Source organism: Jaculus jaculus, chromosome 3 (assembly GCF_020740685.1).
Source record: "Jaculus jaculus isolate mJacJac1 chromosome 3, mJacJac1.mat.Y.cur, whole genome shotgun sequence".
NCBI lineage: Eukaryota > Metazoa > Chordata > Mammalia > Rodentia > Dipodidae > Jaculus > Jaculus jaculus.
This window is the reverse complement of record NC_059104.1, coordinates 107,968,092-108,040,180: the sequence shown is the minus strand read 5'-3', so window position 1 is coordinate 108,040,180 and position 72,089 is coordinate 107,968,092. Positions and strand designations below refer to the sequence as shown.

Sequence of the window (72,089 nt, the reverse complement as noted above, 5' to 3'; positions counted from 1 at the left end):
ATCTAGGCATTGGAAAGGACTACTAATGATAAAGTGAATGAATTCCACCCACCCCATTTTGTTATCTTTTTACCCAGATTCCCCAAGTTTTAATTGAGAAGCCAAAGTTCATGAAGTCACAGCCTCTTGCTATGCAAACAAACTCCAAATGCCTGTGACACTTTGGGTATCTGTCTGTATGTACTGGGGAATTGAACTCAGGCCAGCAGTCTTTGCAAGCAAGTGCCTTTACCTACTAAGCCAGGAAATTCTGAAACTGTTAGCAAGGTTTCTATAAACTCATTATAAAAATGCTTTCTGGAATTCCTTGGATATAAAATTCTCACAACTTCTTTAAAATGAGAGTAGTTTTTGAAAGTTAGATACGGCAACTGACTTTAGAGACAGATCCTGAGCCTTGACATAGGCTCCTGGGGCAGGGTGAGATTGCAAATGCCCATCTCTTCTCAGGAAACAAGGCTAGAGGGTATATCACAGCACTAAGCATAGTCTGGCCAGCATTTGTGCTTTAAATGTAAATCTGTCTGTATTTTGGTGTTATGGGAATTGGGAGCCACAGAACTTTCCTCAGCTCTGGACAGATGTACTTTAGGGGTTAGAACACTGGGCACTGTAATTCCACAACCAAGGCTGCACAAGCTCTTGACTTTTAATTAGCAAAAAATTCACAAGCATAGACACAAAGGGTAGAATATGAAAATATTTACTCTGAGAGTAGAAAACAGTAGGTCAACCCACCTGGTGACTTGGATTGGATTTTCTTATCATCTTGGAGATGTGCTCAGTACCCAGGGGGCCGGTAGTTTTCAAAGGGGATGGATGAGTTCCAAGTCAAGACCCTAATTCTGAGATTGTGCCATGGGCTTGTGTGCTAGCTAACTCACCTTAACAATTTGATATGGGATCTGAGTGATTGCACAATCTCACACACTTGTAAGAACATATCCATGAACAAACACCTTAGGATGGGCATAACTGTGAGTTCTTCCTCCTTGGGTGGGGGCTCCTGCATGTTCTCGTTCTTAGGGTGGGCTTTACTGTGAGGTTTTCCTCCTGAGGTGGGGGCTCCTCCATGGTCTTCTTCTTAGGTTGGGCATTACTTTGAGGTCTTCTTCTGAGGGTGGGCATTACTATGAGGTCTTCTTCCTGGAGTGGGGTTCTTGCATGATATACTTAGGGTGGACATTACTGTGAGGCCTTCATCCTGGGGTGGAGTCTCCTGCATGGTCTTCTTCTTAGGGTGGGCTTTACTGTGAGGTTTTCCTCCTGGGGTGGGTGTTCTTGCATGGTTTTCTTAGGGTGGGCATTACTGTGAGGTTTTCCTCCTGGGATGGGGGCTCCTGCAGTCTTCTTAGGGTGGGCACTATTGTGAGGACTTTCTCCTGGGATTGGGGTTCCTGCATGGTCTTTCACCTGTGGTGCTGTTTCTGGTGTGGTCTTCTTCTTGGGTGGGTGCCCCATAAGTTCTTACTCCTAATGTGGGTGACAACAAGGCCTTCCACTTGTGGTGGCAGCATTGTGTGCTCTTCCTCTTGGGGCACATGCCCCATGTAGTCTTCCTTCTATGGTGGGTGCCCTGCGTGATCTTCCTGAGAGGGTGTGAACCCTGAGTGCTCTGTCTGCTGGGGTGGATGCCCTGCATGGTTGTTCTGTTGCGGTGGACCTAGTTTGTCCTTCATATGTGGTGGGGGCCATGGGTTGTCTTCCTTTTCAACTTTTGCTTTTTTCTCCTTTTTTCTTCCTCCTTCTTCAGGTGGTGTTTTTGCTTATTATGCTGTTGTCACATTTTCACTGTTGGATCTCGCAATATGTAGCTTCCTTTAAACATACGGTTTTTTTTTTTTTCTTCCATGAAAGCTTCAAATAATCAATGTAGGTGTTAAATTGGTGCCTGTTGTCTTGTAAGTTTTGTTTTATATTGTTATCTATCAGAAAAGTCTTCATTAAAACCTCTTCATTTGTTTGGTTTACCATAATCTTTCTTATTTTCTGAGTAGTGATACTCATCCTCTAGTCCTAAAATAATCACAGTATGGTTTTGGGGTTGGTTTAGGTGGCTTTACTCTTCACCAGGGACTTCATCTACATGAGGTGGCCATCAAGGATAATATTTAATCCCAGTGAAGATGGAGCCACCAGCATTGAAATTGTGTCATTTTTGGGTTGCGAAGCCAGAGTCCCCAACCACATGAGGTGGTGAGTCCTTGTGGTGACCTAGGAAAAAGAGCACACTCAAGTGATTTGATGCATATAAAAGAGGTTAATGAACTCCTTCCTTGTGACACTTACATGACAAGTATAGGAATTGAGTACAATAAATATAATCCATAAGCAAAATTTATAACACCGGAATAAATAAGATGCTTGGCTCTAATCAACCTTTCCATACATGTTCTAGGACCCCAGGTCAAGAAGTTACTTCTGGGGAAGGTATGAATGATTAGCTTTCAGCACCACTGCTGTGCTCTAATGTATGTGTTGGTGGTTCATCAGTGACATCTTCCAGTGCAGTTGTCATTGGGGACAGGGGGGTGAAAGGGTCAAGTTATGGAGGAGTTTTATTCAATTTTATATCACAATACTGAATGGTCCCTGGAGGAATTATGTTGGCCATGCTAGGTGAGTGACTCCTCCCCTTTCACCCTAGGCGCCCCTAAGGTCAGAAACAATTTTCTGCCACTTTTGGTTCTCTTTCTGGGACTTGTCTCATACTAGAGATAACTCTTCTGGCTGATGCTGGGGCACTGAGGTCTTCCCTCTCTGTTCATTTCTCCTGCTTGCTTTAATGGGTCAAAAGCAGCCTTTTACCTCTGTTCTCTGAGTAAAAACACTGAATTCAATAAGTTTTAGACACAATTGTCTTTTGGGACATGTTGTGCCTAAAATGTGGGATGTTCTGTTTTGTTTTGTTTTGTTTTTTCCAGTTCAATTTGTGTGTCTAGTTAGTTTTGTGAGAGAGGAAGGTGGGTATATACCTTATATAGTGGGAGAAAAAGGACAGCAAGAGAGAAAATGGTAATTAAAGGAAGGCCCATTCAGGAGAACTGTGTTTGGGAACTCTATGCAAGACAGTTAGGCCAGGTTCCTCAGGCATATCTAGCTAGCATCCATGATCAGGAAAAATAGAAGGTAGAGGGAATCCTGAAGTCTTTGTGGCTGGCTAGGCACAGTGTCCAAAGTTACCAGGTCACTCAGGAAATAGGAAAAACATGGTGGAGAAACCTCTGGGTAACAGGTATCATGAAAAGAGTGTTTGCAGGATATGGTCAGAGAGGAGGGACATGAGTCAATGCATGACACATTGCTTCTCCATGGCCCTACACAAGAAGACCTTATCTCTAGGTTCATGTCAGTGTCATGTGATAGCTGTGACCCACCACATTCCCTGTATCAGAGGTCAGGGCATAAAACTCAACACAACATGTCATGGCCACAGTTTCTGAGAGGAAATAAGATAGGCTTAGAGGTTTTCCAATTGCAGGAGCTGGAAGAATAAGTCTTTGGGGGAAAAAATGATTTAAATAATAGCCCATACAAGGCAATCCTGAGCTTGAAGACCCCACTGTCTCAATGATGTCTCTGAAAAGATAAAAGCATTAGGCTTCTGCACGTATTTCCTTGTGCTCACTGACATGTTTTAGATACTCTCTGACATCAGAGCAGAAGGCATAATCTGACCATTCCTGGTACTCTCTCTCATTGGATCTAATTAGAAACATGATCATTTAATCCATCTTCACACTTGACAATCCCACTACTTATAAAATTCCATTGATTTGCATTACTAACTTCCACAAGAAAGTCAGTAGAAAGAGTGGATCACTAATCTTTCCTACACCAGGTGAGGCAACACTGACTCATTGAACATCACCCTTAGTTTTACATTAATTGTCCTTACAGACTTCATGGAAGAATCATTTCATCTCAATGAAATCCCACACCTAACCCTCATTCCTATCAGGAATTCCGGTCAGGGATCTTGGCACTAAAACAGTAGAATAGTTCTTAAACACATGACTAATTTAGAATACATACCAGGCTTCAGATTGCTAGAGTCCTGCAAGTATAGCAAAGGAAACAAGGTGAGGATAAAGATATACCACTCACTTACTTACATAGGTTTGGCTGTCTTTAGATAACTTAGGCAAACAGATAGGAGAACAGTAGGCTCAGTCAATGGCTACACAACTCAAAACTGTCACATAACACACCACTACAAAGGAAAAATGCTTATCAGGCACAGTGTACTTCTCAAGACCATTTACACAGACAGTGCAAAATCCTTCCTATGAGAAGGAAAATCATTACTGGGGGAAATCCTTCTATGGAGAAGAATGTGGTGACATTAATTGTCTTAGAGAGTCATGAGTTGGTTTGTTGGAGAGTTAAATTTACCTCCACACCACCAGCTACAAATGTCTGTGCAAGAATTATTCTCATTGATTGAAACACAGAGCTGTATTTCTATAGAAGTTGAAGAAAAGTGCTTTACCTCGTGTTGTGGTTCCTTTGGTGACTGTGCTGATGACACACCTAGGATGAAACAGAGCAACTGTCAGTATGCTGGTAAGTGGTGGTTATAGATCACTTGGGGAGCTTTAGTTATATGGACAAGGGCATAGGGAGGTGGATGATTAGCAATTGTGGACTAAGCTGCTGGTGGGCTCTCCTCCAGACTAGAAAAGTATGGGAAAGGAGCGGGAACAAATGACTCATAGAAACCTTGGCCTTACAGTTACAGACATTATAAATGATACACTATAATCACAGTGAAGTGAATTGGATGACACATGTCTGTCATTCCAGCACCCAGAAAGTGAAGCCAGAAGGGTTTGGGGTAAATCATGGTGAATTTCATGAAATCCCTGTCTCACAATTAAAACAAATAATGAAGCCATGATGACATATACTGTACACTGACATTCAATGGAAAACTCTTGTCTTTCTTCCTTCATGTTTTTAACCATCTAAATTGATAAGGTCCTCATGACATTTACAAGGCCATTGCAATATACTTGGATACAGAATTCTGGTATAGGCTGCCATTTTGCACAGGATATGTAAGTTGATTAAATGCATTTTTGATGATGAAATGGTCTCCATGCTAGCAAATGAATTATATCTCTAATACTACAGTTTTGCTACATAATCCTCAAATATAGAAGTCTCAAGTTAAACTACAACCATTCAATACTAGCACACCATTTTCAACATCATGTTGTCTTTATGAACTGTGGGCACACTCTTTTGTTTCACTGTGATCAGGATAGTAAGTGGATATTTTGTCACAATCTATGAAGCAGATCTTTGTGACATCTTCCTTAAATCCCAGGGCCTTCTGTGTATGTGACATGATGCTAAGAGACCTGATTCACAAAATTTAGCACAGGAAATAAAATTAAAATTTAAATTATCCTAGGAAGAAACACTTAAATTTTTAGCTGTAGCAAATAGAGTTTTCCATTTTATTTCTAGGCAATGGAAAATGGCCAAATCTTTACAGATTTGAGTTTGTGTGACATACATTCATGCCTACTTATCAACTGTCTAAACAAGCATCTCTAGATCATTTATTTGGTTTATTAAAAAGGACACACAAAACAGTCACCACACTACTTACTATGAAAGCAGGGTGTAGATGAAGAAGCAGGTCAGAAGGAATGCTGCCTTGGGGCATCCTACATACTGAGCTTTGCCCTCCCTTTAGACTTCCTAGGTGATTAGTAACTACATTAGACTCATAGCCAGAAGAATGTAGTCATTTCTTTCTTCCTGGACTATACTGTCTTCCTTTGTGGAAGAAGTATGGGTAGAGGATCAGGCCTTAACTGTGGAAGTAAGTCTCTGTATTTATGCTCAGAGTCCACATTATGATGGTATAAGATGATCAGTACACACAAGACCTTAACTATATACTATGATGTGGTGACATTCTGGTCACTTCTTCTCATTTGGAAGTCAATGAAAAATGTCATGTGGTCTTTACATGGACCAAAACTATCAGATCTGCCTATGTTACTACTATACTGCACCATTCTATATAATCCCCATGGCACTTTAAACAAACTTTTTTCAGGGTCCTGGAACTGATACTAGGAAACTCCATTGTATTAACTGATGTCCTGTGTTTCATGAATATACAAAAAGTTACAAAAGTGTTAAGAATCCTTACAAAGATAATCACAACTTTCCTTTCATTCTTCATTTCACAGGCCCTGTATTTCTGTTGAGTAAGTGGCTACAGAGGCCACACTAGACAGTCTCCATAGACATGTTCAGCTGGGGGTTGGCAGGGTTTGGGCACTGATGCTCCTAACCCAGAAGCATAAGAGAATCTGAACCAGTATGGTAACCAGGCAGACAACAATCTTTCAGTTCTTGTTTATTCCTCTTGTAAGTTCTTTAATAGACATTTTTAATATTAAGGTTAAATTGTCAAGTACATAAAATTATTGAATACATTTTATGTCTGTGGCCAGTTTCTATGACATGTCCTAAGACTTTTCAGAAGTAACTCATGTTGTCCTGCTGATTGCTTTCATCTCTAAACCTATGCACTGGGCTTAACCAGGTTATATTTGGGCTCATCTCATGAAGGATTATTCCAAAGTCTGTGGAAACACCTTTCTGTTACTTGTATAGTTTATATGACAACTGAGGGAACTCTATGGATAGATAGGATCTATGAAGTAGAGCCTGGAGTACCTCAGGAATTCACAGACTCTAGAGACTCTCAGCTCTCAGGCTAGTGTCTCCCTGACAAGGCATAAGTACAAGTGTGAATCAGAGAGGAACAGATAGGTACACACATCTGGAGTCATGTTTCCACTTGTCTACATACAAATATGAGAGTTCAGGTTCTGTATCAGGGTTATATCAAGCCAACTTCAGTCATAAATACACTGAAGACTGGATGAATAATTTACATAGAGTTCAAGTTTGTTTGCCATAGATTTGTCTAAGGAACTTGTTGAGGACAATTGTGTTTAAAACTTCAAATATCTACTGAGGAAAAATAACCTCAGACATAACCACACATGTATTCAAAATCAAAAGCCATATTAGCACACAAGGCCCCAGCATTGTCAAGTACACAAGCCCAAGCAATCCTAGCATGTGTGCAACTGCTTCCTGACACTTGTACTTGAACTAGAACTTGTTTGTTTTTCTCTCCAAAATCCTCAATCCTTTCAGCATCCAGAAAGTGAAAAATACTATCACTTTTCAAAGAGAATTCAGTAAGTATTCCAAACATCTAGTTTTCCTTTTCCAAACAATTTTATAATACTTACCGGTTGAATTTTCATCAGTGTCTATCTGCAATTATAGAATTAAAAACATCATAAGAATTAAGTCATGGGACTTGTGGGCACATGGTATCACTTCCCTTCCTTATATAGAAGACATCCAAGAAGCAGTGAAAAAGTGAAACCTTTACAAAACAAGGATACTTTATTGGGAACCTATGATATCTGCATGGAGAACATATCTCTAACTCTCTTTATGTCATGAATTCGAAATACTTCATTATAGAAGAAGACACAGATTCCAAATAGGAGGAGGCTTAGGGTATGGTGTGTAACCTGATGCTGCCATTTCCAAATGTCCATTTGCATAAGAGAATAGTTGGTATTGATTAGTCTCCTATTCCACAAAACTTGATCTGCTATCTTTGAGTACCTGTAATGCTTGGTGTCATATTTTATATCAACCTCAACCAAAAACAAGAAATTAAGCAACATTGTAATTTCAGGCAAGGAAATGTTGCTTGACCTTTTCACTTACTTCAGTTGGGGTTTTCTTGTCCAAGTGTTGCACTTCTGTAGAGCTGTCTGCTACATCTAGGAACACAACAGAGTAACTTAGTCATTGGCACAATGGCTCACATTTTACTTATAATACTTTTGGAGGTTTATGGTTGTGCAGTAGAGCTTAGATTGAGTAGTTAATCCAGAAACCTTGTCAGTGAAATCAGACACTAAAAAAGAAGGAGCAAAGAAATGAGAAACTTATCCTTTGGCATTCTGCTGTTGAAAAGGAAAGATAACAGAAATTAGTGTAAATGTCCTACACTCATAATGATCAGTTTTGAGCTCCAATGGGTTATATTCTAAAGCCATGAAGATATGCGAATTATAATTCATACTATGTGACATCTAATCAGAAACTCCTTAGAATATTGTCACAAACCCACCAAAGGTTAGTGGTAAGACCCTACTGCTGAAGACACCTTATGTGGTAGACATGTAAAATGGAATGGCGTGGCTGGAAGCTGGAAGAGAGTCAGTCCCCAGACAGTCAGCACGTCTAGTGCCAGAAGGTGCTACATGGGCAACTGGGGGAAAATGACCAATATCTGTCCAAGCATTTAATGGTCTAACCTACTTAGCAGCAAATAACCTTTTATGATGCCCACACAAGTGCAAGAGTGGCACACAGCCATGGTGAGGAACCAACTGCTCTTGATTCGGCTAACTGATCCCCTCAGTGGTACAGGACCCATAGCTGGAGCTGGGAAACAAGTCAGAACCATATCCAAACATAAGCCCACTGTCCATTATCAAGCTACCTTCAATCGTGGGCTGCAAGAGGGCCTACACCTATTAAATTCGCTATAAAAAGTAAGGGTTATCTCATTTGTCCTGGTGCTAACTTACTCTCCGTTGTAGAATGTGCTTCTCTTTTTCAGATAGATGTAGATCCTAACGAGAGAGCCACCCCATCATACCTCAAAAGGGCCCCAGCTGAAACTAAGAAAAATTGGCGAAACAAGCAAGGGTGCTGTTTTCCTGGTGAACTGGGTACCAGCTCAAAGGTGAAGGAGATCAACACAGAAAAAAGTCAACTCCTACCAAATTAGAGAGCCAGAGACCCAGAGGCCCCCAACATCTCTGAACCACTGAAGCAGACCAAAAATGAATGCAACATGGCTCAGGGAAATTTTGTGGAAGAGGGGCCCAGAAAGAATGTCAGAGCCACATGTTGGGTCATGATATGCAGAGACATTTATCCTACCCATAATTGTGGGCTAACTCCACAATGCATGACCCATATACCTCAACAAGGAAGGGCCAAGGGGATGAGGTAGGTCACAGATGAGCCTAGTAATGGTACCAAACTAACTGTATTTGCTGAATACAAAACTAATTAATAAAAAAGAATATTTTCACAAAGATTGTGATCTAAGAGTATTCAAGCCAACAGAGTGACATCTGTGAATGTGAAAAAAAAAGACTGCCAAAAAGTCTCCCCTCCACAACACATCATAGATATTTGGGGACTCTGGAAAATAACCAACTCTTATATACTGTAGGAAGAATGATGCATGATCAAGATGCTTGATGGTGTCTTAACCTCTCCTGCGCCATCCTCCACTCTCTAGGTTGAGAATTAGACTAAACAGTAGCAGCCCTGTCGTGGAAAAATACAAACCTTGAAGACACATGCACAGGAGAACTGTTATGTACTTCTCAGAGCTCATTTCCAGAAGAACTGTCATTACTGGATCTGAATGATAGATGTCTCACTACTACTTTCTATGTCTGGAATATTTCAGACCTAACTCAAAGCAATACAACAAATACAGTCTCAAACAAGTGTACCAGTACATTACTGCCACATGTGCTTATAGTATCAGACCAATATGTGTCATAATGACAAACTGACAAAGAGATGGAGTTGAAAACACTTACCAACAGAAGTGCACTGTGTAAAGGGATAGTCACGCAAGTTGAAAGATGAAAAAACTCTGTGAATATATTGACCTGAAGAAAATAAAAATTTAGAATTAATTGAATGCAACAAAAACATTGCAGATATACGTGTTTAGAACTGAAATGTACATTAAAATTTAATTTACATAAAAATGTACACTAAAAATAGTTACAATTTAAAGATTTAATAAGGGAATGTTAAACCATAGAGTAATTCAAACACGAGGAATTAAAAAATATGAGTTTTGAGACAGTGTGTTGGTGCTTGCTTTTAATCAGCACTCAGGAGGAAGAGGTAGGACGAACACAAAGTTCAAGGCCATTCTGAGACTACCAAATGAATACCAGGTTGGCATGGGCTAGGGTGGGACCCTACCTCAAAACACCAAATATACATACATACATACATACATACATACATACATACATACATATATATATCTGTGTGTGTGTGTAATTAGAAAATAAACATAATTAATACAATAAAATCAGGCCACATAACCCCACTTCCAAATGCCACTGAAGCAAGAAACATGTATTTTCCCACTGTCACAGGGAACATAAGGCCAGCACACTGCAGACCCTTGACAGCCCTGAGCTCAGGAAACCTCAACCACACAGATACACTGGCCATCACAGCTGATCTCATGACTATGGAGAGCATAAAAAGGCATAGTTTAAAGAGTTTTATAACCATTTTTTTTTGTTTTTTTTTTTGTGGTAGGGTCTTATTCTGGTCCAGGCTGACCTGGGATTAACTATATATTCTCAGGGTGGGTTTGAACTCATGGATATCCTCCTACCTCTGCCTCTCAAGTGCTGAGATTAAAGACATGCACCACAACACCTGGCTGTAGCCATAATTTTACCTAGATGAGATGGACATACATGAAGGACTTATCCCCTCAAGGCTCACACAGGGGAAAATCTGAATAAGGCCATATATTTGAGCAAACTGAATGATATTTCCAAAAGAAAGTACCAGGTCCCAATGATATCAGTGAAGGAACATAACAAATACTTATAAACCCAAACATATTTGACCTATGGAATGAAATGTCAGTGATGTAATATATTTGTCCAGTCGAGATGAAGGGTTTTGTCCACAGAAAATCTTCCTGAGGATTCAGACACCAACTGTGGAATCAGAATGTAAAATGCCCACTAGATCCTCATATGTTTGTGATTAAGCCTCATCTTCCATGATCAGTTGGTGGAGTCTCTCAGAGGTTGGAGACTTGGTAGAGGAACTGTGAAACTATGGGCTGGATTTTGAGATTTATTAGTCTAGTCACTTGGTGATCAGAGCTAGATCATTCTTTCTGCTCTCTTCCAGCTGATATGACGGGTTGTGATGCCCAGTGTCTGCTGTGTGATGCTTTCCCTACCATGATGAAACTTTCCCTCAAAACTGTAAGCTTGAGGGCTGGAGAGATGGCTTAGCGGTTAAGCGCTTGCCTGTGAAGCCTAAGGACCCCAGTTCGAGGCTCGGTTCCCCAGGTCCCACGTTAGCCAGATGCACAAGGGGGCGCACGCGTCTGGAGTTCGTTTGCAGAGGCTGGAAGCCCTGGCGCACCCATTCTCTCTCTCCCTCTATCTGTCTCTCTGTGTCTGTCGCTCTCAAATAAAAAAAAAAAAATGAACAAAAAAACTGTAAGCTTGAAACAAACACCCTCCTCCCATGAGCCGCTTTTTGTCAGGTGTGTCCTCCCTCCCCATGCCAACAAGAAGAAGTTAGCAGCAATACCAGTGTTAACTATGGTCACCTAAACTGGAATCAAACATGATTTCCACGCAGGGGTAAATAGTTGAACACCTTTCAATCCATATGCACTCATTAGTGAGAAAGGCAGAATCTGAAATATATATGGATTAGTAAAACAGAGTAGCATGGAAAAGATGAACTCTGGTTCCCACTGACTGACATTATGAAAAAGACAAAAGAATATAAGGTGTTTCCAGGGCTTCTGAGAAACTGGGTAAAGACTGGTTATAGAAACATAGTGGATGTTATAGTTTAAAAAGGACTGATTGGAGCTGGGCATGGTGGCGCATGCCTTTAATCCCAGCACTCAGGAGGCAGAGGAAGGAGGATTGCCATGAGTTTGAGGCCATGCTAAGACTCCATAGTGAATTCCAGGTCAGCCTGGGCTAGAGTGAGACCCTACGTAAAAAAAAAAAAAAAAAAAAAAAAAAAAGGACTGATGGGCTGGAGAGATGGCTTAGCAGTTAAGGCACTTGTCTATGTAGTCTAAGAACTCATTTGACTTTCCAGGTCCCATGATGCGCAGTGACACATGTGCACAAGTTCATACATGCGCACAAGGGCAGACACTTTTGGAGTTCAATTGCAGTGGCTGGAGCCTCTGCCATGCCAATTCTCTCTCTCTTTCTTTCACTCACTTTCATGTACAAAAGGGAGCATGTTCCCTCAAAAAAGGACTGATATTGTGATCCTACAATATAATCATGTGAATATATAAATTTCAGAAATATACATTCCAAGGAATGAAACAATGTAAAATACTGAGCCAGGCTAGAAATTCAACTATGACACCTACCACATTTTGATGTGGACTGTCTCCCATTTTTAAAAAGCCATGAGCTACCAGAAGAACCTGGGATTTTATATCACTCACTTGTGAATGTCTGCAGGTGAATGCTATCTCAACTTTTCTTTTTCCTTCTGTTTTTTTGAGATAGGGTCTCACTCTAGATCATGTTGACCTGGAATTTCTTACACAGTCTCAGGCTGGCCTTGAACTCATGGTGATCCTCTAACCTCTGCACCAACCATTGATTGCTGGGAATAAATATGTGTGTCACCACACCCAGCCTCTCTCATGACCACTGAGGCAATCATGATAGTGTTTGGGATCTTTGTAAACTGGAATATCCCTGGAATGCATAAAACTACTAGAGTTTTTTTTTTTTTTCTGTAACATTGGGAAGTGAAACATAAGCTCCCTACATACAAAATAAGTTCTTTACCAAATGAGCTATATAACCAATTCTGATGGCCTAGAACTCTTACACAGTGACTACTAAACTTCTGGTGGGATAAACAGAGGTGTATTTTAAGAGCAATATTGGAACACGTGTTTGGGAATCTTTTGCGGATTTTGTACCCCACAGTTGGTGAGCCTGGTCACTTACCTCTGTGTATTGGTTTATCCAACTGTGGAAGGGTACACAGGGAAATAAACCTACCATACATGTATTTGGGTTGAAATTGGAAGTAATTAATGTAGGTCCATATAGTGAGTTTCTTTCTTTCTTGAGAAATTAACTTTGGAAATTGGGTTGAGTATTGGGAAAAAAATTCATGTCCTCAGGGGGAGGGAAAAAATTATATATAGATACACAGCCACTCACAAAATCAGAAACCAAATATAAGGAAATCCACTGAATCCAGGAGTCCCTGGATACTCTCACTACTCCTTCCCAGCAGAGGCTCAGATCATAGTGGTAAACCAGATAAAAGAATCAATATTTACACCATTCTTATTTAAAACAAGTCTTCAGAAAGTAATTTCAGAATACATACGCAATCTCCCGTTCCTTGATCCAACCTATAATGGAGAGAGGAAGAAACAATCAGACTTCCAGAGCAAGCTGCGTTCTCTGCTCAGATTCTTTGGATCTCACAGTGACATGGGAAAATGGGATCCACTATAGAAAAGAACATCCAGTCCAAGACTGTATTAGTCTCTTCTGTCTTGAAGCCAAAAGGCATGTGATATGGGGTACTTTGTGAAAAAGAGTACTTTTGAAATTTATGCTGTTTCACAGCAGTGATTTCTCTATTTGTTCTTCATTGAGAGTTCCTAAGATACATAGCTACATTATAGAGAAACTTAGAAACATCTTGTTCTTGGTTGAACTTCCTCAGTTCCAAAGGGGCAGGTGAGGTGTCTGTATATTCCCATTGTCTACGCTGGGTCTCATGACTGTAAGGTATTATCAATACCACATACTGGACATAAGAATCTTCCACCACACTGACCTCAAGGAATACCTATAACTCTATTCAAACCATAGAACTTTCAGTAGAGCATATGTAGACAAAACATACATGCAGTTTTTGAACATACAAAATAAGCCTGTCCACATTTGAGTAAAAATAACTCAAATTTTAATCTAAATATAAATGCTCTAGACAAAGAAAGATAACAGAATATGCAGTGTGCAAGCTGCACTGGCATTTGTAAAGACTCTTGAATTCAAGGGTGAGTTGGTAAATTTCTATCACCCCATTCCTAGGCAAACACTCTAATAACTATAGTGTACATTATAAACCTCACTGTTCATATATGATATCTACAAAAAATAAAGGAATTATGACAGTATACTTTCTAGCTTTGCAAAAGAAAAAGCTGTATTACCTGGACATAATGGGTCTGTGTATGTTCAGTTGTGGATGGAGTAATTTCATCCTCCTTTGGATCACCTAGAAGGACACAAAGTAACTGTCAACTGATGGTGCACTTATTAATGAATGGGGGTGTCTTGCTTGCTATGGTAAAATGTCAAGGGCTTAGTTATAATACAAGAACTCATGGGTGTTCCTGATGAATAACCATTATTGTCCTCTGACAGAAAAATACCAACCATGAGGAGCCTTATGAGTATTGAGGATCAGTATTTTTTACTTTCTAGATAACAGGAGCCTAGCATAATGTAAAACAGCCATTCTCCAATGGAATCAACCCTTTTAAACATGTTATCATTAAATGTCAGTGTTCTATGACTTCTTCTGACCATTTTGAAACCCAGTGGAATGACACTACTGTCTGCACATCTGTTCATCATATTTTAAGCTGCTGATATTCATGATAAATATTCTGTATTCATCTTTCACTGCGTAATGTTTTATCATGGATAAGATACACATTGTACCAGGGAAAAGAATTTAACACTGCTCACAAACTGTAATGATATATATTTATTAATCTTTTGTCTTACAGTAATAAATGATTTAAGTGTGAGAGAAATTGACATCATTATAATTTAATAAGATCCAATAAATGTCCTTTGGGGGTGCTAAGGACACATTCTAGCACAGGATAACCAGTAATTCATTATGTATTCTCAGGCTGGTCCTGAAATCACAGGGATTCTACAATCTATGCCTTTCAATTTGTCAGTCATAAACATCTTTGATAAGCACAATTAGAGCTTTTTCGCCCTTGGGTCATGGTGAAATAAGTGTATTGAAATATTTCTCTAATTTTCAAGTTTGAGAGAAGATTCTAAGAGACAACCCCAGACCTTATGGAGTTGAATCATAGTGTCCTTTTGACTGATTCCATCTACAAAGACTTGCAAAATGACATAAAACATCAGGGTATATTTGAGATTTTCACATTAATGACCATTCCAGTGTCTGTTGAAATACCTTCCAAATACTTCTTCACTGTATGTAAAAACTTTGGCAAGTTTCTATGGATGGGTCTCATGTGTAAACTTGAGTTCTTTAGGACTGTAGAGGAACTGGAATCGCTCATCACTGGGACTAATGCCTCAATGACAGAGTCAAGGAAACTGCACTGGCACATTCTCCTGGAACATGATTTCAACTGTCCATACCCAAATTTGACAGCAAACTTGGAGCATTTTGTCCTGTGTTGATGTTTGGAAACAAATCAACCCTAGGTCTAAATGATCTGAAGTCTGAATTTCTTAATTTGTATAACTCAAGTAAAAGATGTGTTTGCAATGAACATTTTTTAGAAAGGCTGAGGTCACTTTGTGAGTATGAAACATCTTTTGAGCAACATAATGTACTACATGTATTAAAGCCCAGGCAAGATCCATACACTATTCATGCATGCAGAACCACATATGTGAAAAATGAGTGCAATTGCATGCAAGAAGTGTAGAAAACTTGACTCTAAGTTCTTACCTAAACAATCACCATCTTTTTGAAACTACCCTCTACCCTTTTCAACTCCAGAAACACAGAATCCCAGTTCCTCTCTAAAGAATACTTAATAAAAGTACAACACATATCTATGATTTACAGTTTTTCTTCTTCAGGGAATTCTAGGTTACTTACAGATTTCACTTTCAAGAGCAGCCACCTGCAATTAAAAAAGCAAAGGCATTATAATAACTATGTCATAGGAGTTGTTGACAAATGGTATTTTTTCTCTTCCTAATGTTGATGAAATACTGGAAACATTACCAAAGTGAAAGCTTTGCAAACAATGGTAAGGTACATTATTGAAAAGCCATGATGTTTTCCTAGGGATGTATCTGTAAGGCCCTTAGATAATGAATTATTGAGCACAGGAATGACAATGCATTCACCCAAGCAGAGACCCAGTATACAACATGTTTCTTGAAACTGTCATTTGAAAATGATCTTTTGCACAGTTTGGAAGGGTCTATTCTTCAACCATTTCAGAAAACAGAATACAATACTTGTAAATATCTATAATGCTTAGTATCATGTATCATGGCTAAGTTCAACTAAAACAGGAAATGAAGAAAGCAACATTTTTATGTCAGGCAAGGAAAGGTTGCCTTACCTTGTCATTGGCTTCACTGTTTTCATCATTATTGGTGTGTGACTGGTCATAAACAGTACCATCGCCAACTAGGAAGACAATAGAATAACTTTTAACCACAGGTGAGAGTATCATGTTTTACTCAGATCATACTGTGCATATTACTGTGATTTGAAGACCAGATTCAGTGGCTGCAACAGAAAAAATGCTGCAGAAAATGAGTACATGGGCCCTTCTTGGTCTGCTAATGTAAAAACAGGACATAGTCTGGAAAGAGGACTAGTGTCCTATCATTTACAGTGGTCCCTTTGAAAACCAGAGAGATGATATTTTAAATTCATTAAGCCATCTGGGTCATAATGCATGCTAAGTGAAATCTAATACAAATTCTTAAAGGAATTATCCTCACACACTCATAGGCAATGGTTCAAGGGTATTCAAAATAAAATGGTTTAGGTAGTGGCATCAGAGACCATGAAAACACACAAGTCCAAATTTTCCCCTCCAAAATACATTTTAGGTACTTGAGCATGCCCTTGTAACCAGGATCAATGAGGGAGAGAGCAACATTAATGTATGTTGTAGGTCACTGTAGGAAGAGTGAGAAGATCTGTCTCTTCCTTGGCTCACTTTTTAAGCCCTCATCCCCAGGTTCATGTCAGTGCTATGTGAGACTTGTTCCCATTACATTTCTTATAAGTAGGTCACTGATCAAAACCTAATATAAGAGTTTATGGACACAGTTCTTTAAGAGAACTACCAAAGGCTTGAAATTTTGGCAGTGGTATAAACATATAGGAGTAGATCCTCAAGGACAGGTCATTGTTAACAGTCAGAAGCAAGGCGCATCCAATGTGTACACAGCACTGTCTTTGAAAAAGGATAGCACAAGAGCCTCCATACATATTTCCTTGTCTTTACTAATACATTTCAGGTGCCCTCATTCTCCTGAGCAGAAGGTGCAACCTAACTGATACTGGGTCTTCCCCATTGGATCTGACAAGGATCATCTGATAGCTATCTTCACTGTTTTTTAAATATTTTATTTATGTATGTATTTATTTATTTTAAAGAGTGAGAGAGAGAGTAGGAGAAATGGCAGAGAGAAAAGAGAATAGGCATGCCAGGGCCTATAGCCACTGCAAATGAAAACTAGATGCATGTGCCTCCTTGTGCATCTGGTTCATGTGCCTTGTGGGGAACTGAACCTGGCTCCTTAGGCATTGCAGGAAAACACCTTTACTGTGAGGCCATTTCCCCAGCCCATATTCACACTTGATACATGTGACACTAAGCAAATTCCACTGATCTACATTACAAACTCCCAGAAGAAAGTCAATAAGGACAGTGGAGGATCTAATCAATCCTATACAAAAAAGGTGTCTTTCACTCATACAGGATCCACCTCAGTTTTCAATAGGCATTCAATATGTAGATATCATGGCAGAACCTTTTCACCTCAACACCACACACTCAACCCTCTTTCCTAGCAGGAACTCAGATGCAGGGATCTCAAGACTGAAACAGTAAGATACTTCCCTAACAAATGACTTGATTCAGAATACATACCAGGTTCTGGTCTGGTGGTATCCTGCAATTATAGAGACAAAATATTGTTTGTTCAAGATATACCATACATTTTATATAGGTCTGGTTAGGTCTGGTTTATTTTGATAATGTAGGACACAGACAGAGACACAGTACATTTAAACAATGGTAACATTGCTACAAAGCTGTCACATAAGACACCATTCTAAAGGGCTAGTGGATTTCATAGTCAGTATGTTTCAAAACTTTTCTACCTTTGTTCTAACCAAAATCATTTTCTGTAAATTTCTTTAAAAATGTTATTTCAAAGAAACTGAGTGAGTAAATATAGCTGCTCCAGGAGTACCACAGCTTTTTGTGTCTGCAAACAATCTGCAGATGTATGCACCACTTTGTGAATGGATTTATGTTGGTACTGGGGCATCAAAGCTGGGCTGGCCAACCTTGAAACCAAGTTCCTTTAACCACTGAGTCATTTCTCCAATCCACAGATACACAATTCTTAGAACAAGAAGGAATATCATTTGTGAGGTAAACACTGTACCATTCATTTATCATAGATGTGACAACATTAACTGTAGAAGAGAGTAATGCATCAGTTAATAGGAGATTGCCAGTCAAGTGCACCCAACCCAGAACATACTTCTAAGAATAATGCACATTGACTGACAATGGATCTACATTTCTATGTAACTTTTTAAAGTGCTCTTACAGTATTTTCTGATTCTTCTATCATTTTGCCTGGCATAACATCTAGAAGGAAACATAAGAACTGTTAGTTTGTTGGTAACTAGTGTTTATGAATCACTCATGGGTGTTCTATAAGTATACATGAGGGTATGGCGCTGAATAGAAAGTGTGAACTACTAATGTACCAACATCCTGACTAGTAGAAGAATGGGAAAGGTGCAGGAAGTAATCACTCATAGAAAACTTGGACATGATGCTATAGTCACTGTAATTAATATGCAATAATCAATCGGAGAAGAGTGGGGTGGCACATGATTCTAATCCCAGAACTCAGAAGGTGGACGACAGGAGTTTGAGACCATCTCAGGTGCACAGTGAACGTGACATCCTATAACAAAATGAAGCAGAAATGGTCTAGAAGGTGCACTATTATTCAATGGAAGATCCCCATCATTTTCCTGACATGTTTTGAAAGGCATATAAATTTTTAAGATCTTCTTGACATATTCAAGAACATTTCAATATGTTGGGATCAAAACTCATTTTTGCCCTGACTATCCATACAGTCCTCATGGAAGAATTGCTTTGTCTCATTGGCTTTCCACACTCAACCCTCATTCCTTTCAGGACTGAAACAGTAGGATAGTTCTCAAACATATTAACTAATTTAGAGTACATACCAAGCTTCATTGTGGTAGAGTCCTGCAAGTAAAGAAACGGTAACAAGGTGAGAATGAGGATATCCCACTCACTTTATTTATGTAGGCTTGGATTTCTTTTGATAATTTAGGAAGACAGGAGAACAGTGGGTTCAATCAATGGCCATATAGCTAAACAGCTGTCACAAAAGACACCACTACACAGGGCAAAGGGTTTTTATGCATAGTGGACTTCTTACCCTTTACACAGTACAAAATCCTTATTATGAGAAGGAAAATCATTCCTTGGGGAAATCCTCCTACCATTCACTTATAGGGATGTGGGGACATTAATAATCCTAGAGCGCCATGAATTGCTTTGCAGGAGAGTGAAATTCATTTCCACACCACTCAGTAAGAACTGTCTGTGCAAGAATTATTCACATTGACTGAAACACAGAGATGTATTTCCATAGAAGATGAAGAATAGTGCTTTACCTTGTGCTGTGGACCCTTTGGTGTCTGTGCTGACAACTCACCTGGGATGAAACAGAGCAACTATGAATTTGCTGGTAAATGGTGGTTTGGATCATGTGGGGAGCATTAGTTATGTGGACAAGGGAACAGGGAGGTAGATGATTAGCAAGTGTGAACTAAGCTACTGGCGGGCTCTCATGCAGGATAGAGAAGTATGGGACAGGAGTTGGAATGAATTACACATAGAAACCTTGGTTTTATAGTTACCAGCAGTATAAGTGATACACTATAATCAAAGTGAACTGAATTGGGTGACACATGCGTGTGATCCCAGCACCCAGAGAGTGAAGTCACTAGAACTTGAGGCCAATCATAGGGAATTTCATGAATCCATGGGCTGCAGAAATCCCTGACCCACAATTAAAACTAATAATGAAGCTGCAATGACATATACTGCACACTGACATTCAATGAAAGACTTTTGCCTTTCTTCCCTCATGATTGAAAAGCCATCTGAATTGACAAGGTCCTCATGACATTTCCAAGACTATTTCAAAATAATTGAATCCAGAATGCTGGTATAGGCTGTCCTTTTTTACAGGATATGTAAGGTGACTCAATGCCAGTTTTGATGATGACATGGTCTCCATGTTAGCAAACAAATTATGTCATATCTACCACTAGAGTTTTGTTACATTATCCTCAAATATAGAGTTTTCAAGTTAAAGTACAACCATTTGATAATAGTCCATCATTTCCAATGTCATGTTATCTTTTTGAACTCTTTCTGCACACTGTTTGGATTAACTGTGATTAGGATAGTCAGAAGAGATTATGTCATACTCTGTGAAGGACATCACTGTAAGATCTTGTTTGAATCCCAGAGAGCATTCTCTGTATGGTACCTGATGCTAAGAGACATGATTTGGCATAGTTAGCACAGGAAATAAACTTACAATTTAAATTGTCATAGGAAGAACCATTCAAATCTTTAGATCTAAAAAATAGAGTTTACTAATTCATTTCTAGGTGCTGAAAAAATTGCTTAATCTTCACAGATTTCAGTTTGTGTGGCATATGTTCATGCTGATATATCAACAGTCTAAATAAGCATCTCAATATCATTTATACAGTTTACACAAAAGGGCACACAGAACAATAACCACACCACTTACTAATGAAAGCAGGAGGCAGAAGAAGCAGGTCATGAGGAATGCTCCTGTGCAGATCCTCTGCACTCAGCTTTGCCCCTTCTCCCTTTTTCCTAAGTGATGTCTAACTACATTTCACTCTTAGCAAGAAGAATGTGGTCATTTGTTTCTACTTGGATTATACTAACTTAGTTTGTGTAAGAACAGTGTATAGGGGATTAAGCCTTAATGGTGGAAGTAAGTCTCTGTATATATGCTTAGAGTCCACTCTGTGGTGGTGTAAAATGGTCAGTCTACACAAGGCCTTAACTATACACTATGATGTGGTAACACTCTGGTCATTTCTTCTCATTTGGAAGTCAATGAAAATGTCATGTGGTCTTTACATGGACCCATACCATCAGATCTTCCTATCTTACTAGTGCATTCTATTAAATTACTATGTACTTAAAATATTTTTTTCATGGTTCTGGAAATGATACTATGAAACTCTATCATATTAACTGGTAATCCTACATTCATAAATATAAAAAAGTTAAAAGTGTTGAAAATCCTAACAAAGACAATCACAACTTTCCTTCCATTCTTTATTTTCTTTTATTTATTTATTTATTTTTTTTTTGGTTTTTCGAGGTAGGGTCTCACTCTGGTCCAGGCTGACCTGGAATTTACTCTGTCATCTCAGGGTGGCCTTGAACTCATGGCAATCCTCCTACCTCTGCCTCCTGAGTGCTGGGATTAAAGGCGTGCGCCACCACGCCCGGCCATTCTTTATTTTCTATGTCCTATGTTTCTTCTCTGTTAGTGGTACAGAGATCACAGTAGAGAGTCACCATAGCCATATTCATTAGGGAACTGTTAGGGTTTGTGTCCTGATGCTTTTAACCCAGAAGCATAAGAAAATCTGAAGCAGTATGGCAATCAGGCAGACAACTAACTAACAGTTCTTGTTTACTCCTGCTCTAAGTTCTTTAATATACAAACACTTGAGCATTTTGTTGTCCTAAAGTTAAATTGTCTAGTGCACAAAAATATTGAACTAATTTTATGTTTGTAGACAATTTTTAAGACATGTCCTAAGACTTTTCAGAGGTAACTATTATTGTCCTATATACATACATATATATATATTTTTGGTTTTTCGAGGTAGGGTCTCACTATGGCCCAGACTAATCTGGAATTCACTATGGAGTCTCATGGTGGCCTCAAACTTGCAGCGATCCTCCTACCTCTGCCTCCTGAGTGCTGGGATTAAAGGCGTGTGCCACCAAGCCCGACTGTCCTATCTATTTTTGTCCTATTGATAGCTTTCACCACTAAACTTATGCAATGAGCTTAAACAAGTTATATTTGTGCTAGTCACATGAACAACTATGCCAAAGTCAGTGGAAACAACATCACATTACTTGTATAGTTAATTTGACAACTAAGGAAACTCTAGGGATAGATTGGATCTATGAAGTAGAGGCTGGACTACTTCAGGAATACACAAGCTCTATAGACTCTCTGCTCTCAGGTAAGTGTCTCCCTGACAAGTCATAAGTACAATTGTAAATCAGGAACAGGTATGTCCTATTGTCTGGAGTCTTCTTTCCACTTGTCCACATACAAATAAGAGAGTTCAGCTTCTCTATCAGGGTGATATCAAACCAACTTTAGCCATAAGTGTACTGAGGACAGGATGAATAATTTAAATATAATTCATTTAAAGTATATTTTCCATAGATTCGTTTAAGGAAATGGTTGAGAGCAAAAGTGTTTAAAACTTCCAATATCTTCTGAGAAAACACAACCTCACACAGAATCAATCATATTCAAATCAAAAGCTGTATTAGCTCACAAGGCCCCAGCATTCTTCACGTACACAAGCCAAAGTAAACCTAATGTGAGTGCAACTGCTTCAGATAATTAACTATAACTATTGAACTAGAAAGTGTTCTTTTTTTCCCCTCACAAACATCCTCAATCCTCTCAGGCTCCAGAAACCAAGAAGTACCATCGCTCCTCAAAGAGAATTCAGTAAGTATTCCAACATCGAGTTTTGCCTTGCAAAGGTATTCTAGAATACTTACCAGTTACATTTTCATCAGCATATATCTGCAATTATAGAAGCACAGATGTTGTAAGAACTAAGTCATGGGATTTGTGGGCACATGATATCATTTCCTTTCCTTATACTGAAGACATATAGGAAGCAATCAAAATGAAAGGGTTACCAAACAATGATAAGATACATCACTGGGAGCCCATGATGTCTGCCTGGAAAATTTATTTCTATCTGTCTTTAGGTCATGAATTCAAAATACTTCATCCCAGGAGAAGAAACTGCTTCCAAGTAGGAGTAGGCCTAGTGTACAGTGTAGAACCTGAAGCCACCATTTACAAATGTCATTTCACACAATTGAATAGTTGGTATTAATTATTCTACTATCCCAGAAAATAGGATCTGATATATTTGAGTATCTATAATGCCTAATTTCATATTTTTATGACAATCTCAACTATAAACAGGAAATTAAGCAACATTGTTAGCTCAGGCAACAGCAGGTAGCTTTACCTTTTCACTCACTTCAATTGGGGTTTCCTTGTCCATATATTCTGCCTCTGTAGAGGCATCTGCTACATCTAGGAACAAAATGGAGTAACAGATAGTCTTTGGTGCTATGACTCATGTTTTACTTAGAATACACTTGAAACTTCAGGCCTGTGTAATAGAGCCTAGATAGTTATTCTCGCAGCCTCATCATTGAAATCAGATACTAAACAAGGAGCAGCAAGGAAATAAGAAACTTATCCTTTGACATTCTGCTAATGATAAAGAAAGACAACAGGAAATGGCGTAAGTGTCCTATCACCCATAATGATCACTTTTGATCCTCAATGGGTGATATTCCAAAGCCATGAAAAAGTGTCAGTCAAAATTATTGCCATGTGGCATCTAATCACAAACACTTTAGGGTATTGTCACAAAGACTATGAGCTAAGAGTATTCAAAAAATACAGTGAAGTGGGTGACATCTGTAAACATGAAAACATAAAGACTGCTAAAAACCCTCCCATCCACAATCCATCATATGTACTTGGGGATCCTAGAAAATAACCAATACTTATATACAGAAGGAAGGATTATTCATGATCAAGATGCTTGATAGTATTGTAACCTCTCCTGCACAGTCCTCCACTCTCTAGTTCCAGAGTTGGATTAGACAGTAGCAGTCCCATCATGGAGAAAATTCAAATCTTGAAGACGCGTGCATGAGAGAACTGGAATGTTCTCCTTCAGAGATGCTTTCCAGGATAACTATTATTAAGGGATCTCACTCACAGATCTCCCCACATAACTGTGTATGTCTGGAAGTTTTCAGAGTTACCTCAAAGATATACAAAAACAAAAAAATTCTCACACAAGTGGACCTGTACAATTCTACCACATGAACTTATAGTATCAGACCAATAGGCAACTTAATTAGAAATTGACAAGAGATGAGGTTGAAATCTCCAAAATACTTACCAATTGTAGTACACAGTGGAAAAACATAGTTAGAAAAGTGAGGAGTGGAAAAAGCTCTGCGCATATGTTGACCTGAAGAAAATGACAATTTATAATTCTGTGTGGAATGCAACAAAACAATGCTGATACACAAGTGTTTAGAACTAAAATGTGCATTACAAAGGATATAATAATTATCATTTAGAGGTTTAGTGCATGGTGGTACATGCCTTCAATCCAAGTACTTGGGGGCAGAGGTAGGAGATTCACTGTGAGTTCAAGCCCACCTGAGACCACTGAGTGAATTCCAGGTAAGCTTAAGCAAGGACACCCTATATGGAACTCCCAGCCCTGCCAATTGTTTTATTTAAATATTTATAAATTTAATTGTTTATAAAAGTAAACATACTTGTACTATGGAATGTAATGCCAATGATGTAACATTTTTCCAGGAGAGATGAAGAGCTATGTCCACAGAAAATCAACTTAGGACTAGGCATAGTGGTGCCTGCCTTTATTCCCAGCACTTTTGAGGTAGAGGTAGGAGGATCACAATGAATTTAACGCCACCCAGAGAATACATAGTGAATTCCAGGTCAGCCTGAGCTAGTGACAGATACTACCTTGAAAAACAAACAAACAAACAAAAAATTCCTGCAAAAGCAACCACTAAATGTGAATAGGAATTTAAAATGTCCCCAGAGTCTCCCATGTTTATGATGAGGCCTCATATTCCATGCTCAGCTGTTGGAGTCTTTGGCCCATGAGGTCTTAGTGGACAAAGTGTGAAACTATAGAGTGGACCTTAAGGATTTACTATTCCAGCCAAATTGGTGTTCAGAGCTAGCTTGTTCTTTCTGCTCTCTTCCAGAAGATATGACAGGATGTGATGCCTAGTGTCTGCTGTGTGATGCTTTTCCTGCCATGATGAAACTTCCCCTCAAAACTGCAAACTTGAAACAAACACCCTCCTCCCATGTGCTGCTTTTTGTCAGGTATGTCCCACTCCCCATGCCAGCAAGAAGAAGCTAACAGCAATACCAATGTTAACTATAGTCACACACATTGGAATTAAACGTGATTTCCTTGCAGAAGTTAATAGTCAGACACCTTTCACATCATGTGCACTAATTAATGAGAAAGGCAGAATCTTAAATATATATGGGTTAGTAAAACAGAGCAGCATGGAAAAGCTGGACTCTGATTTCCACTGGATGACATTATAAAAACAAAAAAATATAAAGTGTATCCAAGGCTTCTGAGCAACTTGATAAAGATTAGTTATTGAAGAATACTGGGTGTGTATGGTTAAAAAAAGACTGACGGCTGGCTGGCTGGATGGCATAGCAGTTAAGGCACTTGCCTGTGAAGCATAAGAACTCATATTAGACTCCCCCAGTCCCACATAAGCTAGATGCACAGCGACAAAAGGTCATATATGCACACAGCGGCCACATGCATCAGGAGTTCAATGGCAGTGGCTCAGCCCATGGGACACCAACTCTCTTCTTCTCTTTCTTCCTCTGTCTCTCTCTCTGTCACTGACTTTCTTATTTCAAAATAGGCCATCTATTGGGCTTGCCTAAAGAGGACTAATATTGTGATGCTGAAAAACGAGCATGTGAATATACAAATTTCCCGAATATCCATCCCAAGGAATGAAGCAATATAAAGTGCTGAGCCAGGCTAGAAAGTATCAATGTGTTTGTGTTTACCAGTTGTAGCAAATGTAATATTGTATCAATGTAGCTGGTGATAACCTTGAATTTCTGATCCTATTTCCTTTTCCTCCTGAGGTGTAGGATTGTCTGCTTTTGGTAAGTACTAGGATTTGAATCCAGATTCGTGAATGCTGTCTTCATTTAAACTTGATTCTTACTTCTCTTACCAAGGTCCTACATTGCAAGGCCTGCATAAACAGGTACACCCTAATGATGAAGCACTCTGAAGAAATTGATATTCAGTCACACTTTTCCATGCTTTTGAGACAAATACACACAATGGGTTGGCTCTGTATGCTTCCATTTCACTGTCAACCTGCACATTATCAGTCTGAGAAACGTACTTTTTGAGTAGAGTCCAGCTTCCTGCATTAGTGTGCAACCAAAGGAATGATTGACCCTGACTAACAATTGTTGACTGGCATTCTGTTCATTTTTATTTATTTATTTGAGAGTGGCAGAAAGAGAGAGAGAGAGAATGGGCATGTCAGGGCTTCCAGCCACTGCAAAGAAACTCCAGATGCATGAGCCCCCCTGTGCATCTGGCTAACGTGGGTCCTGGGGAATTGAGCCTTGAACCAGGGTCCTTAGGCTTCACAGGCAAGCGCTTAACCATTAAGCCATCTTTCCAGCCCCTTGACTGGCGTTCTGAGTGGACACTATCTCTAAACTCTGTTACCTAATCATGCTGGACAATTGGCTAAAGTACATCAAAAGTTCTAGCCACAATGACACATGCCTAATAACAATCAATTATGTTACACACCCACACATTTCATGGGGGATGGCCCTCATTTTCAGAAACCATGATTTGACTGGAATATTCTGGGATGTTGTATCATTTTCCTGTAAATGTCTGCAGGTGAATGCCATCTCAGCTTCTTTTTCCTTTGTGGATGGCTATTTATTATTATTATTATTATTATTATTATTATTATTATTATTTTGAGGTAGGTTCTCTTGCTTTGGCTCATGTTGACCTGGAATTCACTGTGAAGTCACAGGCTGGCCTCCACTCATAGTGATCCTCCTAACTCTGCTGCCAGCCTGTGTGCTGGGATAAAATAAATATGCCACCATGCCCAACCTCTTTCATGACCATTTTGGCGGTCATGATAGTGTTTGGGATCTTTGTTAATTGCAATATCCCTGGCATGCATAGAACAATTTGATTTTTTTTTCTATACATCAATTTGGGAATTGAACAATAGGATTCTTGCATGCAAGAAAAGCTCTCTACCAATTGAGCTATATAACCAACACTGGTAGTCCATAACTCTTACACAGGACCTACTGAGCTAAGGGAATAGAGGTAGACCTTTAAAAGCAAAATTAGACCACATATTTGGGAATATCTTGTGGCTTTTGCACTCCACAGTTGCTGAACCTGGACAATTACTTCTGTGTCTTGGTTTATTCATCCATGGAGGGGTACACAGGGATATAAAGCTACCATGCATGTATTTGATGAGGCTGGAACTAGATCATGTATGCAGACTCTGTGTTGTAAATATACTTTTTTTCCTTTAGAAGCTGCCATTGAAAATTAGGCTGGGAAATTGGGATAAAAATTTATGTCCCAGGCATGGTGGCACATGCCTTTAATCCCAGCACTCAGGAGGCAGGGATAGAAGGATTGCTGTGAGTTTGAGACCACTCTGAGATGACATAGTAAATTCCAGGATGACCTGAGTTAGAGTGAGAACCTTTCTCGGAAAACCAAAATTTAAAAAGAAATTAATGACCTCAAGAAAAAAAAGACCTATATATAGACATGCAGTTATTCACAAAATCAAAAGAAAGTAAAGGGAAGACTGCTGAATCCAGGGGCTAAATCCTCAATTCTCCTTCCCAGCAGAAGGCACAGATCTCAGTGGTGAACCAGATGAAAAAACCAATATTTATACCATTCTTAATTAAAACATGTCTTCTGAAAAAGAATTCAGAATACATACGCAATCCTGTCTTCCATGAGCCAACCTGTAATGTAGAGAGGAAAAAATAATCTAAGTTTCGTATCAAGCTGGGTTCTATTTGATCAGATTCTTTGGTTCTCCCAGTGACATAGGAAAATGGGATCCAGTATAGAAAAGAACATCCAGTCCAAGACTGTATTAGTCTCTTTGTCTTGAAGCAAAAGGTATGTGATGTGGAGTACTTTGTGAAAAAGAGTACTCTTGAAACTTATGACTTGGGAAAATGGGATCCAGGATAGAAAAGAATAATAGGTCCAATACTGTCTTAGTCTCTTCTGTCTTGCTGTCAAAAGACATGTGATGCTGGGAATGTTGTGAAAGAGAGTACTTAAGACACTTAAGCTGTTTCAAAGACCAGTTCTGTCTGTCTGGCTTTCATTGAGAGCCCCTACTACACAAAGCTACATGATAGAGAAACTTAGAAACAGCCTGTTATTGGGTGACCTTCCTCCTTTCTAAAGGGGAGGGTGAGGGGTCTCTATGGTCCCATTGCCTATACCAGGCCTCATCACTGACAGGTATTATCAATATCACAACAGTGGACATAAGACTCTTCCACCACACAGAACTCAGGGGACATCCTAAACTCTATTCTAAACATAGAAGCCCTCAGAAGTATCAGAAGAGGGTACTTAGAAAAAACAAATAGACTTTTTTTTTCCCACATATACTTTTTTGACCATACATCACAAGTCTGTCCACATTTGAGTAAAAATAACTCAAATTTTAATCTCAATATAAACAATTGCTCTAGGCAAAGGAAGATGTCAGAATAATGCAGTGAGCCACCTTCACTGGTATTTCCTCTTGAAATCAGGGGAGAGTTGGTAAAATTCCATTTCCTCCCTTTCCTAGGCAAAAACTCCACTAGCAGTAGTGTATATAATTGACCTCAGAGTTCATTTAATATCTACCAAAAATTAAGGAATCATGAAAGTATCCTTTATAGCTCTGCAAAAGAAAGAAATATATTACCTGAACAAAATGTGTCTCTCTATGTTCTGTCATGGATGGACTAATTTCCTCCTCCTTTGGATCAACTACAAGGGAACAAAGTAACTTTCAGCTGATGGTGCACTTATTACTGAATCAAGGCTCTTTGCTTAATATGGTGAAAGGTCAAGTGCTTAATTATACTATGAGAATTCACGGGTGTACCTCACTAATAACAATTGTTGGCTTCTGACAGAAAAAAAAAAAAAAAGACCAGGAGAAGCTCTAAGAGAATTGAGCAGTATTTTTTACTTTCTTAGTAATAGGAGCCTAAGACAATGTGAAACAACCCTTCTCCAATGGGATCAATCCTTTGTAGCATGTTATGATAAATGTCAGTGTTTTATCACTTCTTCAGACAATCCTAAATCCCAGTGGAATGACACTAGTGTCTTCACATCTGTTAAACCTAGTTGAGCCTTCTGATATTCATGAATACAAATTCTGTATTCATCACTCGGTGCATATGATTTTATCCTGGATACGGTACACTAGAGAACAATGAGGCTTATTTGTCACTCCTATAAGGTTTTAATAAGCATAGTTAGACCTTTTCCTTTTGGCTCAGTGTGAAGTTATCAAGTGTATTGAATTATTTCTCTAATTTTCATGTTTGGAAGGATATTAAAGAGACACAAGCCCAGACCTTATAGAGGTGGGTAATATTGATTATATACTTGAAGTTATATACAATATATTATATATATATGGAGATATATATATATCCATGTATATATCCATCTATCTATATACATATATACACACATACACGAATACATAAATACATACATATATGCACAGACCAAAGATGGTCAATATGTGCAAGCTTTACTGTTTAGTATGATTCGATGGCAGAACCTGGTCATTTCTTCTACACACTTAGAAGTGAATTAAAGTGCTGCCATTTACTTTACATGGACCCAAACCATTAGACACACCTGTTACTACTGTATTCATTCATTCTTACTTCCCAAAGCGTGTAATGCAAGCTTGGGTCAGAGACCTGGTACTAATTCAAGGCAAAAATGCTACTATTCTGACTGATGATCCCACAATCAGAAATAACAAAAATTACAAAAGAAGTGAAAACACTAACAATCAATTTCTACCCATCCTTCTTTTTCCATGTCCTGGATTTCTGATGAATTATTAGCTACAGAGAGCACACTAGCTAGTCACCATTGACAGAGCTCATCATGGGGCAGTGACTCAGATCAGGTCTTCATGATCTCATGCCATAAAAACAACAGAATGTGTAGCATGATGGCAAACCAGATGACAACACACTTTGAGTTTATCTTAATTCCAAAATTAGAGAACAAGTGGAATTATCATGAATACTAATATTTCACTACTTTTAATATTTGAGGCCAGTTCTCAAGACATGGCCCTATGACTGGAATAAGTGATTGTATTACCAATTACATTGTATCACCAATTGCTTCTTCCATGCAGGACGTCTACACTGAGCTGAAACAGAGTATATTTGTGCTTTTAAAATAAATGACTATGCCAATATTTGTGGGAAAACCTTCTTATTATTTATATAGCTTGTTTGAAAACTGAGGAAATGCCAAGGATGGGTCAGACCTATGAACTAGTCTGGAGTACTTCAGGGTGACTCAGGCACTGTAGTCTTTCAGCTCTTCATTCACTGATTTCATGACAAATCCCAAGATATACTTGAGAATCTGAGGGGAACCAGTGGTACACAGAAAAATTCCAGTTAACCACATATGAATTTGGAAGCCCACAATGTTTCTTTTTGTCCTATTCTAGGAATAACTTAGTTAATAGCATGAGTTAATCCAAATTGATGTAAATGATGCATTTGTTGTGGATTTGTGTTAGGAACTGGTTGTGGGTAATTCCATTGTAAGCCATAAATATTTTCTGAGAATTCATAACCTCACACAGAATCACACATACACTAAAAATCACAAGGCAGGCCGGGCGTGGTGGCGCACGCCTTTAATCCCAGCACTCGGGAGGCAGAGGTAGGAGGATCGCCGTGAGTTCGAGGCCACCCTGAGGCTACATAGTGAACTCCAGGTCAGCGTCAGCCAGAGTGAGACCCTACCTCACCCCCCCCCAAAAAAAAATCACAAGCCAGGACTGTAAAGATTGCACTTTTTGGCTAAGGAATAGGATCCGTGGGGGTCTGAGACTCAGAGTTTAAATCACACACAATAATAACTTATCTCCAGGTTCATGTCAGGGCCATGTGTGAGCTGTGACCAAATGCATTCCTTGTATCAGAGGTCAAGGCTCACACCTCAATACAACATATCATGGGCACAATTACAGTGATGAAATACCAAAGGCTTGGGGTTTTTCCATGTCTGGAGCAGGAAGAATAGGTCTTTTGAAAACAACTATCTTTAAATAGTAGCCCAAACAAGGGCATCCTCAGCTTGCAGATAGCACTGTTTCAATGATGTCTCTGAGAAGGTAAAGGCATAAAGCCCCTGCACATATTTCATTATTTTCCCTGATATCTTTTAGATACTCTCTCTTGCCCGAGGAGAAGGCATAACCAGACCATTCCTGGGACTCTCTGTCATTGGATCTCACTACAAATGATCATTTAGATCCATATTCACTCCTTTCATTGATTACTGACTATTTATTACTTTATTACTGACTATTACAGAAGGTCAATAGAGAGTGGATCACTGTCTTGCCCACATGAGAGGCAATACTGGATCATTGAACATCAACCTAGAAATAAGTAAGGCAACCTCAGATGTCTTATTTATTTCTAGGCAGAGAACAATTTACTAAATTATTACAGGTTTTAGTTTGTTTGACATATGTTCATGATGATTTTTAAATGTCTAAATAAGCATCTTTAGATCATTTATATGGTTTACACAAAAGGACACACAGAATGGTAATCAAACCACTTACTAATGAATGCAGGGGTCAGATGAAGAAGCAGTCAGTTGGAATTCTTCCCTGGGCTATATTGATTGAGCTCAACATTGCCCTCCCTGCAGATTTGCTAGTTGATTATCAACTATAACTGACTCTTTGCCAGACAAAGTCTGTCATTTCTTTCTAATTGGATTCTACTATGTTCCTTTGTGGAAGAAGTGTGGACAGAGGATCAAGCCATGAGGGTGGAAGTAAATCTTTGTATTTATGCTTAGAGTCCACATTATAGTGGTATAAGATGGTCAATCTACACAAGGCCTTAACTACATACAATGATCCAGTGACACTCTGGTAATTTCTTCTCATTTGGAAGTCAATGAAAATATCATGTGGTCTTTACATGGACCAAAACCATAAGATCTGCCTATGTTAGTACTGCATTTCACCATTCTACATAATAACCATAGAACTTTCAACAAAATGTTTGCAGGGTCCTGGAAATGAAACAAGGAAACTCTCCATTATATTACCTGCTGATCCTAAGTTCATGAATATAAAAGAAAAGTGACAAAAGTGTTCAAAATACTAAAAAACATAATCAGAACTTTCCTTCCATTCTTCATTTCCCATGCCCTGTGTTTCTGTTGAGTTAGTGGCTGCAGAGACTACACTAGACAGATATGATAGCCATGTTCATATGGGGAGTGGCAGGGTTTGGGTCCTGGTACCCTTACCCAGAAGCATAACAGAATCTGAACCAGTATGACAACCAGGCAGACAACCCACTTTCAGCCTTTGTTTATTCCTCCTCTTAAAGTCCTTAATAGGCAAACACTTAAGTATTTTGTTATCTTAAGGTTAATTATCAAGTGCACAAAATTATTGAACTAATTTTATGTTTGTGGTCAGTTTCTAAGAGGTGTCCTAAGAATTTTCATAGGGAATGCATGTTGTCCTACCAATTGCACTCACCATCAAACCTATTCACTGATTCAACAAGTTACATTTCTGCTCCTTACATGTACAACTATGCCAAAGTCTGTGGAAACACCTTCATGTTACTTGTATAGTTTATGTGACAATGGAGGGAACTCTGTGGATAGATAGGGCCTATGAAGTAGAGCCTGCAGTACTTCAGGAATATAGACTTTCAGTTCTCAGGCTACTGTCTCCATGACAAGGCATAAGTACAACTGCAAATCAGAGGGGAACAGATAGGTCCACATATCTGGAGTCATGTTTTCACTTGTCCACATAAAAATATGAAAGCTTAGGTACAGTATCAGAGGTGACATCAAATCAATTTCAGCCCATAATGTACTGAGGGCTGGATGAATAATTTACATAGACATCATTTAAAGTATGTTTGCCATAGATTTGTTTAAGGACCTGGATGAGGACAATTGTGTTTAAAACCTCAAATAACTTCTGAGAAAACATAACCTCAGACATAATCACACATATATTCAAAACCAAAAGCCATATTAGCACACGGTCCCAGCATTCTTCAAGTACACAACCCCAAGTAAATGTACTGTGAGTGCAACAACTACTTCCAGACACTTGGCCAGAATTTGTGAACTAGAAAGTGCTTTTTTTTCTCCAAAACATCCTCAATACTTTCACCCTCAAGAAAGTGAGTATTACAGTTACTCTTCATAGAGAATTCAGTAAATATTCCAAATATGAAATTTTCCTTCACCAAAAATTTCTACAATACTTACCAGTTGAATTTTCATCAGCACGTATCTGCAATTATACAAACAAAGATATTGTAAGAACTAAATCATGGGACCTGTGAGCACATGGTATTATTTCTCTTCCTTATAGTGAAGACATATTAGAAACATTGAAAAGTAAAGGGCTTTCAAAAAAAGATAAGATGTATCATTGTGAACCCATGATCTATGCATGGGGAACATATCTATATCTTTCTTTTGGTAATGAATTCAATATACTTCATCCCAGGAGAAGACACTGCTTCCAAGTAGGAGGAGGCCTTGTGTATACCCTGATGCCACCATGTCCAAATGTCCTTTTTTTTTTTAAATTTTTTATTTATTTATTTATTTGAGAGTGACAGACACAGAGAGAAAGACAGGTAGAGGGATTGAGAGAGAATGGGCGCGCCAGGGCTTCCAGCCTCTGCAAACGAACTCCAGATGCATGCGCCCCCTTGTGCATCTGGCTAACGTGGGACCTGGGGAACCGAGCCTTGAACCAGGGTCCTTAGGCTTCACAGGCAAGCGCTTAACCACTAAGCCATCTCTCCAGCCCCCAAATGTCCTTTCACATAAGACAAGAGTTGGTATTGATTATTCTACTATTCCAGAAAATAGGATCTGCTATATTTGACTATCTATAATGCTTGGTATCATATGTTCATACCAACATCAACAAAAACAGGAAATTAAGCAACATTGTTATTTCAGGCAAAAGCAGGTCCCTTTACATTTTCACTCACTTCAAGTGGGGTTTCCTTGTCCATATATTCCACATCTGCAGAACTGTCTGCTACACCTATGAAAACAACAGAATAACTTTGGTCTTTGGGGCTATGGCTCATGTTTTACTTAGAATACACTTGGAACCATGGGATATATTTTGTAATCATGGAAAATGTTAATAAAAATTTTTAAAAAAAGAATACACTTGGAGCTTCATGACTGTGCAATACAACTTAAATTGAGTAGTTACTCTGGCAGCCTCATCAGTGATATCAGACACTAAACAAGAAGCTACAAAAGTATAAGTAGTTTGTCTCTTGGCATTCTGCTAATGGCAAAGAAAGACAACAGGAAATAGTGTAAGTGTCCTATTCAATCATAATGATCACTTTTGAGCCTGAATGTATGATATTCTAAAGCCATGAAACAATCTGAGCTATAATTCATACTGTGTGGCATCTAATCACAAAATTTTAAAATATTGTCACAAACACTATGATTTAAAGTATCCAAACAATATAGTTAATGGGGTGACATCTGTGATTTTGAAAACGTAAAGACTACAAAACATTCTCCCTTCCTAAATACATCATAGGTATTTGGGATACTAGAAAATAACCAACTCTTCTATACTGCAGGAAGCATTTTTCATGATCAAGATGCTTCATGGAATCTTAATGTCTCCTGCCCCACCCTCTACTCTCTAGGTCACAGTTGAACAAGACTGTTGCAGTCCCATCATGGAGAAGATGTAAACCTTGAAGACATGTGCATGAGAGAATTCTAATGTACTCCTTCAGAACTGCTTTCCAAACGATCATTCTCTATCTGACTGATAGATAACTGTTTACATCTGTAAGTATTCAGAGCTATCTCAAAGCAATGCAACAACAAAAAAACTCATGCAAATGGACTGGTACAATTCCACCACATCAACATTTAGTACTAGACCATTATGTGAGTTAATTAGAAATCTACAAAATGATCCTTAAACCTCCAAAACACTTACCATTTGAAGTATACAAAGTAAAGAATCTGTCAGAACAGTGTGGAGCTGAAGAAGTTCTGCGAATATAATCACCTGAATAAAGTAAGAATTTCGAATTAAGTGTGGAGTGCAACATAAACAATGTTGAAACAGAAGTGTATAGCATGGAGCATTAATGCATTAAACTAGTATAATAATTAAAATTTAAAGATTTAATAAAGGAATGGTAAATCACAGAGTCATTCAAACTTCAGAAATTAGAAAACATGAGTTCTTTAAAAGTATAAAATACACATAATTAATGCAAATGAAACAAGGCCAGATACCCACAGAGCTACCAAATGCTACTGAGCAAGATACATTTATTTTTCCCACTGTCACAGTAAACATAAGGCCAGCACACTGCAGAGCCTGGCCAGACATGGGACCAAGAGACCTCAGGCATGCAGACATAGTGACTATCAGAGCTGATCCCATGACTATCAAAAGAATCAAAAGACATAGTGTTAAGTGTCTTACAGCCACAATTTGACCTAGATGAGATGCACATACTTGAAGGGCTTACTCCTTCAAGGCCCACAGTACATAATCTGCTTAAGCCAATGAATGAATATATGAGTGTCTAACCCCTTTTAATGCTTTCTAAGTTAATAATGGTTATTCCACTTAACTGGTTCTGACTTCAATCTCTGTTCAAGAATCTGCTTCTATATTTCTGATGGAAACTAGACCTGAGAAGATAAACAACCCAACACACTCTACCCTGGCCCCAGCTGAAACCACAGAGGAATTGGGGAAATGAGCAAGAGTGCTGCTCTCTTACTTACACTGATATCAGTACAAGGGTGATGGAGAAAGATACTGAGGACACTCAACATCTATCAAACCAGATGCTCCTAAGTGCCCATCACTAAAGTAGACTTAAAATGCTCCCAGCCAGGCTCAGAGAATCTTGTGGAAGAGGGATGGAAAGATTGTGAAAGGGATGCTGTGCACAGACACATTGCCTCTGTCCTCCCCCACAATATAGTACCCGCAATCCCCATGGAGTGGATCTGTATTCCTAACTAGAAAGGCCTTTTCAGAAAAGGAGAATGGAGAAGGGAAAGATCGGTACCAACAGGTGATGTTTACATACAAAATACGTCCATATCTAATAATAAAAATGAATTAGGCTGGAGAGATGGCTTAGCGGTTAAGCGCTTCCTGTGAAGCCTAAGGACCCCAGTTCGAGGCTCAGTTCCCCAGGTCCCACGTTAGCCAGATGCACAAGGGGGCGCACGCATCTGGAGTTCGTTTGCAGAGGCTGGAAGCCCTGGTGCGCCCATTCTCTCTCTCTCCCTCCATCTGTCTTTCTCTCTGTGTCTGTCGCTCTCAAATAAATAAATAAAAAATGAACAAAAACAAATTTAAAAAAAATGAATTAACATTAGTCTTCATCATACTCTCTACAGGGCTCTATAATTCATTTGTTCCTTCTAAGGACCTGATGAAGGTTCAAACAGTTAGTCTATCTTTTAGAATGTACAATTTTATAGTACCATTGCCATTTGGGTCCAGTTTTGTGCCTTAATCTTCTCCTATTTCTCTCTCTCCTCTCTATCTCTATCTCATTTATATTACCTAAATATTTCTTCCTTCTTTTCCTTGGGTAACTCCAAGTACCACTATGTGGCTAACATCTACAATTAGCTGTTGGTCAGAGAGAACTACAAGGTTTCCCAAAGTAAGAAAGACTTCCATCAGAGTACTTGATGACCTACCAAAGGTTAGTGGAAAGACCCTACTGCTGAAGACACCATATGCTGTTGGTATGGAACATGGAGTGACCTGGCTGGAATCTGGCAGACAGTCAGTCTCCAGACAGTGTGTCTAGTGACAGAAGGTATTACATAAGTGACTAAGGGAAATGACCAAAATTTGTCCAATCTACTCAGCAACAAACAACCTGACATGATGTGCATATAAGTGCAGTAGTGGCACACCCATGGTGGGTAACCAACTGCTCTTGATTTGGTTAACTGAACTGCTCAGTGGAATGGAACCCATAACTTGAGCTGGAAAAAAAAGTCAGAACCATATCCCCAAAGTAGTATACTCTACTTTATCACAATTGCACAAATCATGGGCTACCAGAGGGCCTATACCTATTAAATTATCTGTAAAATAATGATGGTTAATCCATTTGCCATTGGAGAATTTCCTTCTCTTTTTCAGATTGACACATACTGAGGAGAAAATCAACACATCACACCACACCAGGCCCCCAGATGAAACCAAAGTAACTGAAGAAATGAGTAAGAGTGTTGCTTTCTTGGTGGACCTAGTACCAGCACAAGGGTGAAGGAGATAGACACAGAGAACACTCAACTCCTATGAAACCAGATATCCACACACAGAGGCTCCCAAAACCTCATGACTGAAGTAGATCTAAAATGAATCCAACATGGCTCAGAGAAATTTGTGGAAGAGGGGGTGGACAGATTCTTAAAGCCACATGTTGAGACATTATGCACAGAGACAATACATCTTACCCATAACTGATGGCTAACCCCACAATGCATGATCCACATTCCCCAACAAGGAAGGTCCCAGCAGTGGGGGAATGAAAGGACGATGCTAACTATGGTAACAACATGACTGTCTACAGACTATGTACATAACTAATAAAAATATAATAAAGAAAATTTTTTAATGTAGCTGACGAGAACTTTTAATATCTGATCCTATTGCTCTTTCTTCCTGAGGTGTAGGATGACAGGAGTACTCAACCATGTCTGCTTTTGTTCAGTACTAGGAATTGAATCCAGGGATTCATGCATGCTCTGTTCATGCACACTGTATTCGTAGCCTATATGAACTACTCCTACCAAGGTCTTCCATAGCCAAGGCCTGCACACACAGACACATCCTAATGATGAAGCCTTCTGAAAAAAAAAATGATATACATCCTCACTTTTCAATGCTGTTGATACAAATCCACAGGATGGATTAGATCCTTGTGATTTCATTTCCCTGTCAGCATGCACAATATCATTCAGAAAAAGTACCTTTTGAGCAGAGTCCAGCTCACCTTCATAAATTTACTACCAACAGAATGATTGACCCTGATAAAGAATTGTTGTCTGCCATTCTGAGTGGACACTATCACTAAGCTCTGTTGCTATTTGGACTCCTTATAATGCTGGTCAATTAGTTAAAGTACTTCAACAGTTCTAGCTATAATGAACCATGCTTATTAGAAATGTAATTATGACACACACTCGCCATTTTCAAGTGGACACTCTCATGTTCAGAAACCATGATCTAACCAGAAGAATGTGGGATTTTATATAATTCACTTGTGATATCTACAGGTGAATGCTATCTCAGATTTTTTTTTTTTTTTTGGTAGGGTCTCACTCTAGGTCATGTTGTCATGGAATTCATATCAGTTTCAGGCTGGCCACAAATGCTGATTCTCCTGCCTCTGCCCCACCCATGAGTGCTGGGATTAAATTCATGCGTCACCATGCCCAGCCTCTCTCATGACCAGTGAGGCAATCATGATTGGGTTTGAGATCTTTGTAAACTGGAGTATCCCTGGTATGCATAGATTTTGTTTCTGTAATGCTGGGAATTCACCCATAAGCTTCCTGCATGCAAAATAAGCTCTCTATGAACTGAGACATAATCAACTCTGATAGCCTAGAACTCTTATACAGTGCCTACTGATCTCGTGGATGACTAAATAGAGGTGTATACTTTAAGTGCAATATTGGACCACATATTTGAGATTGTCTTGTGGCTTATTTAGCCCACAGTTTGGTGAGCCTTGTTACTTACTTCTGTGCATTGGATTATTCATCTGTAAAGGGGTGCTCAGGGAAATAAATTTACCATACATGTTTTTGATGAGGTTGGAACTAGTTAATGTAGGTAGAGTCTATATTTGGAATTTATTTTTTTTCTTGACAAACTGCCATTGAAAATTAGGTTGGAGCCAGGTGTGTTGGCACACGCCTTTAATACCAGCACTCGGAAGGCAGAGGTAGGAGGATCACCATGAGTTTGAGGCCACCTTGAGACTCCATAGTGTATTCTAGCTCAGCCTGGGCTAGAGTGAGACCCTACTTGGAAAAAAAGAAAAAGATAAAGAAAATTATGTTAGATAATTGGGATAAAAATTCATGTCCTCAATGGAAAAAAAAACTACATATATATATATATACACACATACACACACACACACACACACACACACAATCTGAAACACAATAGAGGGAACACCACTGAATCCTGGGGCTGTATTCTCAACCCTTATTCCTAGCAGAAGGCTGAGATCATAGTGGTGAACCAGAAAGAAAGGAAACCTAATATTTACATCATTCTTATTTAAAACATGTCTTTAGAAAGTGATTTCAGAATACATACACAATGTCGTCTTCCTTGATCCAACCTGTAATGGAGAGAAGAAAAAAAATAATCTGAGTTCCAGATCAAGCTGTGTTCACTTTGCCCACATTCTTTGGTTCTCCCAGTGACTTGGGAAAATGGGATCTAGGAGAGAAATGAACAGCCAGTCTAAGAATGGATTAGTCTATCATGTCTTCCGGCCACAGGGCATATGGTGCTGGGTACTTTGTGAAAAAGAGTACATTTGAAACTTATGCTGTTTCAAAGCCCAGCTTTGTCTGTTTGACCTTCATTGAAAATCCCTAAGTTACACAGCTACATTAGAAACATCCCATTCTTGCTTGAATGTCCTCCTTTCTAAAGGTGAATGTGAGGTATCTGTATGTTCCCATTGTCTACACTGGGTCTCATGACTGAAAGGTATTATCAACACTACATACTGGACATAAGAATCTTCCACCACACTGACCTCAGGGAATACCCTTAACTCTATTCAAACCATAGAAGTTTCAGAGGAGGCTACTTAGACAAAATATATGTGCTGCTTTGGAACATATAAAATAGGCCTGTCCACATTTGAGTAAAAATAACTCAAATTTTAATCTAAATAAGAATGCTACAGACAAGGGAAGTTAGGACAATATGCATTGTGTAACCTGCACTGGTATTTGTAAAGACTTTTGAAATCAAGGGTGAATTGGTAAATTTCTAAGTTCCCCATTTGAAAATGACCTTTTGCTCAACACTCTGAAAGGACCTATTCTACCATTTCAGAAAACACAATGGTAATACTTGTAAATATCTATAATGCTTAGTGTCATATATTCATGGCCAAGTTCAGCTACAACAGGAAATGAAGATAGCAACATTTTTATTTCAGACAAGGAAAGGTTGCCTTACCTTGTCATTGGCCTCACTGTCTTCATCATTATTGGTGTGTGGCTGATCATAAGCAGTAACATCGCCAACTAGGAAGATAATAGAATAACTGTTAACCACAGGTGAGAGTCTTATGTTTTACTTAGAGCATACTGGGTATATGACTGTGATTTGAATATCAGATTCAGTGGCTGCAACAATAAAGAATCTGCAAAGAAATGAGTACCTGGGCCATTCACATTCTGTTATTGTGGAAAAGGACACAGTCTTGAAAAAGGACTAGGGTCTTATCATTTACAATAGTCCCTTTGAAAACCAGAAAGATGATATTTTAAATTCATTAAGACATCTGGGTCATAATGCATGCTAAGTGGAATCTAATACAAATTCTTAAAAGAAATATCCTCAATGTCTCATAGACAATGGTTCAAGAGTATTCAAAATAAAATTGTTTGGGGAGTGGCATCAGTGACCATGAAAACACAGAGTGCCAAATTTACCCTCCCCAGTACATTTTAGATAGTTGTTCATGCACTCCTAACCAGAATCAATGAGGAGAGAGGAACATTAATGCACTGCTGTAAGTCCCGGTAGGAAGAGAGAAAAGATCTCTTTCCATTGGCTCACTCTTTAAGCCCTCATCCCCAGGTTCATGTCAGTGCTATGTGAGACTTGTTCCTGTTACATTTCTTGTAAGCAGGTCACTGATTAAAACCTAATACAACACTTCATGGGCACAGTTCTTTAAGAGAATTACCAAAGGCCTGGAGTTTGGGCAGAGGTAGAAACAGGTAGGAGTAGGCCCTCAAAGAAAGGTCATCTTTAGAGCCAGAAGCAAGGCACATCCAATGGGTATACAGCACTGCTTACAATTATGCTGTTGAAAAAGGATAGTACAAGAGCCTCCATACATATTCCCTTGTCCTTACAAATACCTTTCAGACATGTATAGTCTCCTGAGCAGAAGGTACAACCTAACTGATCCTGGGTCCTCAGGATTGGATCTGACAAGAATCATCTGATAGGAATCTTCACTATTGTTTAAATATTTTATTTATTTAAGTGCTGGATAGAGAAGGACAAAATGGCAGAGAGAAAAGAGAATAGGTATGCCAGGGCCTATAGCCACTGCAAATGAAAACTAGACACATGTGCCCCTTGTGCATCTGGCTTATGTGCCTCTTTGGGAATCAAATCTAGCTCTTTAGACTGAGAAGGAGAATGCTTCAACTGTTAAGCCATTTCCCCAGCCCACCTTCACAGTTGATACATGTGGAATTTCTGAAATTCCATGTATCTACATTAGAAACTTCCAGAAGAAAGTCAATATGGACAGTGGAGAATCTATTCCATCCTACACATAATGCAACTTTGGTTCCTACAGGATCAACCTCAGTTTTCCATAGATATTCAATATACATATCAGGGCAGAACCTTTTCACCTCAATACCACACACTTAACCCTCATTCCTAGCAGGAACTCAGATCCAGGGATCTCAAGACTGAAACAGTAAGATACTTCCATAAGAAATGACTTGATTCAGAGTACATACCATGTTCTGATCTGCTGGTATCCTGAAATTATAGAAAAGAAATACTGTTTGTTCAGGGCATACTGTATACTTTACCTAAGTCTGGAATATTGTGATAACATAGCACACCAGACAGAGACACAGTACATTTAATCAATGGCGACATTGCTACAAAGCTGTCACATAAGCCACCATTTCAAAAAGCTAGTGGATTTCAGATATAGTATGTATGACAACTTCATTTCTACCTTCATTGAAATCGAAATCCTTTTCTGTAAATTTCTTTTAAAATTTGTTTCAAAGAGTCTGAATGAGATAGTATAGCTGCTCTAGGGTTCCAGGACTTTTGGGCCTGAAAACAAGTGTATGCACCACTGTGTGAGTCTAGATTTATGTTGGTACTGGGGCATCAAAGCTGTCCTGGCCATCTTTAAAAGCAAGCTCCTTTAACCACTCAGACATTTACACAATCAAATACAATTTTTGGAACAAGAAGGAATATCATTTGTGAGGTAAACACTGTACCATTCATTTATCATAGATGTGACAACATTAACTATAGAAGAGAGTAATAAATCAATTGGTAGGAGATTGCCAGTCAAGTGCACCCAACCCAGAATATACTTCTGTCTAAGAGTAATGCACATAGACTAACCATGTTTCTACATTTCTATGTAATTATTTTTAAAGTTCTCTTACATTGTTTTCTGATTCTCCTGGAATTTTGACTGCCATAACATCTAGAGGGAAACAAAACTACTGTTATTTTATTGGTAATTAGTGTTTATGAGTCACTCAAGGGTGTTCCATATATATACATGATGGTATAGAGCTGTATAGAAAGTGGGAGCTGCTGATGTAACAACTTCCTGACTAGAAGGAGGATGGGAAACATACAGGAAGTAATCACTCATAGTACACTTGGACTTGATGATAAATTCACTGTAATTAATATGCAATGATCAAGCTAAATTGAGTGGTGTGGCACATGATTCTAATCCCAGAATTCAGAAGGTGGACCCACAAGAGTTTGAGGCCATCTCAGGTTCACAGTAAACATGACATCCTTTCACAAAATGAACAATGAAGCAGAAATGGTGTACAAGGTGCACTATCACACAATGGAAGATTCCCATCATTCTCCTCACATTTTTGAAAGGCATATAAATTGTTAAGATCTTCTTGACATCTCCAAGAACATTTCAATATATTCAGATCAAACCTCACTTTTGCACTGAATATCCATACAGTCCTCATGAAAGAATTGTTTCATCTCATTGGCTTCCCACACCCAGCCCTCATTCGTGTCAGCAAGTCAGGTCACAAATCTTGGCACTGAAATGGTAGGATGATTCTCAAACCTATTACTAATTTAGAATACATACCAGGCTCCAATGTCGTAGAGTCCTGCAAATATAGAAAAGGTGACAAGGTGAGAATGAGGACATCCCACTCACTTTATTTATGTAGGTTTGGATTTCTTTTGATAACATAGGAAAACAGACAGGAGAACAGTGGGTTCAATCAATGGCCATATAGCTAAACAGCTGTCACAAAAGACACCACTACAAAGGGTAATAATTTTCATGCTTAGTGGACTTCTTAAGACTCTTTACACAGTACAAAGTCCTTGGTAAGAGAAGGAAAATAATTCCTTGGGGAAATCCTTCTAATATACACTTACAAGAATGTGGTGATAGTAATTGTCCTAGATAGTCATTAATTGCTTTGCAGATGAGTTCAATTCATTTCCACACCACCCAGTAACAAATGTCTGTGCAAGAATTATTCATATTGGCTGAGACACAGAGATGTATTTCCATAGAAGATAAAAAATGGTGCTTTACCTTGTGCTGTGGATCCTTTGGTGTCTGTGCTGACAAGACACCTAGGATGATACAGAGCAATGATCAGTATGGTTGTAACTGGTGCTTATAAATGACTTTGGGAGCTTTAGTTATGTGGACAAAGATACAAGGAGGGGGATGATTAGCAAGTGTGGACTAAGCTACTTGTGGGCTCCCCTCCAGGCTACAAAAGTATGGGAGAGGAGTTGGAATGAAGAACACATAGAAACCTTGGCTTTATAGTTACCAGCAGTATAAGTGATGCGCTATAATCAAAGTGAACTGAATTGGGTGACACATGCATGTGATTCCAGCACCCAGAGAGTGAAGTCACAAGAGTTTGAGGCCAATTATATGGAATTTCATGAATCTATGGACTTCAGAAATCCCTAACTCACAATTAAAACTAATAATGAGCTGCAATGACATATACTGCACACTGACATTCAATGGAAGACTTTTGCCTTCCTTCCCTCATGATTGAAAAACTATCTGAATTGATAAGGTCCTCATGACATTTCCAAGGGCATTTCAAACTACTTGCATTCAGAATGCTGGCATAGGCTGTCAATTTTTACAAGATATGGAAGTTAATTCCATGCCAGTTTTGGTGATGACATGGTCTCCATGCTAGCAAACAAATTATGTCATATATATCACTAAAGTTTTGCTACATGATCCTCAAATATAGAATTCTCATTAAAGTACAAGTATTCGATAATAATCCACCATTTCCAATGTCCTATTGTCTTTATGAACTCTGTCTGCACACTGTTTTGGTTCACTGTGATCAGAATAGTCAGAAGATATTGTGTCACACTCTATGAAGGACATCACTGTATGATCTTGTTTGAATCCCAGAGAGCATTCTATGTATGCCACATGATGCTGAGAGACCTGATTTAGCATAGTTAGCACAGGAAATAAACTTACAATTTAAATTATCATAGGAAGAAACATTCAAATATTTAGATTTAAACACAGATTTTTAATTCATTTCTAGGTGCTGAAAAAATTGCTAAAACTTCACCAATTTCTGTGTGCGTGATATGTGTTCATGCTGACATATCAGCTGTCTAAATAAGCATTTCAATATCATTTATATAGTTTACACAAAAGGACACACAGAACAAAAACCACACCTTTTCTAATGAAAGGAGGGGCAGACCAAGAGCAGGTCATGAGGAATGCTTCCATGGGGATCCTGTGCACTCAGCTTTGCCCTCCTTCCACATTTCCTAAGTGATTTCTAACTACATTTCACTCTTAGCCAGAAGAATGTGGTCATTTGTTTCTACTTTGATTATACTATCTGATTTTGTGGAAAAACAGTTGTTAGGGGTCAAGCCTTAATGGCAGAAATAAGTCTCTGTATTTATGCTCAGGGTCCACATTATGGTGGTATAAGATGGTCAGTCTATACAAGGTCTTAACTATACACTATGATGTGGTGACACTCTGATCATTTCTACTTCTCATTTGGAAGTCAATGAAAATGTCATGTGGTCTTTATATGGACCAATACCATCAGATCTGCCAATGTTACTACTGCATTACACCATTCTATTAATTCCCAAGTACTTAACACAAATTTTTTCATGGTCTTGGAAATGATACTATGAAACTTTCCATCATATTAGCTGGTGATCCTAAGTTCATAAATATAAAAAAGTTAAACGTGTTGAAAATCCTAAAAAGATAGTCACAATTTTCCTTCCATTCTTCATTTTCTATTTCCTGTGTTTCTTCTCAGTTAGTGGTACAGAGACCACAGTAGGCAGTCACCATAACCATATTCATTTGAGAACCATCAGGGCTTGTGTCCTGATGCTTTTACCCCAGAAGCATAAGAAAATCTGAAGCAGTATGTCAACCAGGCAGACAACCAACTTACAGTTCTTGTTTATTCCTCCTCTGAGGTCTTTAATAGACAAACACTTGAGCATTTTGTTACCTTAAAATTAAATTGTCAAGTGCACAAAATTATTGAACGAATTTTATTTTTGTAGACAATTTTAGACATGTCCTAAGACTTTTCATGGGTGACTATAATTGTTCTATTGATTGCTTTCACCACTGAAATTATGCACTGAGGTTAAACAGTTATAGTGGCACTCATCACATGATGAACTAGGCCAAAGTCTGGGGAAACACGTTCATGTTACTGTGTAGTTTATGTGACATTTCAGGGAACTCTAGGGATAGATAGGACTTATGAAATAGAGTATGGAGTGCTTCAGGAATAAACAGGCTCTATAGACTCTCTTCTCGAATGAGTGTCTCCCTAACAAGGTATAGATACAAAAGCGAATCAGAGAGGAACAGATATGTCCACATATCTGAAGTCTTCTTTCCACTTGTCCACATACAAATATGAGGGCACAGGTTCTATATCAGGGTAATATCAAACAAACTTTAGTCATAAATGTACTCAGGACTAGATGACTAATTTACATAGAGTTCATTTATAGGATGTTTGCCATAGATTTTTTTTTTTAATAAACTGGTGGAGGGCAATGGTGTTTAAAATTTCCAGTATCTTCTGAGAAAACATAACCTCAGACATTATCACATGTATATTCAAAATCAAAACCATATTAGCACAAAAGTCCCCAGAATTCTTTAAGTACACAAGCCCAAGTAGACCTATCCTGAGTGCAACTGCTTTAGACAATTAACTATAATTCTTTAAATAGAAAGTGCTCTTTCTTCTCCAACATGTCCTCAATCCTTTCATCCTTGAGAAAGCAAGAATTACTATTTCTCCTCAAAGAGAATTCAGTAAGTATTCCAACATCAAGCTTTCCTTTGCAAAGGAATACTAGAATACTTACCAGTTAAATCGTCATCAGCACACATCTGCAATTATAGAAGCACAGACATTGTAAGAACTAAGTCATGGGACTTGTGGGTACATTGTATCATTTCTCTTCTTTATATTGAAGACATACAGGAAGCACTCAAATGAAAGGATTACCAAACACGGATAAGATACATCACTGGGAGCCCATAGTATCTGCATGGAGAATTTATTTCACTCTGTCTTTGGTCATAAATTCAAAACATTTCATCCCAAGAGAAGACAATGCTTCCAAGTAGGAGTAGGCCTAGTGTACAGTGTGTAACCTGAAGCCACCATTTGCAAATGCCATTTCAAACAATTGAACAGTTGTTATTGGTTTTTATACTAGTACATAAAATAGGATCTGCTATATTTAAGTGTGTATAATGCTTGGTTTCATATTTTTATGCCAAAATCAAATAAAAACTGGAAATTAAGCAACATTTTTAGTTCAAGCAAGAGCAGGTAGCTTTACCTTTTCACTTACTTCAATTGGGGTTTCCTTGTCCATATATTCCACCTCTGTAGAGGTATCTGCTACATCTAGGAACACAAGAGAATAACTAATAGTCTTTGGTGCTATGATTCACATTTTACTTAAAATGCACTTGATGCTTCAGGGCTGTGCAATAGAGCTTAGGTAGTTATTCCAGCACCCTAGTCATTGAAACCAGATACTAAAGAAAAAGCGGCAAAGAAATGAGAAACTTATCCCTTTGCATTCTGCTAATGGCCAAGAAAGACAACAGGAAATACTGTAAGTGACCTATCACTCATAATGATAATTTCTGAGCCTCAATGTGTGATATTCCAAAGCCATGAAACAATGTGAGTTAAAATTCATCCTATGTGGCATCTAATCACAAACATTTTAGGATATTGTCACAAAGACTATGATATAAAATATTCAAAAAATATAGGTAAGGGGGGTGACATCTGTGAACATGAAAGCATAAAGACTGCCAAAAGTTCTCCTGTCCATGTACATCATATGTATTTCTGGATCCTGGAAAATAGCCAATATTTATATACTGAAGGAAGAATTATTCATGATCAATATGCTTGATGGTATCTGAACCTCACCTGTACAGTCCTCCACTCTCTAAACCAAGAGTTGCATTAGACAGTAGCAGTCCCATCATAGAGAAAATTCAAACCTTGAAGGCCCATTCATGGAAGAACTGGAATGTACTCCTTCAGAGCTGCTTTGCAGGAGAACTATCATCAGTGGATCTGACTGACAGATCTCGCCCTATAACGGTGTGTGTCTAGAAGTTTTCAGATTTATCTCAAAGATATACAAAACCAAAAGCAAATTCTCACACAAGTGAACCTGTACAATTGTACCACATGAACTTGCAGTACCTACCCAATATGCAACTTAAATAGAAATTGGCAAGAGATGAGGTTGAAATCTCTAAAATACTTACCAATTGTTGTACACAGTGGAACGACATAGTTAGAAAGGTGAGGAGTAGAAAAAGCTCTTCGCATATGTTGACCTGTAGAAAATGACAATTAAGAATAAAGTATGGAATGCAACAAAACAATTATGACATACAAGTGCCTAGAACTAAAACCTGCATTAGAAAGGGTATAATAATTATAACTTAAGGGTTTAGGGCATGATGGTACATGCCTTTAATTCCAGAACTTCGGAAGCAGAGGTAGGAGGTTCACTCTGAGTTCAAGGCCAAAAGAGACTACTGAGTGAATTCCAGGTAAGCCACCCCTACCAAATATATTTTTAATTTAAATAAATATATATATTAAATACATATATATAATTTAAATATATATAATTTAAATATATATTAAATTTATATATATAATTTAAATATATATTAAATTTATATTTATATTCATATATATGTTTATATATATATATATGTATGTATATATATATATATATATATATATATATATATATATATATATATATATATATGATGTAACATATTTTTCCAGAGATTCAGAGCAATGCCCACAAAAAATCATTTTAACACAAGGCATAGTGGTTCATGCCTTTATTCCCAGCACTTGCAAGGTAGAGGTAAGATGATCACAATGATTTTAAGGCCACCCAGAGACTACATAGTGAATTGCAGGTCAGCATGGGCTAGAGTCAGACCCTACCTTGAAAAAATAAAATTAAATTAAACATTCCTAGGAAAGCAAACACCAACTGTAAATTGGAATGTAAAATGTCTCCAGTGCTTTCTATGTTTGTGAGTAAGCCTAATACGCCATGCTCAGTTGGTAGTGTACTTGGGCAGTGAAGCCTTATTGGAGTAAGTGTGAAATTATGGAGTGGACCTTGAGGATTTACTAGTCCAGCCCAATTGGTGTTCAGAGCTAGATCATCCTTTCTGCTCACTTCCAGCTGATATGACAGGATGTGATGTCCAGTGTCTGCAGTGCAATGCTTTCCCTGCCACAATGAAACTTCCCCTCAAAACTGTAAACTTGAAACAAACACCCTCCTCCCATAAGCTGCCTTTTGTCTGGTGTGTCCTTCCTTCCCATGCCAGCAAGAAGAAGCTAACAACACTACCAATGTTAACAATAGTCACCCAAACTGGAATCAAACATGATTTCCTTGCAGAGCAATATAGTCTGACACCACTCAGTTCATGTGTACTCATTAATGAGAAAGGCAGAATCTTACATATATATAGGTTCATAAAACAGAGTAGCATGGACAAGCTGCACTCTGATTCCCAGTGAATGACATTAAAAAAACACAAAAGAATCTAAGGTGTATCCAGGGGTTCTGAGCAACTGGGTAAAAACTGGTTATTGAAGTATTGTGAGTGTGTATGGTTTAAAACGGACTGATGGGCTTGACAGATGGCATATCATTTAAAGTGCATTCCTGCGAAGCCTAAGGAGTCATATTCAATTCTCCAGGTCCCATGTAAGCAAGATGCACAGTGACAAAAGGGCACGAGTTCATACATGCACACAGATGGCAGATGCATCAGCAGTCCACTGCATTGGCTGGAGTCCATGGCACACCAATTCTCTCTGTCTCCCCACCCCATCTCATCTCACTGACTTTCTTATTTAAAAAAGGCAATGTATTGGGTTTGCCACAGAAGGACTAATATTGTGATACTAAAAAAATGATCTGTGAATATACAAATATCAAGAATATCTATCCTCAGTTGTGAAGTAATGTAAAGTCTGAGCCAGGCTAGAAAGTATCAATTTGTGTTTACCAGTTGTAGCAAATGTAAAAAGCAGTAAGTTCACAATTAAAGAGGCAACTGTGTCAGTGGTTTGTGAAGGGGTGTACATGGGTACTTAACATAAATGATAATGATGTCAGTTTTATGCAGGTCTGACTAGTTATCCATGTGGAAAAGTGTGTAGAATAATGATGTAAGCTGGCTGTATTACATAGATACGAGCCTACCATTCATTGAGGAACAAAACACTTTTGTTTTTGAGGCAGGTTCATGGCCTGGAAATCAATCTGTAGTCCAGGCTACCCTGAAACTCACAGTGATGCTCATACCTCAGCCTCTCAAAGGCTGAGGTCCAAGAAAACTTGGATTTTAAATACATGTTGAAATTCTATGGCAGGAAGTATACTAATGAGCTCAATAATTAACATTTTTACTTCTTGAAATACACTACTCAAACTCTCCCACTTTTACTCACAGGATACAGTAGAACACAAGCTACAATACCTGCCCAGAATTCATTGCACTTAGTGAATTACTTCAGTGTATTCACACGGTGATTGTTTATCATGGCAAGGGAGCACTGGAGACATTTTCTCTTACAAGGGCACTAGTACAGTTTCTCCAGGGTCAAGGCTCAGAATGCATTCCCAATAGAGTTATGTCAGCATAATGCCAGGAAAACAGAGAGAAATGAGTAATTATTCTGAGATTAAACATTTGATTTCATGACATGCGTCCAAGTATAGACATCTCATCCTGAATGGGGCTTCAGAAAGATTATGGTATTCAGTGTGTTCTTAAGATCTACATTATGTGGAGTGTAGCTGAGGCCAATATTTATGTGGAAGAAATAATATAGAAGAAAGGCCAGCAAGACAGAAATGGGTTTGGTACCTAATGGCCAATATCCAACTTCATTTTCAACCTTTATAAAGAATGAACATAGTTAACATGATGCCTCTGTTCTGATCTTTGAACCATGACACTAAAACTTGCATAACACCTTCTGTAAACATTATTATTTCAAACAATAGTATTGTATCTGGTGATAACCTTGAATTTCTGATCCTATTGCCTTTTCCTCCTGAGGTGTAAGATTGCAGGAGGGCTCAACTATGTCTGCTTTTGGTAAGTACTAGGATTTGGATCCAGGGATTCGTGCATGCTGTATTCATTTAAACTTGATTATTACTTCTCTTAGCAAGTTCCTACATAGCCAAGGCTTGCACACACAGATACACCCTAATGATGAAGCAGTCTGAAAAAATTGATATCCAGTCACACTTTTCCATGCTGTTGGTACAAAAACACAATGGGTTGTCTCTGTATGTTTCCATTTCCCTGTCAACATGCACATTATCAGTCTGAGAAAAGTTCTTTTTGAGCAACATCCAGCTTGCTGCATAAGTGTGCTACCAATGGAATGATTGACCCTGACTAACAATTGTTGAATGGCAATCTGAGTAGATACAATCTCTAAGCTCTGTTGCTCTTTGGGCCCCTAATGCTGGGAATTTGCTAATGCACTTCAAAAGTTCTAGCCATGGGCTGGAGAGATGGCTTAGCGATTAAGCGCTCCCCTGTGAAACCTAAGGACCCCAGTTTGAGGCTCAGTTCCCCAGGTCCCACGTTAGCCAGATGCACAAGGGGGCGCACGCGTCTGGAGTTCGTTTGCAGAGGCTGGAAGCCCTGGCGCGCCCATTCTCTCTCTCTTCCTCTATCTGTCTTTCTCTCTGTCTCTGTCGCTCTCAAATAAATAAATAAATAAATTTATTTTAAAAAAAAGTTCTAGCCACAATGACACATGCCTATTAGAAATCAGTTATTATACACAACTACACCTTTTCATGTGGAGTGTCTTTCATTTTCAGAAGCCATGAGTTGACTGGAAGAATCTGGGAATTAATGTCATTTTCTTGTGAAGGTGAGTGCTGCCTCAGTTTAGTTTTCTTTTCTTTTCTATCTTTCTTTCTTTTTCTTTCTTTTTTTTTTTTTGGAGATAGGTTCTCACTTTGGCTCATGAGACCTGGAATTCACTTTGAAGTCTCACGCAAGGTGCAACTCATAATGATCCTCCTAACTCTGCCCCACCCCTGTGTGCTGGGATGAAATTAGTATGCCACCATGCCCAGCCTCTCTCATGACCATTGTGGCAGTCATGATAGTGTTTGGGATTTTGTTAACTGCAGTACCTCTGGTATGCATACAACAATTTCACTATTTTTTTCTGTACATCAATTTGGGAATTGAACAATAGGATTTCTGCATGCAAAAGAAGCTCTCTACCAATTGAGCTATATAACCAACTCTGATAGTCTAGCACTCTTACACAGTGCCTACTGAGCTGGTGGAATAAATAGAGATGGAACTTCAAAAGCAATATTGGACCACATATTGGGAAATATCTTGTGGGTTTTTCACCCCACAGTTGCTGAGCCAGGTCAGTTACCTCTGTGTGTTGGTTTATTCATCTGTGGTGAGGAACACAGGGTAATAAATCTATCATACATGTATTTGATGAGGTTGGAACTAGTTCATGTATGCAGAGTCTGTGTTGTGAATTTAGTTTTTTTCTTATGAAACTGCTATTGAAAATTAGGTTAGGTACTTGGGATAAATATTAATGTCTGCATGAAAAAGACCTATATATAGACATGCAGTCATTCACAAAATCAAAAGTAAATAAAGGGAACACTGCTGAATCCAGGGGCTATATCCTCAATCTTCCTTTCCAGCAGAAGGCACAGATCTCAGTGGTGAAACAGATAAAAGAACCAATATTTATACCATTATTAATTAAAGCATTTCTTCAGAAAATGATTTCAGAATACATACACAATCCTGTCTTCCATGAGCCAACCTGTAGTGGAGAGAGGAAAAATCAATCTGAGTTCTTCATCAAGCTGGGTTCTATTTGAACAGATTCTTTGGTTCTCCCAGTGACTTGGGAAAATGGGATCCAGGGTAGAAAAGAACAGTTAGTCCAAGACTATGTTAGTCTCTTCTATCTTGCTGTCAATAGACATTTGATGCTGGATACGTTGTGAAATAGAATACTTTTGAAACTTAAGCTGTTTCAAAGCCCAATTCTCTCTCTTTGGCCTTCACTGAGACTCCCTAATATACACAGCTACAAGATAGAGAAACTTAGAAACATCCTGTTATTGGGTGAGTTTCCTCCTTTCTAAATGGGAGAGCGAGGTGTCTCTATGGTCCCATTGCCTACACCAGGCCTCATTACTGACAGTATTATCAATACCACAACAATGAACATAAGAATCTTACACCACACAGAACTCAGGGAACACCCTAAACTCTATTCCAAACAGAAGCCTTCAGAGGTACCAGAAGAAGCTACTTAGAAAAAAACACATATACTTTTTTGACCATACATAACAAGCCTGTCTACATTTGAGTAATATAAACACTTGCTCCAGGCAATGGAAGATGCCAGAAAAATGCAGTGATCCACCTATACTTCATTTACTCTTGAAATCAGGGGTGAATGGGTAAAATTCCATTTAATCCACTTCCTAGACAAATAGTCTACTACTAATAGTGTACATTATAAACCTCAGTGTTCATATGACATCCACCAAAAAATTAAGGAATCATAAAAGTATCCTTTCAAACTTGCAAAAGAAAAAGATGTATTACCTGAACAAAATGTGTCTCTGCATGTTCTGTCGTGCCTGGAATAATTTCATCCTTCTTTTGATCAGCTAGAAGGAAACAAAGTAACTCTCAACTGATGGTGCACTTATTAATGAATCAGAACTCTTTGTTTGATATGGTGAAAGGTTAAGGGCTTAGTTATAGTATGAGAATTCACAGGTGTACCTGACTAATAACAATTGTTGACCTCAGATAGTAAAAAAAAAAAAAAAAAAAGACCATGAGATGCTTTAAGAGAATTGGGGGTCAGTATTTTTTACACTCTTAGTATCAGGAACCTAACACAATGTGAAACAACCCTTATTTATTGGGATCAATCCTTTGAAGCATGTTATGATCAAATATCAGTGTTCTATCACTGCCTCAGACCATCCTAAAGCCCAGTGGAATGACACTAGTGACTTCACATCTGTTAAACCTATATGGGCCTTCTGAGATTCATGAATAAAAATTCTGTGTTCATCATTCAGTGAATACTATTTTATCCTGGGTAAGATACAGATTATACTATGGGAAAAATATATATCACTGGTTACAAGCTCTAATGAAATATTTATAATTTTCAAATAAATGACTATGGCAACATTAGTGGAAACACTTTAATATTACTTATATAGCTTGTGTGACAATTGAGGATATTCCAGGGAAGGGTCAGACCTATGAACTAGAGTCTGGAGTACTTTAGGGTGACTCAGGCACTGTAGTCTTTCAGCTCTTCATCCAGTGAGTCCATGAAAAATCCCAAGGTATATTTGAGAATCTGAGGGGAACCACTGGTCCACACACCAGAATTCCAGTTTTCACTTGCCCACATACATATTTGGAAGCCCACAAGCTTTCTTTTTGTCCTTTTCTAGGAATAAATTTAGTTGATTGCATGAGTTAATCCAAATTGATGTGAATTATGCATGTGTCATGGCTTTGTTAGCAATTGGTTGTTGGTAATTCTGTTGTAAGCCATAAATATCTTCTGAGAATTCATAACCTCAGACAGAATCTCACATACATTAAAAATCACAAGTCAATACTGTAAAGATTACTCAGTGGTTAAAGGCACTTTTTGGTAAGTAAGAGAATCCATGGGGATCTTAGACTCAATGACTTTAAATCCCCCACAAAATACCATATCTCCAGGTTCATTTCCAAGTCATATGTAAGCTGACTGCATTCCTTGTTTCAGAGGTCAAGGCTCAAACCTCAACACAACATGTCATGAGCACAATTACCAAGAGGAAATAACAAAGGCTTGGGGTTGTGCTAATGGCAGGAGCAGAAAGAATTGGTCTTTTGGAAACAACCATCTTTATATAGTAGGCTAAACAAGGGTATCTTCAGCTTGCAGATAGCACTGTCTCAATGATGTCTCTGAAAAGGTGAAAGCATAAGACCACTGCACACATTTCCTTGTGCTCACTGACACCTTTTAGACTCTCTGTTTCCTGAGGAGAAGGCATAACCTGACTACTCCTGGGACCCTCTCATTGGATTTCACAAGGAGCATGATCACTTACATCCATATTCTCTCTTGACATTCCCAAAAGATTATGGAATTTCATTGATCTGTATTACTGACTTCTACAATAAGTCAATATAGTTAAGTTTGTGTGACATATGTTCATGCTGACTTGTTAATGTTCTAAATAAGCATCTCTAGATCATTTATATGTATTATACAAAAGACACACAGAACAGTAACTTACTAATGAAAACAGTGGGCAGATGAGAAAACAGGTCAAGAGGAATGCTTCCCTGGACTATACTGTGAGCTCACCTTTGCAATCCTGGAACATTTTCTACTTGGTTACTAACTATATTTGACTCTTTGCCAGAAGAAGGTGGTCATTTCTTTCTAATTGGAATATACTGTGTTCCTTTGTGGAAGAAGTGTGGATAGAGGATCAAGCCATGAGCGTGGAAGTAAGTCTTTGTATTTATGCTTAGATTTCACATTGTGGTGGTATGTTTGGTCAATTTACCCAAGGTCTTAACTACATACAATGATTCAATGAAACTCTGGTAATTTTTTCTCATTTGGAAGTTAACAAAAATGTCATGTGGTCTTTACATGAACCAAAACCATCAGATCTGCCTATGTTACTACTGCATTTCACCATTCTATATAATTAGCATAGTACATAAAACAAACTTTTTTCAGGGTCCTAGAAATGGTACTAGAACTCTACATTATATTACCTGATGAATCTAAAATCATGAATATAAAAGAATTACAAAAGTGTTGAAAATCCTAACAGAATTAATTACAACTTTCCTTCCTTTCTTCATTTTCCATGTCCTGTGTTTCTGTTGAGTTAGTAGCTTCAGAGACCCCACTAGACAGACACCATTGCCATGTTCATATGGGGAGTGGCAGAGTTTGGGTCCTGATGCCCTTAATCCAGAAGCATAACAGAATCTGAACAAGTATGGCAACCAGACAGACCATCATCTTTCAGTATTTGTTTTTTCCTCCCCTTAAAGTCTTTAATAGGCAAACATTTGAGCATTTTGTTATCTTATGCTTAAATTATCAAATGCACAAAATTATTGAACTAATTTTATTTTTGTGGTCAGTTTCTAAGACATGTCCTAAGAATTTTCAGAAGTAACTCATGTTGTCCTATTGATTTTCACCATCAAACCTATGCACTGAAATTCATCAAGTTACATTTGTGCTCATCATATTTACAACTATGCCAAAATCTGTGGAAATACCTCTGTGTTAATTGTACAGCTTATGTGACAACTGAGGTAACTCTATGGATAGATAGGATCTATGAAGTAGAGCCTGCAGTACTACAGGAGTACACAAGCTCTATAGACTCTAAGCTCTCAGGCTAGTGTCTCCATGACAAGGTATAAGTACAAATGCAAATCAGACAGGAACATATTGGTCCACATATCTGGAGTCATGTTTCCATTTGTCCACATAAAATATGAAAGCTCAGGTACTCTATCGGGGGGGCGGGGCTATCAAATCACCCTTAGGCTCAAATGTACTGAGGACTGGATGAATAATTTACATAGAGTTCATTTAAAGTATGTTTCCCATAGATTTGCTTAAGGAACTGGCTGAGGGCAAATGTGTTTAAGACCTCAAATAACTTCTGAGAAAGCATAACCTCAGACATAACCATACATGTTTTCAAAACAAAAGCCATATTAGTACACAAGGCACCAGCATTCTTCAAGTACACAAGCCCAAGTAAACCTACAATGAGTGCAACTACTTCCAGACACTTGGCTATAACTTTTGACCTAGAAAGTGATTTTTATTTTCCTCCAAAACGTCCTCCAAACTTTCACCCACCAGAAAGTGAGAATTACAGCTAATCTTCAAAGAGAATTCAGAAAGTATTTTAAACATCTAATTTTCCTTTGCCAAGTATTTCTACAATACTTACCAGTGGAATTTTCATCAGCATGTATCTGCAATTATACAAACAAAGATATGCTAAGAACTAAGTCATGGGACTTGTGTGCACATCATATTATTTCTCTTCCTTATAATGAAGAAATATAAGAAGCATTGAAAAGTGAAGGGCTTATAAAACAAGGCAAGATATATCATTGTGAACCCATTATCTCTGCATGGAGAATGTATCTCTATATCTCTTTAGGTCATCAATTCAAAATACTTCATCCCATGAGAAGACACTGCTTCCAAGTTGAAGGGAGGCCCAGTGTATAACCTGATGCCACCATTTCCCAATGTCCTTTCAAATAAGACAACAGTTGGTATTGATTATTCTACTATTCCAGAAAATTGGATCTGCTATATTTGAGTATCTATAATGCTCAGTATCATATTTTTTATAGAAACCTCAACTCAAAACACGAAATTAAGCAACATTGTTATTTCAGGCAAGACCAAGTCCCTTTACCTTTTCGCTCACTTCAATTGGGGTTTCCTTGTCCATATATTCCACACTTGTAGATCTATTTGCTACATCTAGGAGCACAACAAAGTAACTGTTAGTCTTTGGTGCCATGGCTCATGTTTCACTTAGAATACATTTAGAGCTTCATGGATGTGCAATAGAGCTTAGATTGAGAAGTTACTCCAGCAGCCTCATCAGTGAAATCAGACACTAAACAAGAAGCTGCAAAGAAATAACAAGTTTATCCCTTGACATAATGCTACTGGCAAAGAAAGACAAAAGGAAATTGTGTAAGTCTCCTGTTCACTCATAATGATCACTTTTGAGCCTCCATGGGTGTTATTCTAAAACCATGAAACAATGTGAATTATACTTCATACTATATGGTGTTTAATCACAAACACTTTAGTATATTGTTACAAAGAATATGATCTATTGTGTTCAAAAAATATAGCTAAGTGGGTGACATCTGTGAATGTGAAAACATAAAGACTGCCAAAATTTCTCCGTTCCTGAATATATCATAGGAATTTGGGGATCCTGGAAAATAACCAAATCTTCTATACTTCAGGAAGCATTTTTCACAATCAAGATGCTTCATGGCATCTTAATATCTCCTGCACTATCCTCCACTCTGTAGGTCAAGAGTTGCACAAGTCACTTGAAGTCCTATCATGGAGAAAATGTAAACCTTAAATATGTGTGCAGGAGAGAACTGTCATACACTCCTTCAGAGCTGCTTTCAACGAGAACTATCATTGATCTGACTGACCGATGTCTCCCCCTAACTGTTTATGTCTGGAAGTTTTCACAGCTACCTAAAAACAACACAACAACAAAAATCACATAAGAATGGGCTGGTACAATTCTACCACATGAACTTATACTACCAGACCAATATGTGACTTAATTAGAAATTGACAAGTAATGAAATTGAAACCTCCAAAACACTTACCATTTGAAGTACACGATGTAAAGAAATTGTGAGAACAGTGTGGAGCTGAAAAAGTTCTGCGAATATAATGACCTGAATAAGGTAAGAATTTAGAAGTAAGTGTGGAGTGCAATAAAAACAATGCTGAAATAGGAGTGTATAGCACTGTAATGTGCATTAATGCAATAAATGAGTATAATAATTAAAATTTAAAGATTTTATAAAGGAATGGTAAATCACAGAGTCATTCAAACTTGAGAAATTAGAAGATATGAGTTCTATGATAGTAGTAAATAAACATAATTAACACAGATGAAACCAGGTCACATATTCACAATGCCAAATGCTACTGAGGCAAACACATGTATTTTCCTGCAGTCACAATAAACATAAGGCAAACACACTGCAGAGCCTTGCCAGACTTGGAAACAGGAGACCACAGACATGCAGACACAGTGACTATCAGAGCTGACCCCATGACTATGAAAAGCATCAAAAGACATAATGTAAAGTGTTTTACAACCACATTTGTACCTAGATGAGATGCACATATTTGAAGGGCTTACTCCTTCAAGGCTCCCACAGTAAATAGTCTGTGTAAGTCAATCTATTGAGCAAACTGAATGAATATAAGGAATATATGAGTGTCTAAGCCCATTAATTCTCTCTAAATTAATAATGGTTATCCTACTTAATGGGTGATGACTTCACTCTGTATTGGAGAAACTGCTTCTCTTTTTCAGATAGGAACTAGACCTGAGGAGATAAACAACCCAGCGCACTCCACTGCAACACCAGCTGAAGCCAAACAAGAGTTGGGGAAATGAGCAAGAGTTCTGCTCTCTTAGTTAAGTTGATACCAGCACAAGGGAGAAGATACTGAGGACAGTCAACACCTCCAAACCAGAAATGCACATGCTCCTAAGTGCCCATCACTGAAGTTGACTTAAAATGCTCCTAGATGGCTCAGAGAATTTTTCAGAAGAGTGGGTGGAAAGATCTTTAGAGGGATGCTCTGTGCAGAGCCATTGCTTCTTCCCACCACCCCCATTGCATGACCTGCAATCCCCATGGGGTGGACCTGCATCCACAATGAGGAAGGCCTTTTCAGAAAATGGGCATGGGGAAGGGAAAGGATGGTACCAACATGTGATGTTTACATATAAAACATGTCCAGGGCTGGAGAGATGGCTTAGCTGTTAAGCGCTTGCCTGTGAAGCCTAAGGACCCCGGTTCGAGGCTCGGTTCCCCAGGTCCCACGTTAGCCAGATGCACAAGGGGGCGCACGCATCTGGAGTTCGTTTGCAGAGGCTGGAAGCCCTGGCATGCCCATTCTCTCTCTCTCCCTCTATCTGTCTTTCTCTCTGTGTCTGTCGCTCTCAAATAAATAAAAAAATTAAAAAATATATATATATATATATAAAACATGCCCATATCTTATAAAAAATAAATTAAGATTAGTCATCATACTCTCTACAGGGCCCAGTGATTCAGGTCTTCTCTCTAAGGGCATGATGAAGGTTAAACCATGTAGTCTGTTTTTAGGATGTAGAATTTTATTGTATCATTGCCATTTTGGTCCAGTTTTGTACCTTAATCTTCCCCTGTTTATCTATCTATCTATCTATCTATCTATCTATCTATCTATCTATCTATCTATCTCTCCCTATTCTATCTCTATCTCATTACTTATATTACCTATCTTTTTCATCCTTCTTATCCTTGGCACTGGCCTGTAACTGCCAGTACCAGCATGTGGCTAACATGTACAGGTAGCTGTTAATCAGAGAGAACTACAAGGTTTCCCAATGTAAGACAGATTTCTGTCAGAATACTTGATTACCCACCAAAAGTTAGTGGTAAGACCCTACTGCTGAAGATGCCATTATGTTGTTGGCATGGAACATGGATAGACCTGGCTGGAATCTGGAAGAGGGTCATGCCCCAGAAAGTTAGCACATCTAGTGCCAGGAGGTGTTACATGAGTGACTGGGTGAAAATGACCAACATTTGTCCAAGCAACACATGGTCAAAGCTACTCAAGAACAAGCAACCTGACATGATGTACACACAAGTGCAATAGTGGCCCCATGATGGGTAACTAACTCTTCTTGATTTGGTTAAATAAACTGCTCAGTGGAACTGAACCCATAGCTGGAGCTGGGAAACAAGCCAGAACCACATCCCAAAAATAAGACTGCTCTATTTTATCAAGTTCCCACAAATTGTGGGCAACAAGAGGGCCTATACCTATTAAATTCTCTCTAAAATAACAATGGTTATCCCCTTTATCTGGTGCCGACTTCACTCTCCATTGGAGAATTTTCTTCTCTTTTTCAGATGGACACATACTGAGGAGAGAATTAACCCATCACATCACACCACAGCCCCAGGTGATACCAAAGTAGTTGAAGAAATGAGCAAAAGTGCTGCTTTCTTGGAGAACCAAGTACCAGCACAAAGGTGAAGGAGATAAACACAGAGAACACTCAACTGCTATGAAACCAGATATCCACACACACAGAGAGGCTCCCAAAACCTCATGACTGAAGGAGACCTAGAGTGAACCCAACATGGCTCAGAGAAATTTGTGGAAGAGGGGCCAGAAAGATTGTTAGAGCCACATGTTGAGACATTATGCACAGAATCCTTGCCTCTTACCCATAACTCATGGCTAACACCACAAGGCACAACCCACATTCCCCAATGAGGAAGGTCTCAGCAGAGGGGCGAGGACAGGGAGGAGGCTAATGATGGTAACAACATGACTGTATACACACTATATACATAACAAAAAAAAATTAAATAAAATAAAGAATTTTTTAAAATGTTGCTGATGATAACCTTGGATTTCTGATACTATTGCCATTTCTTCCTGAGGTATATGATTACAGGAGTCCTCAACCATGTCTGTGTTTGTTAACTACTAGGAATTGAATCTAGGGATTCTTAGCCTATGCAAACTCCTCTTACCAAAGTCCTCCATAGCCAAGGCCTACACACTCAGACACATCCTAATGATGAAGCATAATGAAAAAAATGATATACAGTCTCACGTATCAATGCTGTAGATACAAATCCACAGAATAGATTGGATCTATGTGATTTCATTTCCCATGCACACTATTATTCAGAAAAAAAGGACTTTTTGAGCAGAGTCCAGCTCACTTTCATAAGTGTACTACCCATGGAATGATTGACCCTAAGAATTGTTGACTGGCTTTCTGGGTGGACACTATCACTAAGCTCTGTTGCTATTTGGGCTCCTAATAATGCTGGTCAATTGGTTAAAGTACTTCAACAGTTCTAGATATAATGACACATGCCTATTAGAAACATAATTATGACACACACTCTCCATTTTCTTGTGGAGTCTCTCATTTTCAGAAGCCATGATCTGACCAGAAGAATGTGGTATTTTATGTCATTCACTTGTGATGCCTGCAAGTGAATGCTATCTCAGCTTTTTTTTTTTTTTTTTTTTTTTTTTTTTTTGTGGTAGGGTCTTGCTCTAGTTCAGGTTGTCCTGGAATTCATTATCAGTTTCAGGCTGGCCTCGAACGGTGATCCTCCTACCTCTGCCCCCACCCATTAGTGCTGGAATTAAATTCATGTGCTTCTCGGGCTGGAGAGATGGCTTAATGGTTAAGCACTTGTCTGTGAGGCCTAAGGACCCCGGTTCAAGGCTCAATTCCCCAGGACCCATGTTATCCAGATGCACAAGGGGCGCACGCATCTGGAGTTCCTTTGCAGTGGGTGGAGGCCCTGGTGTGCCCATCCTCTCTTTCTCTCTCTATCTGCCTCTTTCTCTGTCTGTCACTCTCAAATAAATAAACAAAAAAGTAACAAAAAATTTTAAATTTATGTGCTTCCATGCCCAGCCTCTCTCATGACCACTGAGGCAATCATGATTGTGTTTGAAATCTTTCTAAACTGTACTATCTCCAATATGCAGAAAACAACCAGAATATTTTGTTTCTGTAATTCTGGGATTTGTACCATAAGCTTCCTTGATGCAAAATAAGCTACCAACTGAGACTTAACCAACTCTGATAGCCTAGAAACTTTTACATAGTGTCTACTGATCTCTTGGTGGAATAAATAGAGGTGAGTACTTTAGAAGTAATATTGGACAACATATTTGATGTCCTCTTGTGGCTTTTGTATCCCACAGTTTGGTGAACCTTGTCACTTACCTCTGTGTATTGGTTTCTTCATCTGTGGAGGGGTACTCAGGGAAATAAATCTACTATACATGTTCTTGATCAGGCTGGAACTAGTTAATATAGGTAGAATCTGCATTTGGATTTTTTTTTTTTCTTGACAAACTGCCATTGAAAGTTAGGTTGGATAATTGGGATAAAAATTCATATCAAGAAAAGAAACCTATATAAAGACACACAATTATTAACAAAATCTGAAAGCAAGTAAAGGGAACACCATGAATTCAGGGGCTGTGCTCTCAATCTTCATTGCCAGCAGATCATTGTGGTGAACCAGAAAAAAAAAAAATATTTACAGCATTCTTATTTAAAGCATGTCTTCAGAAAGTGATTTCAAGCTGGGTGTGGTGGCGCACACCTTCAATCCCAGCACTCGGGGGACAGAGGTAGGAGGATCGCTATGAGTTTGAGGCCACCCTGAGACTATATTGTGAATTACAGGTCAGCCTGGGCTAGAGTGAGACCTTACCTCAAAAAACCCAAAAAAGAAAAAAAAAAAGATGATTTCAGAATACATACACAATATTGTCTTCCTTGATCCAACCTGTAATGGAGAGAGGAAAAAACAATCTGAGCTCCAGATAAAGCTGTGTTCACTTTGCCCAGATACTTTGGTTCCCCCAGTGATTTAAAAATGGGATCTAGGATAGAAAAAAAAGAACAGCCAGTCCAAGACTGGATTAGTCTCTTCTGTCTTGCTGCCATGAGGCATGTGATGTGGACTATGTTGTGAAAAGGAGTACTTTTGAAACTTATGCTGTTTCAAAGCCCAACTTTGTCTGTTTGGTGTTCGTTGAGAGTCCTTAAGATATATTGCTACATTATAGAGAAAGTTGGAAACATCCTGTTCGTGGGTGAACTTCCTCCTTTCTAAAGGGGAAGGTGAGGTGCCTGTATATCCCCGTTGTCTATACTGGGCCTCATGACTGAAACGTATTATCAATACCACATACTAGACATAAGAATCTTCCACCACACTGACCTCAGGGGACACCCTAAACTCTATTCCAACCATAGGAGTGTCAGAAGTTTCAGAAGAGGGTACTTATTCAAAACATGCACTCAGTTTTGAACATACATAATAAGCCTGTTCTCCTATGTGTAAAAAATAACTCACATTTTAATCTGAATGGAAACATATGCTCCAGACAAAGGAAGATGCCAGAATATGCAGCAAGCCACCTGCCCTGGCATTTGTAAATACTCTTGAAATCAGGGGTGAGTTAGTAAACTTCCATTTCTTCCCTTTTCCAGGCAAACACTCTACTACCTATAGTGTACATTATAAGCCTCATTGTTCATAGATAACATCACCAAAAAATAAAGGATTCACAAATATATCCTTTCTAGCTTTGCCAGAGGAAAAATGTCATATTACCTGGACATAATGGGTCTGTGTCTGTTCAGTTGTGGATGGAGTACTTTCCTCCTCCTTTGGATCAGCTAGAAGGACAAAATTAACTCTCAACTGATGGTGCACTTATTAATGAATGATGTCTCTTTGCTTGATATGGTGAAAGCTCAGGGGTTTAGTTATACTATGGGAATACATGGAGTACCTGATTAATAACCACTGTTGGCCTCTGACAGGAAAAGAAGACCATGAGATGCCTTGAGAGAATTGAGTTGCAACACTTTTTTTACTTTCTAAATAATAGGAGCCTAACACAATGTGAAACAACCCTTCTCCAATGGGAACAACCCTTTGAAGCATGTTATGATTAAATGTCAGCATTCTATCGCTTCTTCAGACCATCTTGAAGTCCAGGAGAGTGACACTACTATCATCAAATCTGTGAAGCCTAGTTTTACCTTCTGATATTCAAAGAATACAAATTCTATATTCATCATTCAGGGCATAAGATTTTATCCTGAGTAAGATACACATTATCCTAGTGAAAAGAATTTATCACTGGTCACAAGCTGTAATGATATACATCCATTAATCCTTTGTTATACTATAATAAATGATTTAAGAGTGGAAGATATTGGCATCATTCTGCTTTTATGAGAACCAAGATATGTATGCCTTTCTTTCTCCTCCTCCTCCTCCTCCTCCTCCTTTTTTTTTTTTTTTTTTTTTTTTTTTTTTTTGAGTAGGATCACATTCCAGCACAAGCTAACCTGGAATTCACTATGTATTCTTAGGCTGGCCACAAACTCATACTGAGCATTCCCTTCTGCCTCACAAGTGCTTGGGAGTACTGGCATGTGCCATAATGCCTGACATATGTCACATTATTCTCCTTCTGGTCTTGCTATATTATGCTATGTATTTGTCTTAATTGTGATGATCTAGGTTGATAGATCTAGGTTGATGTAAATTATATATTTGAAATGGCTTCATGTTAGGAATTGGGTGTAGGTAATTTTGTTTTAAGCTGGACATATCTTCTGAGAATTCATAACCTCAGACAGAATCACATTTACATTAAAAATCACAAGGCAGGGTTATAAAGATTGGTTAAGTGCACTTGTTAAGTACAGACAAGGATCCATCAGGGCCTGAGACTACCTGACTTTAAATCTCCAGTTTCCATGTAGAGCAGCTGTGTGTGGCCCCATGCTCAGTCCGTTAGGGGTGTAGAGACCTGAGAACTGAGGCTTACAATCTCTGGAAATATTCATAAAAGGAGCGTAATTATAAGTCCCGGAGGAAGAATACGAGAGCTGCACACCTGAAGTTCTACTCTAGCTACACCTGCTGCGCTTATGATGCTTCAGGGGCACACATATGTGCATGTACCAAATGCCGACATACCACATTACACACACACACACACACACACACACACACACACACACACACACACACACCAAAGGAATCATAAGGCACAGGAACACATAAAACCTGAGCATTCAAGTTCAAAAGTTCACATAAACTTGATTGAGTGCAATTGCTTGCATAAACTAGAGAAAATTTAACTGCAGTTTTCTTTTCTTCTTGGTTTTTAAAGGAGGGTCTCTCTCTAGCCTAGGTTGACCTGGAATTCACGGTGTAATCTCAGGGTGGCCTCAAACGCACAAACTCAAACACACTACTTCTGCCTCCCAAATGCTGTGATTAAAGGCATGCACTACTATGCCCAGCTTTGACTGATTTTTTTTTTTTAACCAACACAAACTAGTTATCAACAGGTCTTGAATCCTCTCTCACTTTTGAGATATACAGTCAGTCAGTTTTCAAAAAGAATCTAGGGCTGGAGACATGGCTTACTGGTTGAGGCATTTGCCTGCAAAGCCAAATAAACTTGGTTCAATTCCCCAGGACCCACATAAACCATATGCACAAGGTGGTGCATGCATCTGGATTTCGCTGGCAGTGGCTGGAAGCACGGGTATGTCTATTCTTTCTCACTCTCTCCTTCTGCCTTGTTCTCTCTCTCTCTTGAATAAATAAATTATTATAAATAAAAATGTACCTGGCTAGTACAAAATATCTATCTTAGCATTTACAGGGTTTCCTCACCAATGAATTAAAACTTACATTTTTCATCACATGCAACAGCCATCTGTAATTACAGAAGCAAAGATATTAGAAGAAGTATGACACTCATTACAGGAAAACAATACAGTGAGAAATTGCTGAAGAGATTGAGGAAGAAGAACCAAAAATTCAAGCCCAATCTAGGATATAAAATTTAAAAAAAACTATGTCATGTGACTTTTTGGTACATAGGTTTATTTCTTCCTTCTTATTCATGAAATAAATATGAGAAACATTGGCAGTGACAAAGTCATATAAACTAAGGATATCATGAATACTGGAAAAACAAAGGCTTTTTCATGGAGGTTCCATCTCTAGCTACCTTTCCCTCATGAAGTGAAGAGAATTCATATTAGGAGACATTGCTTCCAACCAGTACACAGTCTATCATACACTGTATAAACTGGATGTGCCATGTGAAAACTCCTTATGCATAAGGATCTATTCTCCCACTACTCCATAAAAAGGATAAAATATCAATACATAGATTTCTAGGTGTCATGCTCTTGATAAAATTCAAATGAAAATAGAAACTTTAAAAAGCAATATTTATCTTCAGGCTGAGTAAAGGTGCCTTACTTCATCATCTTCGCTGGTGCTACGCAGGTCTGAGTCATGGAAACTCATCTCCTCCTCAGATACAACTTCCTCACTGTATTCAGTATAGTCTTCGAAAATGTCATAAAGGTCGTCAAAGTCCTTGTTAGTACCTTCCTCCACTACAGAAACAGAGAGCAACTGTTAGTCCTTGGTGCCATGGCTCAGCTTCACACAGAAAGCCCTGCTTTGTGAACACAAAGGCCAGTGTGTAGGGCTGCGATGTAAAGACCAGAATCAGGGCTGCTAAGGCAGGCTCTTCAAGTGACAGCAGAGACTAATCAAGAAGCAGCAAAGCTATGAATGACTGAGCACTTGGTATTCTGATAATGGTATTGGAAGACAAGATAAGCCTGTAAATGGCATTAGTATCCTATTACTCACAGTGATGGCTTTGAAAGAAAGATATATGATATTATCAAGCCATGAAGCCATATGAGTTATCTTGGATGATAAGTGGTGGGTAATGCAAAATCTTAGAAGCAATAACCTCCTGGATTCTTAATTGATAGTCAAAGGGAACTGCAAACAATTTCATTTCAGGAGTGTTATCAGAGAACATGAAAACATAAACACTGCCAAGACTTCTTTCATGCAAAACACATCTTAGATACTTCCAGGTGTTCTCTAAACTGAGACCAAATGAGGGAAGACATGGACATGAAGGTACTGCTGTAAGGCCTGAGGGCACAGAGGGAGAGGACCAGCTTTTCCACTGAACCAGCTCTTAGACCTTATCTCCAGGTTCATGTGAGTGCCCTGCGAGAGTGGTGCCTCACCCCATACCACATATCACAGGTCAGTGCTCAAATCAAGCACAAGACCACATGCACACAGTTGCTAAGAACAGCAAGCAAGGACTCAGAGATTTTTCAGTGAAAAAAGCAGAAAGGAAGTGGTCCTTTAGGAAAGATCATCTTTCTCTGCTGTGAGCAAGGCATGGCAAAACTCATTGACAGCCCAGCAGACAATTCTGCCCTTGAAAAAGGAAAAGCAGGTGAACCTCCATACATAAGTCCTAGGCTTCATGTTACCTTTCCCAGGAACTCAGAATACTGTGCACCCGGTAAAAGGCCCTGAATTCCATAAGATCTGACTAGAACTGATGTTGATTACTTACTTCCATCTACATTTCCTGAGCTTGTTTTACTTGTGTTCTCCCATTTACCTATAATACACAAGAGTGCACGTTAGTCAATAAAGTGGTTCACCCATTGCTGAATGCACTATATAGTCACATTAACTCATAGACAATGAGCCTCAGGTTTCCATAGACTTTCCATACAGCCTTCATGGAAGACTCATTTCACCTTACTCACACCCTACACCCAACCCTCATTTCTATGAGGAACACAGATTCAGGAATTTAAGAACTAAAACCCAACCCAAAGATATTTCCTCAATAAAGGAATAGCTTTAGCATACATACTCGATGATGTGCTACAGGAATCCTGCAATTATAGAAAAAAAAAAAAACACTGTGAGAAGCAGGCAATACCATAGGCAAGGCTTTCTTCATCTTAAATTGGACATGTGGGAACACTGAGTTAACTCAAAGTGGTCACAAACCAACAAAGATTTCACAAAGGAAAACAGCAGAATTGTCAAGAACATTTCATGCACAAGTATGTTTACATTGTGAAGTACACAATCCTTAGTATAAGGAGATAAATCATTTGCATTGGAAATTGTTCTACTATTCAGAAATCACATTAACTGTCCATGGGAGTGAGGAATTGATTGATAGGAGATTCTCATTCAGCTCCACCACTCCCAGAAACAAGTCTGCACAAGTATTCTGCACAATGAAAGAACATAAAGTGAAGATTCTACATGTCAGAAAAACATTCTCTTACATCACTGGATGGTCCTTCTTCCAATATTGTGCAGATGGAAACTGTCAGAAAAGAAAGCAATGGTTAACAGTTTGTTAACTAGGAGGTAAATCCCTTGGGGGGGGGGGCTTTCTCTATGTTATTAATATATTTTGATAAATGGTTAGCAAGTGTGCATTGAGCTGTGGCTGACTCATCCTTCTGGCTAAAAGGAGGATGGGAAAGGAGCAGAAATAAATGACACATAGAAGCCTTGACTTTTTATATGTGGTCACTGTAAATGATGGATAATAATCAAGTCCTGCTAGATGTTGTAGCACATGCCTGTAACTTAGTACTTATCAAGTGGAGGAAAGTGAATTTGAGTCCAATATTAGGGACACAAAGAACTTCAGAAATCACTGGGCTAGAAGAGGAACTGTCTCCTAATTAACAAATATTGACACTGAGGTGACTTTGACTGCACACTGACATTCAAATGAAGACTCTTCTCATGCTTTCTCCATGTTTGTACAGTCATCTGAATCCCTAAGGTCCTCATGACATTGAAAGACCATTTCAACATACTGGCATCCATGATAGTAGCCTATGCTACCATTATGTAATGGATTAAGAAAGTTGATTCAAAGAAAGTTTGGATTCTATTGTAGAAAATGCATTATGTCATATTTATTGTTGGGCCTTGAGAGGCCCAGACATGAGGCCTAGTGGAACTTCCTGAGCCTAGCAAAAGTTTGGCAAACTACCTCCAGCCAGCTATGACTCAGCAGAGGGTCAAATGGCCTCTGGGCTGCTACTTCCACACAGGAAATTAGAGTTCCCACCCATGCGTGCTTAGAACTCAGCAGGGCGCCAAATGGCCTCTGGCCTGCTAATTCCAAACAGGAAGTTAGAGTTAGAACCAATCATCTCAGAAGTCGCAGTAAACTATTGGCCCTTACATCTCATTCTATCCTAAAATCCCTGCCTTTGTTCTCAACATTATATAAACACCCACCTGTAACAATAAAGTGAGTTCCTGCTTTGACGAGACTCTCCTGGCTCAGTGGTTTTATTCCTGGCCGTTGACACCCACCCTCCTCCTCAACCCATTGGGAGGAACCAGCAGGCCTGGTCCTCCTGCAGCACTACCTGCCGGGGGCACCCGCCAATTTATAACTAGTTTTTGCTCATAGGATCTCCAAAAACTCTTATCTCAATTTAAAGTATAAACATATCATAATAGTACAAAATTGCCAATGTCCCTTTTCATAAGCCTTGTGCACAACTGTTGTTTCCCTGTTATCAGGCAGTCATAGATTGTTTTGTTATGGTGGTAGTTTGGATAGATGGCCCCCAACATATTTGGTGGTTTTTTTAGTTTGTAGTTTGCATCTGCAGCCACCTGGCTGGAGGCAATGTTATTGGGAAGATCTTAAGATGCGGTAGTGAGTTTGAGATTTCAATCTGAGCATAGGCAAATTGTGCCTACCTGGAGTTTCTGAAGAGTGCTGTGCTGTGCTGTGTTGTGTGGCTGTGGCTTTTGGCTTGTGTTTCTCTGTGTGTGTTTGGTCCTGTGAAAGCAGGCCAGCTTCTTCAGTCATTATGAAACTTCCCCTGGATCTGTAAGCTTCAATAAATCTCTTGCTCCATTACTGTGCCTCATCTAGAAGTTCATCTCAGTGAACCTGAAGCTGTCTGCAACAGTTACTCTCTAGACATCTGGCAGAAACCTCATGGGTCAAGTTCACAGAGCCTTCTGTACCAATAGTGCATGAAGCTAAGAAATGTGATTAAGAACAGTCAGCAAAAGGAGGAGAAAAAGAGCTAATCTTCACATTTTCAACAACACATTAACAAAGGATATTAAGATGCACAGAAACAGTTGTTTGCTGATGAATATGGGATCTTTAAATGTAATGAATTGTGTTTCACCACTTATTTCTAGGCAATGACACAACATGATTGCTAAGTCTTCACAGAATTTAATTTACATGAGTCATGTCCATTCTCTATGGCTTAATAGATTTTTTTTTTTTAAAAAGGCACTTGCCTGTGAAGCCTAAGGACCCCAGTTTGGTTCCCCAGTACACATGTAAGCCAGATGCACAAAGTGGTGCATGCACCTGGAGTTCCTCTGCAGTGGCTAGAGGCTCTGGCATGCCTGTTCCCTCTCTATCACTCTATCTACCTTGTTCTGTCTCTCTCTCAAATAATTGAATAAAATGGAAGGATTAAACAAAACACCAAATATCTCTCTATGTCTCTCTCTTTCTATCTGTCTATCTACCTATCTTTCTACCTATATATAGGTATGTCTGTTGAACCTGATAATTGGTGCTAGAGTGTAGGAGATAGAACCAGAGGATACACAACATATACCAGTGCAGAGATCTAAGAGCTCATAACTGAATTAGACTTAAAACTCACTCACCACACCTCAGGGGATTTTTCAGAAGGGTAAGAAAGATTGTAAGAGCCACAGGTTGAGACATTGTGCCTAGATGCATTCACTCCCACCAAAAAATGACTCACTGCTGCTCCTACAATGCACAAATCACAACCATACAGGAAATATTTGATACTCCACTGAGAAGGATCCCCTACAGAATGGCAGCAGGGATGAGAGAAAAGAGGGTACCAACACATGATGTATCCATACAAAATATGGTGTTAATAATAATAATATGTAATGTTGATAATAAACATAAAGGCATTTTTAGATGTATAAATGGTTCCACAAAACTAGGGACGAGTGAATAACCATTGATTTATTGAAAAAAGCTTAGTGCAGTGAGGAGGCAGGTATGTATGCTTATGTGTAAGTTTATGTTCCATCTTTAGAATACACACATCTATGGGTTCTCTTTCACTAATATCTAAAAGATATCAGGGCAGGTCATAGCTCTCCTATCCTGGAATGAAGCCACATTGGCTCACAGAAACAACCTCAGCTCTCATCTGATTCACAGATTTCCTAAACTACAACAAACTACAAATGAATCTTGGTCAGATGAGTATGATTATTTCATCCCACCTGAAACATATCTTCCCCTGTGGTGAAGTGATGGACAGATCAAAACCATAACAGAGATCCTGATTCCTTGGATTTATGTCTAGTTTCTACAGTATTTTACCTGAGATGGTCATTCTATACAAGGTCCTCACAAATACTTTGATTCAGTGGTAGTGTTTGCTCATTTCTTCTGCTCACTTCACAGTTAAATAAATGGTTTATTTATTACATGGCCCAGAACCATGATTTTCTCCTGTGCTGCTAATACATTGCCCCATTCTGTACAATCCTTAGGGCTTTGAAAGCCAACTTTTGTTGGGTTCCAAGGAAAATTCTCTATTATGATAATTGGTGTTTATGAGGTCAAAAGATTTAAAAACTATTTGACAGTTGACCATTCTAAAAGACAACAAATAATTAAGCATGATTCCCTCCACACTTCATTTTCCATGTTTTGCATTTCTATTGAAGTACTGGCTACATAGCACAACAGTACCAGTCACCATTGACAAGTCCTTCCTTGGGGTGTGACACAGATGAGGTCGTGAGGCTCTTAAC

At 38.7% G+C, this 72,089-nt stretch overlaps 1 protein-coding gene and 2 long non-coding RNA genes across 3 annotated transcripts; all 3 read right to left on the bottom strand.

Moving 5' to 3' along the window:
- Positions 1-2,092: 2,092 nt before the first annotated feature.
- Positions 2,093-7,376, bottom strand: LOC123459263. The gene is made up of 4 exons (XR_006636163.1): positions 7,293-7,376; positions 4,493-4,533; positions 4,036-4,057; positions 2,093-2,214 (listed from the first exon to the last, which is right to left on the bottom strand). It is a non-coding gene; the product is annotated as an uncharacterized LOC123459263 (long non-coding RNA).
- Positions 7,377-15,732: 8,356 nt separating this feature from the next.
- Positions 15,733-36,267, bottom strand: LOC123459459. Its single transcript, XM_045146080.1, has 14 exons — positions 36,255-36,267; positions 35,243-35,314; positions 34,251-34,306; positions 33,511-33,535; positions 28,892-28,956; positions 27,896-27,920; positions 24,241-24,312; positions 23,287-23,354; positions 22,802-22,826; positions 20,422-20,489; positions 19,600-19,640; positions 17,795-17,816; positions 16,247-16,314; positions 15,733-15,796 (listed from the first exon to the last, which is right to left on the bottom strand). The coding sequence occupies exons 1-14, from the start codon at positions 36,265-36,267 to the stop codon at positions 15,733-15,735; spliced, it is 684 nt and encodes a 227-aa protein (XP_045002015.1).
- A 4,285-nt stretch (positions 36,268-40,552) lies between these two features.
- Positions 40,553-43,915, bottom strand: LOC123459295. The gene is made up of 5 exons (XR_006636199.1): positions 43,875-43,915; positions 43,413-43,434; positions 42,727-42,767; positions 42,049-42,070; positions 40,553-40,584 (listed from the first exon to the last, which is right to left on the bottom strand). It is a non-coding gene; the product is annotated as an uncharacterized LOC123459295 (long non-coding RNA).
- Between the last annotated feature and the right edge of the window lie 28,174 nt (positions 43,916-72,089).

Bases quoted from the DNA above. Each gene is read 5' to 3' on its own strand.
- LOC123459459 (XM_045146080.1), bottom strand. The intron at 34,307-35,242 runs GTAAGTGTTTTG...TTGTTTTCATAG, and splicing joins TACTTTGTATACTTCAAATG to GTGTAGCAGACAGTTCTGCA. The intron at 22,827-23,286 runs GTAAAGCTACCT...CTATAATTGCAG, and splicing joins CAATTGAAGTGAGTGAAAAG to ATATATGCTGATGAAAATGT.